Source organism: Hyla sarda, chromosome 7 (genome assembly GCF_029499605.1).
Source record: "Hyla sarda isolate aHylSar1 chromosome 7, aHylSar1.hap1, whole genome shotgun sequence".
NCBI lineage: Eukaryota > Metazoa > Chordata > Amphibia > Anura > Hylidae > Hyla > Hyla sarda.
This window is the reverse complement of record NC_079195.1, coordinates 121815102-121887190: the sequence shown is the minus strand read 5'-3', so window position 1 is coordinate 121887190 and position 72089 is coordinate 121815102. Positions and strand designations below refer to the sequence as shown.

Below are 72089 nucleotides of genomic sequence, written 5' to 3'. Positions count from 1 at the left end.
ACCAGTAGTGACTTAGAACCGGTCCACTAGCACGGTCCACGCCAATCCCTCTCTGGCACAGAGGATCCACCTCCTGCCAGCCGGCATCGTGACAGTAGATCCGGCCATGGATCCCGCTGAAGTTCCTCTGCCTGTTGTCGCCGACCTCCCCACACTGGTCGCCCAGCAAGCCCGACAGATTGCCCAACAAGATCATCAGCTGTCGTACTTGACCACCATGACTCAGCAACTCCAGTCGCAGCTACAGCAGATTCAGTCTCAGCTACAGCAGCAGCAACCATCTCCTCCGCCAGCTCCTGCACCTCTTCCGCAGCGAGTGGCCACTCCTAGCCTCCGCCTGTCCTTGCCGGACAAATTTAATGGGGACTCTAAGTTTTGCCGTGGCTTTCTTTCGCAATGTTCCCTGCATTTGGAGATGATGTCGGATCAGTTTCCTACTGAAAGGTCTAAGGTGGCTTTCGTAGTCAGCCTTCTGTCTGGAAAAGCCCTGTCATGGGCCACACCGCTCTGGGACCGCAATGACCCCGTCACTGCCTCTGTACACTCCTTCTTCTCGGAAATTCGAAGTGTCTTTGAGGAACCTGCCCGAGCCTCTTCTGCTGAGACTGCCCTGCTGAACCTGGTCCAGGGTAATTCTTCCGTTGGCGAGTACGCCATACAATTCCGTACTCTTGCTTCTGAACTATCCTGGAATAATGAGGCCCTCTGCGCGACCTTTAAAAAAGGCCTATCCAGCAACATTAAAGATGTTCTGGCCGCACGAGAAACTCCTGCTAACCTGCATGAACTCATTCATCTAGCCACTCGCATTGACATGCGTTTTTCTGAGAGACATCAAGAGCTCCGCCAGGAAAAAGACTTAGATCTCTGGACACCTCTCCCACAGTCTCCACTGCAATCTGCGCCTAGGCCTCCCGCCGAGGAAGCCATGCAAGTGGATCGGTCTCGCCTGACCCTGGAAGAGAGGAATCGCCGTAAGGAAGAGAATCTTTGTCTGTACTGTGCCAGTACCGAACATTTTTTGGTGGATTGCCCTATCCGTCCTCCACGTCTGGGAAACGCACGCTCGCACCCAGCTCTCGTGGGTGTGGCGTCTCTTGATGCTAAGTCGGCTTCTCCACGTCTCACGGTGCCTGTACGGATTTCTACTTCAGCCAGCTCTTCCCTCTCAGCCGTGGCCTGCCTGGATTCTGGTGCCTCTGGGAATTTTATTCGGGAGTCCTTGATGAATAAATTCCGCATTCCGGTGACCCGTCTTGTCAAGCCACTCCACATTTCCGCGGTCAACGGAGCCAGGTTGGATTGCACCGTGCGTTACCGTACGGAGCCCCTCCTAATGTGCATTGGACCTCATCACGAGAAAATTGAATTTTTGGTCCTTCCCAATTGCACTTCCGAAATTCTCCTTGGACTACCCTGGCTTCTACACCATTCCCCAACCCTGGACTGGTCCACTGGGGAGATCAAGAGTTGGGGTCCCTCTTGTTCCAAGGACTGCCTTAAACCGGTTCCCAGTACTCCCTGCCGTGACCCTGTGGTTCCTCCTGTATCCGGTCCCCCTAAGGTCGTTAGGGACTCTGCCTGCCACAGAAAATGCCTCTCCCCCCCTCCCAGTCCACTCAGGCAAGCCTCGGTGCCTCCTCATGGCCCTCGTCCTGGTGTCACACTGCCCCGTGCCAGGCCTCGCCCTCTGCCCTCCCTCCCCATTCCCACTCCTGCTGTACTGCCTGCCATTGAGGAAACCATCCATTCCTTCCCGGTGTCCTCATCCCAGGGGAGACAGTCACCGGACAAAAAAAAGGGGAGACCTAAGGGGGGGGGGTACTGTTACGCCTAGCGCTCCGGGTCCCCGCTCCTCCCCGGAGCGCTCACGGCGTCTTTCTCCCTGCAGCTCCCCGGTCAGTCCCGCTGACCGGGAGCGCTGCACTGTCATGGCCGTTGGGGATGCGATTCGCACAGCGGGACGCGCCCGCTCGCGAATCGCATCCCAGGTCACTTACCCGTTCCCGTCCCCTGCTGTCATGTGCTGGCGCGCGCGGCTCCGCTCTCTAGGGCGCGCGCGCGCCAGCTCCCTGAGACTTAAAGGGCCAGTGCACCAATAATTGGTGCCTGGCCCAATTAGCTTAATTGGCTTCCATCTGCTCCCTGCCTTTATCTGACCTCCTCCCATGCACTCCCTTGCCGGATCTTGTTGCCTTGTGCCAGTGAAAGCGTTTTGTGTGTCCTAAAGCCTGTGTACCAGTACTTCTGCTATCCACCCTGACTACGAACCTTGCCGCCTGCCCCCGACCTTCTGCTACGTCCGACCTTGCTTCTGTCTACTCCCTTGTACCGCGCCTATCTTCAGCAGCCAGAGAGGTTGAGCCGTTGCTAGTGGATACGACCTGGTCACTACCGCCGCAGCAAGTCCATCCCGCTTTGCGGCGGGCTCTGGTGAAAACCAGTAGTGACTTAGAACCGGTCCACTAGCACGGTCCACGCCAATCCCTCTCTGGCACAGAGGATCCACCTCCTGCCAGCCGGCATCGTGACAGTGGGGATCAAAAGTTTGGGCACCCCAGGTAAAAAATGTTATTCATGTGCATAAAGAAGCCAAGGAAAGATGGAAAAATCTCCAAAAGGCATCAAATTACAGATTAGACAATCTTATAATATGTCAACAAAAGTTAGATTTTATTTCCATCATTTACACTTTCAAAATAACAGAAAACAAAAAAATGGTGTCTGCAAATGTTTGGGCACCCTGCAGAGTCAATATCTTGTACTGCCTCCTTTGGCAAGTACCACAGCTTGTAAACGCTTTTTGTAGCCAGCCAAGAGTCTTTCAATTCTTGTTTGAGGTATCTTTGCCCATTCTTCCTTACAAAAGTCTTCCAGTTCTTTGAGATTTCTGGGCTGTCTGTCACGCACTGCTCTTTTAAGGTCTATCCATAGATTTTCAATTATGTTGAGGTCACGAGATTGTGAAGGCCTTGGCAAAACCTTCAGTTTACGCTACTTGATCCCCCTGGATTTCGAGGTGTGTTTAGGATCATTTTCCATTTGTAGAAGCCATCCTCTCTTTAACTTCAGCTTTTTCACAGATGGCATCAAGTTAGCATCCAAAATTTGCTGAAATTTTATTGAATCAATTTTTCCTTCTACTTGTGAGATGTTCCCTGTGCCACTGGCTGCAATACAACCCCAAAGCATGATTGATCCACCCCCAGGCTTATCAGTTGGACAGAGGTTCTTTTCATTAAATTATGTTCCCCTTCTCCAAAGGTACCTTTGCTCATTCTGGCCAAAAAGTTCAATTTTAACCTCGTCGGTCCACAGAACTTGTTTCCAAAATGCATCAGGCTTGTCTATATGTTCATTTGCAAAGTTCAAATGCTGATTTTTGTGGTGAGGACGTAGAAGAGGTTTTCTTCTGATGACTCTTCCATGAAGACCATATTTGTACAAGTATCTCTTTATAGTGGAATAGTGTACCACAACTCCAGTGTCTGCCAGATCTTTCTGGAGGGAATGTGCAGTCAAACGTGGGTTTTGAATTGTTTTTCTCACAATCCTGCGAGCTGTTCTGTCTGATATTTTTCTTGTATTAGTAGAAGAACAAATGGGGGCACTCATGGGGTTAATACAATGTAACGCTTCTAATTGAGCTGGAATATGAAGGTCTGGTATGCCTCTACATATGGTGGTCCGGGTGTCCTGATATATATATATATTTCTTGGTCTTCCAGATCTTGCTTTAACTTCCACTGTTCCTGATGACTGCCATTTCTTAATTACATTCCGAACAGAGGATATTGACATCTGAAAACGTTTTGGTATCTTCTTATAGCCTTCTCCAGCTTTGTGAGCGTCAACAATTTTCAGTTTCAGATTTCTAGACAACTGCTTAGAAGAACCCATGGTGCTGATTGTTGGGGCAAGGTCAGATGAGTCTGGGCATTTAAAACCTTTGAGATTGACATCACCTGGTCTTCCCAGATGATGATTGAGAACAATCCATGACACTGGCAGGTCTCAGCTTTGCAAAGGGGTCACTGCATGCTATAAATTCTGCAGGGTGCCCAAACTTTTGCAAATGCCATTTTTCTATTTTCTGTTATTTTGAAAGTGTAAATGATAGAAATAAAATCTAACTTTTGTTGACATATTATTATGAGAATGTCTAATCTGTAATTTGATGCCTTTTGGAGATTTTTCCATCTTTCCTTGGCTTCTTTATGCACATTAAAACATTTTTTTTTACCTGGGGTGCCCAAACTTACATCCCCACTGTATGATGGAGGACTGTGTGAATAGTGTGTGTCGATACATGCTGTACAGAGGACTGTGTAAAATAAACCTTCATATTTAGTGCTCAATAATAATATATTTGAAGTTACCTGTACTCGGAGCAAGTGACATAATTTTATGTGTGGCAGCCATGGGATGAACCATATGGCAGCAAAAGTAGATGGCGGCCATGATGTCCTGTATTATAAGTTATAAATACTAAGCACATCATTTTCACTTTGTAATTTTGCTATTATTTTGATATAATATTTTAATCAGACAACTAATAAAAGCGTGTTTTAATATCACTACTCGTCAGTGCAATAGAAATGAGACCTATTGATATTTTCTGTGTTTATCACAATCAGTGCCATTATATGTCTATTGAGCCTGTCTCCTGCAATCAGTTAGATAGAGCAGTGGACGAGGGAGTAAAGAACACAGCTGCAGGCTTCACCTAGTGATATGTAACTAACAGTACTGAGACCCCAACCAATCTAAATTTTTTACAGGTCTGTGGAACATGTCAAAACTTTACTTAATAGCAGGAATGCTTTAATCTGCGCACAAATCAGCACCAACATTTTACATTCTTCTTTGTATTTCTGCCAGTTTCTTTTCCAAAACTGCAACAGATTTTTCTGATGAGTATACCTAAATACCTGGATTTATCACCTCACACTTCACCTATTTTATAGGTCTCATCAATTGGTTGCAAAGTTTGTTGGGAACGTTATCAAGGGAGGTAAGAAAGTGCTTCATCCGGATAAGAAAACAGAGGGACTAGGCGATTTAGAGCTTGGTGGTGAAGTGAGTACAGTGTAATTTATTCATTTAAAGGGGTACTCCACTGACCAGTGTTCTGAACGGGGACATCACAGTCAGGCCCCTCAATGCAAGTCTATGGGATAGGGGGGTGGCCGTGATGTCACGAGGGGCGTGGCTGACCCCTGCGGCGTGCAACAGTCACTTTTGTAATTAAAGGAGTGCTCCACTGACAGTCAACGTATCCCCTATCCACAAGACCCCTGTGATCTCCGGGACGAGACCCTGGCTCTCTCACTGAGGACCACACATGCATATACATGTGATTCTGTAATGCTGGGAAACCAAATTTGTTATTCTGTTGACATAAGATATATTACTGCTAGTCCACTAGAAACTTGCAACATAACAAACACACCAATTCATTGGCAGCATCACAGGACGGGACCCGGTGCTCAGTACTTTACTCAGGACATTCATGCCCTCTGCAGCACATGCTCCTCACTGAGTGCCAGGTCCCGTTCCGGAGCTCACAGGGGGCCCCATCGGTCGGTCCCCCCGCAATCAGCTACTTATCCCCTATCCTTACCATAGTTCTCCTTTAAGTAGGGGAACCTCTTTTAGCATAGATAGTAATGTGTAAAATTAATAAAAATATAAAAACATTTTTTGTAATATGTTTTCCATGAAAATATCATTTAAACATTAGGCCTTTTTCTCATTCCCTTTATGCAATAGCTAGTTTATTTGTTGATGACTAAGTGATGCTGCCAATGAATTGGTGTGTTGGTCATGTTGCTAGCTTCTAGTGGACTGGCAGTAATATATGTTCTGCCAACAGAATAACAAATTTGGTTTCCCAGCATTACAGAATCACATGTATATGCATGTCATATATCAAGCCTTCCTTCTAGTAATTGGGCTTTCTGTACATGTATGCCATCTTTTTCACAGTGTTGATTTTATTGTCATACACTTATATTGGGTTAACTGCTGTGAAGGGACATTTGAGTTGTTGCTAGTGATTTGTTTGTGTGACCCTGGTTTAAACCAGCTGGGAGGCTTTCTGCCTGCAGAAACAGGTTTCTTTTTTGTATTTTGTTCATTTGACCCCGACAACCACATCTTCTCCTCCCTGTTCATCTTTATTAAATCTACCTCAATGTGCAGCAGGGCAATCTTGGTTCCTGCAGGCGGGGTTGGCAGTTTTTCCCCAGCTCTCTCTAATCCAAGCAATATAAGCTCTGTAGCTCTTCCGTAAACCTAGAGATGTCTCTGATTTAATGGAGCAGCATTAAAACCTCCCAGGCATGTTCTGTCTGGACTATTTAACCTTTTAAATGCACCATTCAATTTGCACAGCCAAGGCTTACGGAGAAAGACAACTACATGTTATGAATGCAAATGCAGCTTAGTTATGAATGCAAAGGTAAAAGATTTGATGTTACTGACCAAATGGCTCATTCTTAGTTATAGGATAGAATTATAGACAACACTTTAGGTCTTCATACTGGTAAGTGCTAGTAAGCTGTGTTTAATAATACATGGATAAAGAAGGGGGGGGGGGGGAGGGTTTCTTTTTTCTCAATTTTTTTTCTTTTAAACAACCACACCTTGTTTATAAGAAATTATTGTTGAAAAACACTGGTGGAAGCCCCAGGTTATATGTGCCCCTACTATAATGCTTTCCTGCCAATAAACAGTTAAATACTAAATAAGGCTGTGTTCATGCATGGTGCTTAATTAATTAGTTACTGCTGTGTTCCAAAATAGTAATAAAATAGTGCAATTTACCGCAATGTGCATATTTGCAAAATTTTTACTTTGATTTTGGAAAATAGCTATAAAAACTAGCATTACCCCATAAGAACACAGCCTAATAACAAGTACTAGTATTATTAAAGGGATACTTTTTATTTTTTTTTTATTTTTTTTAAATCAACTGTTGCAAGAAAGGTAAACAGATTTGTATATTACTTCTATTTAATAATCTTAATCCTTCCAGTACTTATCAGCTGCTGTATGCTCCACAGAACGTTCTTTTCTTTTTAAATTTCCTTTCTTTCTGACCACAAGTGCTCTCTGCTGACACCTCTGTATATTTTAGGTACAGTCCAGAGCAGGATAGGTATGCTATGGGGATTTTCTCCTACTCTGGGCAGTTGCTAAAATAGTCAGAGGTGTCAGCAGACAGCAATGAGGTCAGTCAGAAAGGAAGTTCAAAAAGAAAATAACTTCCTGTGGAGCATACAGCAGCTGATAAGTACTGGAAGGAATACGATTTTTAAATAGAAGTAATTTACAAATGTGTTTAATTTTCTGGCACCAGATGATTTAAAAAAAAATGTTTTTCAGTGGAGTACCCCTTTAAGTATGAGCAACCCTCCCATATTTCATGAGGACAAGCAATTCAATACAGATTCGATGGCCAGTTCAGATTTGATTGTACACACACTGGGACCGGTGCAAGTTGCCCAGTGTACAAGTGAATATAAGTGGTGTAATGCATAGAATAACTCTGCTTACTTCTGTACAGGTACAGGCACTACCGCCCATGTCATTTCCTTTGCTATTTGAATAACTGTACAAAGTGAGCAGCATGGCATGCACTGTATGCCTCGCTGCTCATTGCTCATTGCTTATTCTGTTCATACTAAGGGGGACATTTATCATGGTCTTTACCCCTTTTTGTGTAAATTATTCCGTTACAAATTTGCCTCAAGCTATCAAGTGGTCATCAATTTAACATTTGCGACTTTTGTGAAAAGTCACTAATTTATGCACAATGGACTAGGGATGAGCGGCAGGGGCCATATTCGAATTTGCAATATTTTGCAAATATATATTGACGATTATTCGTCCTATGTTCGCGAAATTCGCATGTTCGCTATGTTTGTACACTTTTTGTTCCATGTGAAAATTTGCATGGAAAATTCACATAAAAATTTGCATGTGAAAAAAACAAAACAAATAAAAAGAATATTCGTCATTACGAATATATAGCACTATATTCTAAATATTCGTGAAATTGTGAAGTGCGGATATTCCTGAATATTTGTGCTCAACACTACAAAGGACCACATTTATAAGTCCCACTAAGTCTGACCACTTATACCATGCAATATGTCCTGTCATCATTATTACTGGTGCATAGCCTTTCATACAATTCATGGAAGCCTGTGCAACTTTATGATGAATTAGTTCCAGCCATGTCAAATACACCAAAAGAAAAACAGGATAAAAAAAATTAGATAACATACAATGTTATAAATTTCCCCCTCAGTATCTGTACTATGCGCTCTGGTCAGATGCACCAGAGCTGAATGTTTAGCTGTCATCAGTGGGTGCTTAAGTGGTCACATGACTGCTACTGAATACCCCAGTTCAGCAAACTTGACACACAGGAGACCAAATGAGTATAGCCAAAATACAAATAGTGGGACTGAGCAATAGATGGGGGACTAAGCAATATGCCCAAGGAAAAAAAAATTTTTTGAACAAGTCTGGATTTTTTTAAGGAAACTTCCTAACCAAATCACTCATCCATAATTACTATGATTAGCTACTACTCAAATTATTGAACAATACCTACATTAACAAAGTATGGGAAAAAATTCATATAACACAAAGTTACTAATAGTGAAATAACCATGGGAATAAATTATATAAATAATAACATTAATTCATGTACATAATATGGCAAATGTCTGCATAGATGTTGGTTTACTTTATGTTTTGTGTGGGTCTTCTGTTTAATTTATTATTCTTGTGTTACAGTATTGTCTGTTTCTTTAATGCTGATGCACATGCAGGGCTAGATTATTTCTATATTGATGCTTTACTTCAGTAAAATGACTCCTGGTTATCTGTATCAATGTATTGCACATTAAACTGTTGACCTTTGTACTTATACGGCCATGCGCCGCTGTGACCTTTACCTGATTGCCGATGTGTTCCATTTAGATTCAGTAGCTTTCTACACCCCCTACAGCTACACTCCAAAGCACCATTATGTACTTTATCCCTTTCTTCTAGCCCTGGTACAGGTAATTATGGCACATGTTGATTATTTGTATCTTTGACACACAGATGCATCATATTTGGGATGGAGTTCTTTGTGACCCAACCTGTTGGAGATTAAGTAGATTTAAGGCCCATTTCTTCACTGTCACCCAATCAGGCTTCTCCTCAGGTCAAGACACCACAATGCTTGTTTCCAACACTGGTGGATTGTGTGAGGACACAGTCAGGGCCGGTCCAAGAGTGAAATGCTGCCAAATCCCCCCCCAAGAGAAAAAAAGAATAAAATTACTATGCCATAAAATTGCACTGCATATTTAAGAGCTCCACAGCACTGCAACTCACATTGATCTGCAGCATTAGGTAGGCAGCAGTCCCCCTACATTAGATAGGCAGCATAGTTCCTCCACATTAGGTAGGCAGAATAGTTTCCCCACATTAGATAGCCAGCATAGTTTCCCCACATTAGATAGCCAGCATAGTTTCCCCACATTAGATAGGCAGCATAGTTTCCCCACATTAGATAGGCAGCATAGTTTCCCCACATTTGATAGGCAGCATAGTTTCCCCACATTAGATAGACATCATAGTACCCCCACATTAGGTAGACAGCATAGTTCCCCCACATTAGGTAGGCAGCATAGTTTCCCCCACACTAGGTAGGCAACATAGTTTCCAACATTAGGTAGGCAGCATAGTTAACCCACGTTAGGTAGGCCGCATAGTTTGCCCCATTAGATAGACAGCATAGCAGCATAGTTCCCCCACATTAGGTAGGCAGCATAGTTTCCCCCACATTAGGTAGGCAGCATAGTTCCTCCTCATTAGGTAGGCAGCATAGCTTCCCCACATTAGATAGGAAGCATAGTTCCCCAACATTAGATAGGCAGCAAAAAGTGTCCCCACATTAGGTAGGCAGCATAGTTCCCCCACATTAGAAAGGCAGAATAGTTTCCCCACATTATATAGGTAGCATGGCAGCATAGCTCCCCCACATTAGATAGGCAGCATAGTTCCCCCCCACATTAGGTAGGCAGCATAGTTCTCCCACATTAGATAGGCAGCATAGTTTCCCCACATCAGATAGGCAGCATAGTTCCCCCACATTAGATAGCCAGCATACGTCCCCCACATTAGGTAGGCAGCACGGTAGCATAGTTCCCCCACATTAGGTAGACAGCATAATTTTCCCACATTAGGTAGGCTACATAGTTTCCCCACATTAGATAGGCAGCATGGCAGCATAGTTTCCCCACATTAGGTAGGCAGCATAGTTCTCCCACATTAGATAGGCAGCATGGCAGTATAGTTCCCCCACATTAAATAGTCAGCATCGCAGCATAGTTCCCCCACATTAAATAGGCAGCATGGCAGTATAGTTCCCCCACATTAAATAGTCAGCATCGCAGCATAGTTCCCCCACATTAGATAGGCAGCATGGCAGCTTAGTTCCCCCACATTAGATAGGCAGCATGGCAGCTTAGTTTCCCCACATTAAGTAGGTAGGCAGCACAAACCTCACCCCCGCGCACGCAGAGACACACACAGAGACACGCACAGAGACACACACAGAGACACACACAGAGACAAAGACACACTCACCTGGCCTGCACAATGCTTTTTCTGCTTCACAGTAAGAGAAAACAGATAAAATGTGTTGTTGGGAAACTCCAAAGATATAATTTACAAATCTGTTTAACTTTCTAAAGTAAGTTGATAGGAAAAATTGTTTTCTACTGAAGTATCCCTTTAACCCCTTAACGATCACGGACGTAAATGTACGTCCTGGTTTGGCGGGACTTCCTGCACCAGGACGTACATTTACATCCTGTGTATGACCGCGAGCAACGGAACGGTGCTCGCGTCATACACAGCAGGTTCCGGCTGCTAGCAGCAGCCGGGGACCCACCCGTAATGGCCGACATCCGCAATCGCGCGGATGTCCGCCATTAACCCTTCAGATGCCGTGATCAATACAGATCAAGGCATCTGCGGCATTGCGGTACTTTGTATGGATGATCGAATCTCCAGGAGCGCTGCTGCGACGATCCGATCATCCAGCATGGCGGCCGGAGGTCCCCTCACCTGGCTCCGGCCGTCTCCCGGGGTCTTCTGCTCTGGTCTGAGATCGAGCAGACCAGAGCAGAAGATCACCGATAATACTGAGCGGTGCTGTGTCCTATACATAGCACTGCACAGTATTAGCAATCAAAGGATTACTACAGATAGTCCCCTATGGGGACATAAAAAGTGTAAGAAAAAAGTTAAAAAATTAAAAACTAAAAAGTTTAAAAAAATTGAAAAATTCCCTCTCCCAATAAAAATGAAAATTGTCAGTTTTTCCATTTTACCCCCAAAAAGCATAATTAAAAAAATAAACATATTTGGTATCGCACTATTTGAACCAAATGTCCGAACTATCAAAATATAAGGTTAATGATCCCGTACGGTGAATGGTGTAAACGTGTAAAATAAAAAAAACGTCCAAAATGCTGCTTTTATGTCCCATTTTATAAAAAAAAAAAAAATAATTAAAAATGATCTAAAAGTTTTATATAAGCAAATGGGGTATCTAAAAAAAAGTACAGATGACGGTGCAAAAAATGAGCCCTCATAACGCCCTATATACGGAAAAATGAAAAAGTTATAGGTGGTCAAAATAGGGCGATTTTAGATTGCTGATTTTGCACAAAAGGTTTTAGTTTTTTTTAAGCGGTACAAAAATATAAAAGTATCTAGCCATGGGTATCATTTTAATCCTGTTGACCCACAGAATAAAGAACACTTGTAATTTTTACTGTAAATTTCACAGTGTGAAAACGAACCCCTCCAAAATGTGCAAAATTTGGGTTTTCATTGAAATTTCCTCCCTAAAAATTTTTTTTGGGTTCGCCGTACACTTTATGGTAAAATGAGGTGTTTCATTACAAAGTACAATTGGTCACGCAAAAAACAAGCCCTTATATGGGTCTGTAGATGGAAATATAAAAGAGTTATGGATTTTAGAAGGCGAGGAGGAAAAAACTAAAATGAAAAAATAAAATTGGCCTGGTTCTTAAGGTGAAAAGGGGCTTGGTCCTTAAGGGGTTAACAATTGTTTTGGCTGACCCTCCATGTGGCTTTACCTTTTTTGAATCAAATCCGTGGATATAGAAACTTGAAATTAATTTTGTATATTTTATTCCTAATAGACTAAAAAGATATTACTGTAAAATTGTATAAAAGGTTATCATTGATATAAATAATATTAGGGATGGCTCACAGTCAAAGTTCATAGAATATTTAATTATACACTAACTTAGACAACTCTTGATATGGTAGTCGACCCTATGTATACAACCACAATGACAACTAAAAAAAATTATAATATTCTAATGACAATTTTTAATATCTGAACATAAGTCCCAAATGAAGTGTAGCACTTGTTACCCTTACATCTTCTGTCATGTTTGCAGTTGATTGCAGTATATCTTTGGAGTTTCCCAACAGCACATTTTATCTGTTTTCTCTTACTGTGGAGTAGAAAAAGATTGATTAGTACTTATATTCATTGTGATAAGCTTTATTGAATTCTTACAGTGCCTTTAATCAGTTGCCATGGTGTCATTTGTCTCATTTGTTCCCTTTTTTAGAATGTATTTGCCTGTTAAACCAGCTCCTTTGGGGGGAATTACAAGTCTACTACACATTTCAACAGTGAAGGGCATAGGAGTTTCAGACTAGTTAAAGTTTATATTTACTTACTGAAAGTTCCTATTTCCATGAGTTCATAGGCTCTCATGGTAAATGAAACTAAATAATTTCCCAGGTATAGGTATAAAACTCCAGAGCATAAAGACAGACACTGTGTAGTGATGCAGCAAACACATTTTTATTGAGTGAGGTGCTGTGCTGCCAGGGCCGGACTGACCTGCCGGGATACCGGGGAAATTCCTGGTAGGCCGCTCTCCCTCTGGGCTGGCACAACAGTATCAAGAAGACGGCCAGTGTAGGAGCAGGAGGCAGAGGCTAAAGCCGCTCTGTCTCCGGCTCTGACCCGGCCGCTTGCATACGATTATAGTTAGCTTTAGTACCTATAGTTGGCAGGCAGAGGCCCCGCCCCCAGATGATGAGTGATGCGGCTGCCATAAAGATACGGCAGCCGCGTAATGACGTTCCCGAGAATCAAAGGGCCGGCGTAACTACGTCATTACGCGGCCAGCGTTTCTGTATGGCAGCAGATCTGGGTGGCTTAACAGAAGAGCTGCGGCCACCCCTGAGCTCCTCTGAAGAACTCTCATATGTCCCTGCCCGGCCCCGGAGCACAGGAGAAAGGAATGAGCACCGGTCCTCAGCCTCACCATGTCTGTGATGGCCTGCTGCCTTCAGGTGCGTCCACTGTCCATACCCTCGCCCCCCCCCAGCACAATCACACTGCAGCTGCGGGCCAGTGCACATTAAGTGATAAGAACACATAGTGATAATGCCAGCGGCACTGCACTGGCCCATGTTACCCGTGATTTATTATCCTCATCCTGCTGTCACTGTGTGTATTAACCCTGTACTCTCACTGTGTGTCTTAACCCTGTACTGTCACTGTGTGTCTTAACCCTGTACTGTCACTGTGTGTCTTAACCCTGTACGGTCACTGTGTGTCTTAACCCTGTACTGTCACTGTGTGTCTTAACCCTGTGCTGTGATGTCAATGTGTGTATTAACCCTGTGCTGTGATGTCAATGTGTGTATTAACCTGTGCTGTGATGTCACTGTGTGTATTAACCCTGTACTGTGATGTCACTTTGAATAATGCACAGTAACATCACAGTACAGGGATAATATGCACAGTATTGTCACAGTACAGGGTTAAAGGGGTTATCCAGCGGGAGGGTATGGTTTTCAGAACTATGCCTGTACCTTGTAAACAATAAATAAAAAATAAACCTGTGCTCATCTCCAGCCCTCCCGCCATGCCTCTGGTTACCAGGTGCAATCCTTTTCCTGATAGAAAGTGTGACACCTGAGCCTGGAGTGATGTTGCGGCCCAGTGTGCTGTACTACTGAGGTAGGACATCGCTGTGGAATAGCGGTAGTATGACACACTGGGCCCCAACATCACTCCAGGCTCTGGTGTAACACTTGCTATCAGGAAAAGGATTGCACCTGGTAACAAGAACAGGACAACGGAGGCATGGCGGGAGGGCTGGAGATGAGCACAGGTTTATTTTATATATATAATTTATTCATTTATTTATTTATTTATTTATTATTTACAAGGTATGGGCATAGTTCTAAAAACAAAACCATCCTGCCAGATAATCCCTTTATTATACACAGTACAAGGATAATACACACAGTGATGTCACAGTACAGGGATAATACAAGTCACAGTGATGTCACAGTACAAGGATAATATACACAGTGATGTCACAGTACAGGGATAATACACACAGTGATGTCACAGTACAGGGATAATACACACAGTGATGTCACAGTACAGGGATAATTTACACAGTGATGTCACAGTACAGGGATAATACACACAGTGATGTCACAGTACAAGGATAATACATACAGTGAAGTCACAGTACAGGGATAATAGATTTGGTTGGTAACAGTATGCTAGTATTATTGGTAATATTGGTCTCGGTAAACAGAAGTTGGTCAGTAATTGGTGCTGCAGGGACAGTGCTACCATCTCACATCCGATCGGATCACTATGTGAAGTCTGCAGAAAAGTATGTGGGGCCTCATGTTCGCTTAAGGTTTTACAAGTCTAGAGCCGCCTCTGCTGCGTCCAGCAGCTACAACTACTTTTATGCGCTAAAGTGTGCAGACTGTAGCCCTTCCAGCTTGGACACAGTATCAAGTCCACAACATTATAGAATGGAAGCCTGACAAATCAAATGCCAGCCTTCCCTCACAGGCTGTAGTACATAGAACCTGTCTAGTAAAAACCTGGTATTTGATTTACCAGGCTTCTGTCATATATGTAGCGCCTGCGCCCTTTGACCAGTGGGGCTGGTATGCAGTTATTTCCAGGGCTGGTTTTTATCCCCAGTCCGGCCCTGTGTACTGCCTACAGACTCACGTATAGAAGAAATTTCAGAAAGTAAATTTCAACTTTCCATGTCATTCTGTGGCAGCACATAAAACAAATGGGATAGCAAAGCAATAATAAATAGGGAGGGTAAACTGTAGACGACACTTTCTGCACTCTTCTGTCGAAGCGCACCTTTCAATTGGTGATTACACTGAGATTGAAGTGTCTCACAAAGGTACTTAGAGTAGACCAGGTGGCAGCTTGGCAGGTGTAGTCCATTGATGCGAGGCACCTGCTGAACTAGTTGAGTAAGCCTGGATTCCCAAAGCAAGCCTCTTGACAAAATCGGTTGTCTCAAGGACTTCTCTAATTCAACTAGATAAAGATCATTTGGAGGCTGGTTTAATTTTATTTGGACTCTGAAGTTGAAGGAACTGTGTATCCAAAGCTCTAAACTGGTTGAACCTGTCCAAGTAAGCCAGAACCACTCTTCCGACATCTAGCTAATGCAATCTATGCTGTTTTTTATTCAGCATATGCTCACAGAGACTGGGTAGAAATATCTCCTGGTTGAGGCTTAAAGAAAAAATAAATAAAAAAAAACACTTTGGGCCTAAAGGAAGGCCTGGTCCTGAGTATGAGACAGAGTTGAGGAGTCCTTAAATAAGGCTTTTTGCAGAATAGTGCTTGAAGTTTTCCCACATGCTTAGCCATGGAGATAGAGACCAGGACATGACCTTTCAAAATAGATGTTTGATAGAGGCCTGACTACCTGGACAAAATATCTTTAACCTATCACCAAAAGCTTTCCTTCTTGGGCACAGAGAAGTTCCTGGAATAGGTTCCAAAGCTCTTCCAATAAGAACGGACATTCATGATGAAATGCTTTACCAGGTCAAAAAGATGTGTGTTTCCTGAGTTGACAGATAATGTTGTGGGAGGCGTGTGGAGAGTGACCGTGTGAGACTACTGACTATACCCAGACATCCGAAGTAGTCCCCTTCCACACAGAAGCAACATAACATAGCCTTGCTCCCATGAGTATACAAAAATTATTCTTGGAGGGCATATCACAAACAATCACCCCTCCCCCCCCCCCCCCCCCCCCCGTCCCCACACACACACTCCCTAAGCCACAGGGCTCTTCTTGCAGCCGTAGATACGGCCATGGTCTTGGAGCCCAACCTGAGTGAATCCAGAAGAAAATCACTCAGAAAATACCCAGCTCTCTTTTCACCTGGAATATTCTTAAGAATCTCTTCTTTAGAAACCTTACCAACCAAATAGATAAAGAAAAACAGTCGAAGGGCCCTAGCCACCAGGACCATAGCCAGTGAGGCCTTACAGGTTAAAGCCGCTGTAGCGTAAAGCTTCATAAGACATACAACCACCCTTTTTTTCGCATGAGTAAAGATGAATCCTCCTTGGCTACTGCCAAATTCACCTTAGGGGAGTTTTCCCAAGGTCTGGGATATGGGTACAATTAGTTTATTAATTATTTATAGATAACAATACAGGTATGTGATATGTTGCCTGTGGCTAACAGGGCCCTTGTAAGCCAGCAGGAACAATAAATTGTAATAAAATATTATATAAAAACCATAGATAAAATATAATTAATAATATATGTACTGAGACCAATAAAATATAAGTATAAAAACAATAAGGTGCATTTGGTAATTAGGGGAAACAAATGTCAATCAATCCAGATTCTTAAAAGTTCTCCCCTTTCAAGTCCAATAGCAAAGTAGTTGAAATTTTTTTTTCAATTGTTCCAAATGTGTCAAAGGAGGTAAATGTCTTTGTATAAGTTCCTTGCAACAAAGTATATCTTTGCAATCACCACTTCTACTATGTAACCTGTGGCAATTATGGGGTCAGCTCCACTGACTTAAGAAAACAGTTTATGTTAGCAGTCAATGCAAAGTTATTGCAGTGCTATATACAGCATTAGAGATATAAAGGATAACACTTGCAGATAGTGTGCATATGCTCACCGATCCTTTCGGGATGCTGTGGTCTCCGGCGGAGTCGAGGCGCCGTTGTTGCCGGTAAGTTATAGAAACTGCGATCTCCCGGTTTGCTGATAGCTGGTAGCGCTGGGTTCCAATTAGCTGCTTAACCGATGTATAAGCCGTGCGGGCACACTGTTGGAGACTCGGCCTTCTCCTGATGTAAACGGTGCAATACAACAGTGGGCAAAGAAGCCGGGGACTGCAGCGCTTCTACTGCATCCCTTAATGGAGTCCCAGGTGGCGTGCTCGTGTTTCCAAACCGCACGCTGTTCAAGCAGGTGATTGACAGATGCCAATTTGTATATATAGGTGATGATACTGATCCCTGACACCTATAATTATCTAAGCTGCTGAAGAAAGGACTGAGGAAAGCGACCCCTTCACATTCATACTGAGACCACCTACTATTTACCTGTTAGCGCAAATCACCACTTCACCCTCAGAACATCTTTGACAGACATCTGTCAATCACCTGCTTGAACAGCGCGCGCGCTTTGGAAACACGAGCACGCCACCTGGGACTCCATTAAGGGATGCAGTAGAAGTGCTGCAGTCCCCAGCTTCTTTGCCCACTGTTGTATTGCACCGTTTACATCAGGGGAAGGCCGAGTCTCCAACGGTGTGCCCGCACGACTTATACATCAGTTAAGCAGCTAATTGGAACCCAGCGCTACCAGCTATCAGCAAACCCGGAGATCACAGTTTCTATAACTTACCGGCAACAACGGCGCCTCGACTCCGCCGGAGACCACAGTGTCTATATCCCGAAAGGATCGGTGAGCATATGCACACTATCTGCAAGTGTTATCCTTTATATCTCTAATGCTGTATCTAGCACTGCAATAACTTTGCATTGACTGCTAACATAAACTGTTTTCTTAAGTCAGTGGAGCTGATCCCATAATTGCTACAGGTTACATAGTAGAAGTGGTGATTGCAAAGATATACTTTGTTGCAAGGAACTTATACAAAGACATTTACCTCCTTTGACACATTTGGAACTATTGAAAAAAAAAATCCAAATACTTTGCTATTGGACTTGAAAGGGGAGAACTTTTAAGAATCTGGATTGATTGACATTTGTTTCCCCTAATTACCAAATGCACCTTTTTGTTTTATACTTATATTTTATTGGTCTCAGTACATATATTATTAATTTATTTATGGTTTTTATATAATATTTTATTACAATTTATTGTTCCTGCTGGCTTACAAGGGCCCTGTTAGCCACAGGCAACATATCACATACCTGTATTGTTATCTATAATTAATAAACTAATTGAACCCATATCCCAGACCTTGAGCCCCAATAATTTACTTGATTTATTTATTTTTAGACACCGTGGGTAAAATGTGTCAGATTGGGTAGCCCAGGTGATTTTGGAAGCCAGTCGGACAAGAGCCTCTCCAAAATCTTGAGTATTCCCAAGGCTCAAACTTTTTCTCTGGTCTAGACCACTCAGCCTTCATTAACTCTTCCTGAAGAGAGTGAGATGGAAGAACTCTATTTCTGGTCTTAGGACTCCAAAATAGCTTCTTGGCAGGTCACCTGAAGATGATTCACCTTCCATTGTCCCTTTGAAAGATCGGATCAGAGAGCTAGACTTTTCTTTGTTAAACATTAAGTCCTCTGGAGCACCGGTATCCAAGAAATCTGAAATTGACTCAATTTCACCTTCAGAAAAGTCTGATGATGCTGGATCAGAGGGGGATGATGGAGCTTGTTGTGACACTCACGTTTCAGTAGACTGGAACACTGATGATAGTGTATCTGCTGGACCTGTGTTATAGATGACTTGGCGTATACCAGGGAGTGGAGTCTAAGGTGCTGCTGGTTTTCACCAGAGCACGCCGCAAAGCGGGAAGGACTTGCTGCGGCAGGTGGCACCCAGGTCGCTACCCCTGGCACAGCTCGACTACAGGCGGCTGAGGAGATTCGAGGCACAGGTGGTCTCGTGGTCTGGATAGCACGAGGTCAGGGCAGGCAGCACATTAGCATAGTCAGGAACGTAGCAAATATTCAGTAGGCCAGCGGCAAAGACACAAGGTCAGGTCACGGAGCAAGGGTATGATACACGGCTAGGCAATACACAGGAATGCTTTCTCTAAGGCTCTAGGGCAACAAAGAAGTGTGGGAGGTGAAGTGTGGGAGGTGGAGGAATTTACACAATAAGCCACAGGTGTTACTTCACTAATGGGCACACTGGCCCTTTAAATCTTAAAGCTCCTGCGCAAGTGCACTCTACGGGATGGGGACACGTGTGCCGGAGCAGAGAGGCAGAGGCGGGTGCAGGAGAAGCACCAGATGAGTGACGGGCTGGGATTCGCATGCGGACGCGTCCCGCGATGCGAATCCCAGCCCCACCGGCAACAGCAGGTAACGGGACCATGCGCTCACGGCCAGCGTGTGCGGCCGGAGCGCATAACGCAACACTTGTGGTGATGAATGCTTAGCTCTCTTTAAAGAGGTATAGCTGGCTGTCACATCCTTAAACGCCTCTGACAGATGGGTCTAGAACCAGCCAAAAAATTGTCTAGCCTCTGACTGGTAGCTGGGTTTATCCACCATAGAATTGCAGTTCAAGCAGACCTCACCTTTGGACATATCAGCACACATCCTGTACTTCTCCTTTTTATTTATTTTCCCTGGTCTCTCATGGTTATCCATCTAAAAAGAAAAGCACATTATATAATATAAAATGCTACTGACTCCTATATAGGGAACCTTGCAGACTGTGACCCCTGACCAAAAGTACCTTCTGTATCACCAGAAATGCTGCCTGTCAGAGTGCTGTGTATTTTTCCACCTCAGCAGCCATCGTAAGCCATCGCATGGAAAAAGATAAAAAAAATAAAAATAAGATAAAAAAAGAAAGAAAAAAAAAACCCTAGCCTGGTGCCAGAGGAATCCCCGACCCCATTCACTTCACAGTCATGTGGATAAAGTATTTATCTGCCATATTGCACTACCTCAGGAGGCCTTCCCTTGATCCGGGAACCAGGACAGAAGAGTATCGATATCATCTGTATGGGCCAGCAGGACCCCGAAGTAACGCGACCGCTGAAGCATATGAGCTAGCACACTCCACCAGCGGCCTGGAAGAAAAATGGTGATCTTCTTACCTCTGTGGGAAGCCATTAGGGTATTTAGAAGGCAGACACCACAGTCTCTGTGCCTTATACTGGGGACCAGATGCATCTGTGGGGAGACAGAGCTGCATCTGGCCACTCCACAGATGCCTGCAGACACCTGCAGCCAGAGTTATGGGAACATCCCTTCATCCCCAGACATGTAAATGCCCTCTAAACCTCAGTATGGGAGCAGAGATGGGGACTAGTCACAATCCAAATTTCATATCAACCTAAGGTAAGGACAGAAAATAATCCTCCTCCCTGAAGAGACAAAAGAAACAAAAACACGGTGTCGGTCTGTATGATTTGAGGTTGTATACTTTTACCTGGGGAGTGCATTTGTTAATTAGTATAATTGTATGTTAATTAATCAATTATTTGGTTTCTTCTGCCTGGTAGGAGGAGATAACTAGTTAATTTTTTTTTTTTTGTGCTGCCTTAGGACACTATCGAAACTGAAATTTCTTCTTTCTGTTAGAGATGTCTAAAATGATTATTCTTTGTCTTTTATCTCTGCATACTTCTTCCTCCAGATAAGACAAGTAAATGTAGTGAAGGGTGATATCTGTAGCATGGTTTCCAACGGTCAATAGATAGCATTTTGAGGCTGTTGCTGTTTTTGGGTGTTAGAAAGTGACTTCTAACTGAATTCTGAACAAACATTACTTTAATTCTACTTTAATAAAATTACTATACCCACTAAGCACATCATGCCACATCCCATGCCTAGGGAGTATGACTGATTTACTACTTATTGAACTTGAATTTTGGTTGGCATTGGTTCAAAATATAGATTCACTTTTTATGGGGTAATAGTTCCGATCTTGGCTTTCACAATGAAGGTCAATAGATTCCACTAACCTCAAGCATCATTTAACATGGGTTTTCTTAAATTAAATTGGCAAATTTGTTGGCAGTCTTCAGATTAGGGAAAAAGCTGAAAATGATGGGCGTAGTAATTCATCCAAAGGCTTATTGAATACTGGGGCACAGGCCAGTTTAAAACTATGCAACTTGCACCCTCAATTATTTCTTTATCTAAGTACATTTGTTAATTTCCCTTAATAAAAAAAAATACCTATATTAGAGCTATCACAAGCAAAACTATATCCTCTAAAACTTAACTTTTAATGATCAATGGTAGAAAAACAACAAGTTTTGTTTATTCAATATGCCAGTATTAAGATTCACATTGCATCCTACTGGGTAAATATGAAAAACCCCAAGGCAAGCTAATACATTTAATAAGAGTCATAGGTAACGTACAATTAAGCAATTACTCCCCAAAACTGCTAGTTTCCTCCAGGATCTCAGTAAGGATTTCTCCGACTGATCCAGGGCCTCATGAAAGACTTAGTTGTGGAAAGGTTTGCAGTCATGAGAACAAACGGTGCGATGATAGTTATACCTCTGCAAGGCCCTCGTGCTCTACCTTAGTGTAGCAGTGACCCTGAAAATGGCCCCTATCATGACCCTACAAATTCCCTACCACATTTATTCATTCTCAATAATAATACTCCATACATGCTTTATCCAGTAGTAGTTCTGGAATTATCAGTAGTAAACGAGTACAGGCATACCACAACATGGCACTGACTAGACCATTTTTAGGGTGCTCCTTTTAATGGAGAGCATGAAGACATTGCAAGGGCAGAACTACAAAGTTTCTCACAAGACACTGGATCAGTCTAAGAAGTCTTTATTGAGGTCCCAGATGAAACTTAAATAATTTCTTCATTTAACCATATCTGTGACACCCCTTTCATTGTATTAGCTTGTCTTGGAGTTTTTCCCTATAAAGATGCAATATGAAACTTAATACTGGCATATTGTATTAATAGAAGTTTTTTTTTTACTAAAGTGATTACAAAAAGTTACATTTTAGAGGATATATTATAGCTTCTGTAAACCATCTAAAGTCTTTTATTTCTTCGCTCCTGTTTTTTTATCATCAAGATTGCAATATGTTACTCTTTCTGTAGGTAAATGTCTGTTCGATTTTAGTAGGTGCACTAACAGAATAGAATAGCATTCAGAATAGAATAGCACTTCATTTGGCTTCCTTTCTAAGTAATCTTCCCCTGCAGAGAAGAACTGCCTCAGTAAAGGATGTGAGTCACTGGTAGTTAGCCTTGGAGGAATAGTAACACCGATGAGAGGGAGTTACAGTTCCAATATTTATCTTCACTGATCAAACAAAACTGGAATATATCCAGTCTGCTTAAAGGCAACATTTATGGCAAGCACATCAAGCCTCCCTATTGTCTGTTATCAATTTTGTATTCACATTTATATCTTTAGACAATTATAGGCTGGACGCCCATTGTAGGTCCTCTGATCTGTCGTAGAATTCTGCTTCTATCATTGAACCAAACTATATACTGTCTGCAACTGATTTCTCACGTAATGTTCCAAGGACATTCCTATTCTGATCCCAAATTTCCACAGCAAGGTGTCAGCCTGGGCATGTTATCCCTTGCTATTTGGTCATCTCAGAACCAAGTGCAATTGCAAAGTCTTTTCCCCCTTCTATTGGTGACCTGATTGATAATAAGATGTCCAGTAAGATGTCCAGATGTCAAATCTGAATAATCCGAATTTGATACGAATTAAAAAAAAAAAAAATTGCTTTGCAACAAATCCAAATATCGCCGTTATTTGATCGCCCAAATCACTTCATTAAACTCCATTTAGTGCGGTCAAGGCACCAGGGCATCTAAGATGGCGGCTCCACATGTCGGGACATGGGGCAAGGAACTCTGGAAATGCAGAAAGATGGGTACTCAGGATGACCCTGAATCGCATGCAGCCTATCAGCAGCCAGCCACCCCTGTGATGTCATAGCCCTATATAATCGGCAGCCATCTTGCGGCCAGACACATCAGCGTTTTATTGCAGAGAGAGAGAGAGAAAGGGACAGAGAGCAGCAAATCCAGCCTAGAAACACCGATAGGGAAGGCAGAGAGATAGAGAGAGTGCAATTTTGGGTGTACTACACAGTGACCGTGTGCTGCAGCCTGGTGTGTACAACAACTTAAAAGCTATTAGTAGCCAGCCAGTTAGGGTGAGCAGAGAACTAAAAGCCATAATCACCTGCTATTAGTGCCTAATACAGGTTGCAGGGCGGAGCGTATTGTCCTCTATTAAGTGTAACCTGTGCGTACATAGGTGTTGTACAATTTTGTTCCTTTTTAAAGTCTTAAGGGCCTAGTTACTGTGAAAGGCCAGTCAAAAGTACACACCTGCTGGTGTTGTAGACAATTACTGTTTTAAGTGTAGTGGAGCGTATTGTACTCCCCTCATAAGTGCATACCACAAACATACGTCTACGTGGTGTACCATTTTGTTCCTGTTAAAGACTTATGGACCTAGATACTGTGAAAGGCCAGGCAAAAGTACACACCTGCTGCTGTTCTAGACAAATACCCTTTTAAGCGTAGTGGAGCGTGTTGTCTTCCCCTCATATACGCACTGAGTATGTCAGGCAGAGAAGTGCCAGGACATGCACAGAATTGGTAGAGGCCTAAATTCATCAGGTAGAGGCAGAGGTCCCAGCAGACAAGGGGTGAGTGGCATCAGGAGTCACAGCGAGAGGCCTGAGCTCCCGGTATCAGCTAGCGGTCGTGTCTCGACCAGCAACCCATCTGCCGTAATTGACTGGTTAACTCAGTCATCCACTTCATTACACGTGACATCTGACACCCCCAGTCAACAGTCGGTGGGTTACTCAGACACAACCCTCAGTTGGCATGGCCCGGGAACAGTCCCTGTCCTCCATTTGCCTCTGTCCTATGCTGTTCCCTCCCTAGAGAAGTATCCTATGCGGTGGGTTCAGCTCCACTTTTTAGTCAGGACAATCTACTAGAGGACAGTCAGCAGCTACTGCACAGGCAAGAAGTAGAGGAGACATCCCCCGCTTCCTTTGCTAGGCAGGCAAGTAGTGATGAGGAGAGTGGCGTGGTAGGTGGTGTTGGGAGTGTTCAGGTTCCTGAAGCCCACATTGTTGAGGACATCAGTGACGTGCAGATACAACTCGATGAGGATAAAGCCGATCACACTTGGGAGCCGGGTGCAGAAGGAGCTTCATCATCATCATCAGGAGAAGAGGGCATGGTTGCGAGTCAGCCTGGTGGCAACAGTGGGAGGTCTGGAGCCAAACGTGCCCGGGGTAGACCACGTGCTTCGCGGCAGCCTACCTGCCCGGGAGGTAGTAGAACAGGGGTCCCTGGAGTCGGCAGCAGAATCAGTCAGTCAGTGCAGACTGTTGGGGGGGAAATCAACTACTCTGTGGTGTGCCAGTTTTTCATCAAGTACCCGGAGGATGTTAACATGGCCACATGCATTTTTAAAAAATATCTTTAATCTTTTCAATTGAGAGGTCCTATGGTCTCATCAGGCTGCCGCCACCTTCAGGCTGTATCATTCTGTCACCATATGGTCTCCTGTTGCTGCTACCTCCTCCAGGCTTGGGCATTCTGCCACATTTTGGTCTCCTCATGCTAGTGCCACCTCCAGGCTGTGTCATTGTGCCACCATGTGATCTCCTCATGCTGCTGGCACATTACATACATTTTTTTTATGTTAATCTATTTAAAATCTTAAATTTAAATTTTAAAATATATCTTTAATCTTTTCAATTGTGAAGTCCTATGGTCTTGTTAGGCTGCTGCCACCTCCAGGCTTGGTCATTCTGCCACATTTTGGTCTCCTCATGCTGCTGGCACATTACATAAACTTTTTTATGTTAATCTATTTAACCTCTTAAGGACCCTTGACGTACGTCATGACACCCTGGTACTTAAGAACCAATGACGTACACGTACGTCATAGAGAATTCCGGCCCCCGCTGCGCCCGATGGGATCGGACCGGGATGCCTGCATCAGACCCCCCCATGTCGGCGATCGCGACAAAGTGAATTCACACTTGCGATTTGCGCGATTACGGGTAGCAGAAATAGCAGATTGGGGGCGGGGGGGTTAACTTTCGTTTTCCTCGTCCTGCCCACCCACATTCGGTGGGTCAGGATGGGGAAACCGACAGGGACCAGGCGCCGAAGATCCACTTACCCATCTGGAGGCAGCGGGCAACGGAGATCGGCGGGCAGCTATGTCGTGCGGCTGGATCCTACGGAAGCCGGTGAGTTGCCTAGCAACATCTGGAGGGTACAGTTTGAGACCACTATACAGTGGTCTCTAACTGTAGCCCTCCAGATGTTGCAAAACTACAAATCTCAGCATGCACAGACAGCAAACAGCTGTCTGGGCATGCTGTGAGTTGTAGTTGCGTACCTCCAGCTGTTACATAACTACATCTCCCAGCATGCCCTTCGGTGATCAGTACATGCTGGGAGTTGTAGTTTTGCCACAGCTGGAGGCACACTGGTTGGAAAATACTGAGTTAGGTAACAGAACCTAACTGAAGGTTTTCCAACCAGTGTGCCTCCAGATGTTGCAAAAGTACAACTCCAAGCATGCACGGTCTGTCAGTACATGCTGGGAGTTGTAGTTTTGAAACAGCTGGAGGTTTGCCCCCCTCCCCCCCATGTGAACGTACAGGGTACATTCACACAGGCAGGTTTACAGTAAGTTTCCTGCTTCAAGTTTGGGCTGTGGCAAATTTTTCGCCGCAGTACAAACTCCTAGCGGGAAACCCACTGTAAACACCAGTGCGAATATACCCTAAAAACACTACACTACAATAACACATAATAAAGGGTAAAACACTACATAAACACCCCCTTACACTGTCCCACCCCAATAAAAATTAAAAACGTATTGTATGACAGTGTTTCCAAAACGGATCCTCCAGCTGTTGCAAAACAACAACTCCCAGCATTTCCGGACAGCCACTGACTGTCCAGGCATGCTGGGAATTTAGCAACAGCTGGAGGCACCCTGTTTGGGAATCACTGGCGTAGAATACCCCTATGCCCACCCCTATGCAATCCCTAAGTTAGTCCTCAAATGCGCATGGAGCTCTCTCACTTCGGAGCCCTGTCGTATTTCAAGGAAACAGTTTAGGGCCACATATGGGGTATTTCCGTACTCGGGAGAAATTGTACTACAAATTTTGGGGGCTTTTCTCCTTTTACCCCTTATAAAAAGGAAAAGATGGGGGCTACACCAGCTTGTTAGTGTAAAAAAATAAAAATGTTTATACTAACATGCTGGTGTTGCCCCATACTTTTTATTTTCACAAAATTTTTACAAAATTTGTAACACAATTTCTCCTGAGTAGGGAAATACCTCATATGTGGGTGTAAAATGCTCTGCGAATGCATAACAAGGCTCAGGAGTGAGAGTGCACTATGTACATTTGAGGCCTAAATTGGTGATTTTCACAGGGGTGGCTGATTTTACAGCAGTCCTGACATAAACACAAAAAAAGAAATACCCACATGTGACCCCATTTTGGAAACTACACCCCTCACGGAACGTAACAAGGGGTATAGTGAGCCTTAACACTCCACAGGTGTTTAAAGAAAATTCTTCAAAGTTGGATGGAAAAATGAAAAAAAAAAAATACATTTTTCACTAAAATGCTGGTGTTACCCTAAATTTTTCATTTTCACAAGGGAAAATAGGAAAAAAGCTCCCCAAAATTTGTAACCCCATTTCTTCTGAGTAAGAACATGTGTGGATGGAAAGTGCTCTGCGGGCGAACTTCAATGCTCAGAAGAGAAGGAGCGCCATAGGGCTTTTGAAGAGAAAATTTGTCTCTTCAATTGAAGGCCACAAGTGTTTACAAAGCCCCCATAGTGCCAGAACAATGGACCCCCCCACATGTGACCCCATTTTGGAAACTACACCCCTCACATAATGTCATAAGAGGTACAGTGAGCATTTACGCCCCACAGGTGTCTGACAGATTTTTGGAACAGTGGTCCGTGAAAATGAAAAATATAATTTATCTTTTGCACAGCCCACAGTTCCAAAGATCTGTCAAACGCCAGTGGGGTGTAAATACTCACTGCACCCCTTATTAAAATCTGTGAGGGGTGTAGTTTCCAAAATAGGGTGACATATGGGGGAGTCCCCTGTTCTGGCAGCATGGGGCACTTTGTAAACGCACATGGCCCCTGACTTCCATTCCAAACAATTTTTTTTCCCGAAAGCTCAATGGCGCTCCTTCTCTTCTGAGCATTGTAGTGCGCCATCATTGTAGTTACGTCCTAACAAGGGGTATTTCCATACTCAGAAGAGATGGGGGTTACAAATTTTAGGGGGCATTTTGTCATATCATCCCTTGTAAAAAATTAAAATTTGAGGGAAAACTAGCATTTTAGTAAAAAAAATATCATTTACACATCAAACTTTAGCGAAAAGTTGTCAAATACCTGTGGGGTGTTAAGGCTCACTGGACCCCTTGTTACGTGCCTTGAGGGGTGTAGTTTCCATAATAGTATGCCATGGGGTTTTTCTTGCTGTTCTGACACCATAGGGGCTTCCTAAATGTTACATGCCCCCTAAAAACCATTTCAGAAAAACTCCCTCTCCAAAATCCCACTGTCGATCCTTCCCTTCTGAGCCCTCTACTGCGGCCCCCCCAAACAATTGACATACACATATGAGGTATTTTCTTACTCAAGAGAAAGAGATTGTGTTACACATTTTAGGAAGATTTCTCTCCTTTTACCCCTTGTAAAAATTCAATAACTGGGTCTACAAGAACATGCCAGTGTAAAAAATGAAGATTTTGAATTTTCTCCTTCAATTTGCTGCTATTCCTGTGAAACCCCTAAAGGGTTAACAAACCTTTTGAATTTCATTTTTAATACTTAAAGGGGTGCAGTTTTTATAATGGGATCAGTTGTGAGGAATTTCTAATATGAAGGCCCTTCAAATCCACTTCAAAAACATAACTGGTCCCTGAAAAATTTCGATTTTGAAAATTTTGTGAAAAATTTGAAAATTGCTGCCATACTTTGAAGCTCTCTGATGTCTTCCAAAAGTAAAAACATGTAAACTTTATGATGGAAAAATAAAGTAGACATATTGTATATGTGAATCAATATATAATTTATTCGGAATATGCATTTTCCTTATAAGCAGAGAGCTTCAAATAAAAAAAAATGCTACATTTTTCAATTTTTTCATCAAATTTTTCAATTTTTCACCAAGAAATTATGCAAGTATCGACAAAATTTTTCCACTAACATAAAGTAGAATATGTTTCGAAAAAACAGTCTCAGAATCAATATGAAAGGTAAAAGCATCCCAGAGTTATTAATGTTTAAAGTGACAGTGGTCAGATGTGCAAAAAATGGCCAGGTCCTACAGTGAAAACTGGCTGGGTCCTTAAGGGGTTAAAATCTTTAATTTAAATTTTAAAATATATCTGTAATCTTTTCAATTGTGAGGCCCTATTGTCTTGTCAGGTTGCTGCCACCTCCAGGCTTGGTAATTCTGCCACTATATGGTCTTCTCATGCTTCCGCCACTTCCAGGCTGTGTCATTCAGCCACTATATGGTCTCCTCTTTCTGTCGCCAACTCCAGGCTGTGTCATTCAGCCACTATATGGCCTCCTCTTGCTGCCGCCAACTCCAGGCTGTGTCATTCAGTCACTATATGGTCTCCTCTTCCTGCCGCCAACTCCCGGCTGTGTCATTCTGCCAAATTGAGGTCTCCTTATGCTGATGCCAGGCTGTGTCACTGTGCCGCCATGTGGTCTCCTCATGCTGCTGGCATATTAAATAAAACTTTTTAGGTTCATCTATTTGAAATCTTCAATTTAAATGTTAAAAAATATCTTTAATCTTTTCAATTGTGAGGCCCTTTTATCTCGTTAGGCTGTTGCCACCTCCAGGCTGAGTCATTCAGCCACTATATGGTCTCCTCATGCTGCCGCCACTTCCACGCTATGTTATTCAGGCACTTTATGGTCTCCTCATGCAGCCGCCACCTCCCCGCTGTATCATTCAGCCACTATATGGTCTCTTCATGCTGATGCCATCTCCAGGCTGTGTCATTGTGCCACTCTGTGACAGTGATTCTAATAGTTACGCCTCTAATCTGCATGTCATACTGAATAACAGTATTATTTCACTAACACAGCACACTCCCTATGCGTGTTACGGCAAGGCAAAGTGTTCTACACCCCTATTTAGTCTCTCTGTAAGCCAGAAATAGATGTTTTTAATAGCGATTCGCCACAAATAAATGTGGACCGAACCGGCTGAATCAAATTTTTCAAAAATTCGCTTGGAGAACTCACCAGAATCAATCAGGCAAGTTCAGCCGAAGAAAGTTTTTAGAGCAATCACAACAAGTATTAGACTTTGGACCAGGGAATTTCCAAAATGGACCCTGGATCATGTCATTATAATAATAAAAAATCAGAGATTATTAACTTTCGGCTGATTTGGCATCAAATGCATCTGCCAGTACCCAAAAACTCCAGGTTATGTTTACAACCTAATATAGTGCATTATAAAGATTTCAAAAGAAAGGGATATTATCAAAAAGAATTAGCAAAGCCCCTTTTAAAATTCTCATTTTTGCAGCTATGCATTTGTTATTCCAAAGTTATTTCATACATGCTGACTTACAAGATTTCACATGTTAGTATGTGCAGAAAACTTTACATTCTGTTCATTAACTCTTTAGCAAAAATATACTATTGTTGGCATCATTTGTTACTTCAATATACGTTGAAAGACCTGCTGGAATTACATTAGGCAAGAAGTAGTTTACATGAAAATAATTTAAAAAAAATGATAACTAGAAACACAACCTCCCATATATCTATCTATCTATCTATCTATCTATATATATATATATATATATATATATATATATATATATATATATATCAAACTCAATGTGTGTGTGTGTATGTATGTATGTATGCATGTATGTATGTGTGTATGTTCCAGCATCACGTCCAAACGGCTAAAGATATTAACGTGAAACTTGGCTCACATGTTACTTATATGTCAACAACAAACATAGGATAGGTGATTTAACCCTTACTCACCCCCGTTTGCCAGGGGCGGGGTTTATGTTTAAAGTCCCATACAAGTCAATGGGAAATGTATGTTCCCACATAACTTCTGTACGGCTGGAGATATTTCAATAACTGGTACACATTTTACGGGTCAGGATAGGAGGTCGACATAGGAGGTCGGGATAGGAGGACGAGATAGAAGGACGGGATAGGAGGACGCGATAGGAGGACCGGGATAGGAGGACCGGGATAGGAGGACCGGGATAGGAGGTTGGGATAGGAGGTTGGGATAGGAGGTTGGGATAGGAGGTTGGGATAGGAGGTTGGGATAGGAGGTCGGGATGGGAGGTCGGGATGGGAGGTCGGGATGGGAGGTCGAGATAGGAGGACGGGATAGGAGGACGGGATAGGAGGTCGGGATAGGAGGACAGGATAGGAGGACGGGATAGGAGGTCGTGATAGGAGGACGGGATAGGAGTTCGAGATAGGTGGACAAGATAGGAGGTCGACATAGGAGGACAGGATAGGAGGACAGGATAGGAGGTCGACATAGGAGGTCGGGATAGGAGGTCGGGATAGGAGGACGGGATAGATGGACTGGATAGGAGGACAGGAAAGGAGGACGGAAAAGGAGGTCGAGATATGAGGACGGGAAAGGAGGACGGGATAGGAGGACGGGATAGGAGGAAGGGATAGGAGGTCGAGATAGGAGGTCGGGATAGGAGGTCGAGATAGGAGGTCGGGATAGGAGGCCGGGATAGGAGGTTGAGATAGAAGGTTGAGATAGGAGGTCTAGATAGGAGGACGGGATAGGAGGACGGGATAGGAGGACGGGATAGGAGGACGGGATAGGAGGACGGGATAGGAGGACGGGATAGGAGGTCGGGATAGGAGGTCGGGATAGGAGGTCGAGATAGGAGGTCGGGATAGGAGGTCGAGATAGAAGGTCGCGATAGGAGGACGGGATAGGAGGATGGGATGGGAGGACAGGATAGGAGGACGGGATAGGAGGTTGGGATAGGAGGTCGGGATAGGAGGACGGGATAGGAGGTCGAGATAGGAGGTCGGGATAGGAGGACGGGATAGGAGGTCCAGATAGGAGGTCGGGATAGGAGGTTGATAGGAGGTCGAGATAGAAGGTCGGGATAAGAGGTGGAGATAGGAGGACGGGATAGGGGGTTGAGATAGTAGGACGGGATAGGAGGTTGGGATAGGAGGATGGGATAGGAGGTCGGGATAGGAGGTCGAGATGGGAGGACGGGATAGGAGGACGTGATAGGAGGTCGGGATAGGAGGTCGGGATAGGAGGTCGGGATAGGAGGATGGGATAGGAGGACAGGATCTGAGGACGGGATAGGAGGTCGTGATAGGAGGTCGAGATAGGAGGTCAAGATAGGAGGACGGGATAGGAGGACGGGATAGGAGGACGGGATAGGAGGTCGGGATAGGAGGTCGGGATAGGAGGTCGGGATAGGAGGTCGGGATAGGAGGTCGGGATAGGAGGTCGGGATAGGAGGTCGGGATAGGAGGACGGGATAGGAGGTCCAGATAGGAGGTCCAGATAGGAGGTCCAGATAGGAGGTCGAGATAGGAGGTCGAGATAGGAGGTCGGGATAGGAGGACGGGATAGGAGGACGGGATAGGAGGACGAGATAGGAGGTCGAGATAGGAGGTCGGGATAGGAGGACGGGATAGGAGGACGGGATAAGAGTTCGGGATAGGAGGTCGGGATATGAGGATGATATATGAGAACGGGATATGAAATCTAAAGCTTCCTCCGTTGTTTATTTTCCTCCCCAACAAGGATTAGGAAGGAAAAACCGGGCAACGTCGGGTATTCAGCTAGTGTTCAACCGGCATTTATTTAACTGATTTGTTTTATTAATTCACTCTCTTGTTAGCATTTTCAACAAACTAGTCAGTAGTTGCTATGGAAACATGACACTGCACAGCTATAAAATAACAGGTAAATTTTTTATGATTTATTATTATAGTTATATTTGGTTAAATCCCCTACATACAAGTAATGTGTAGAATAAGTTATTGGAATTTCACAAAAACTATTTTTGCAATGCCAGATACAGATTTGCAAAGAGGGAGCAGGATTACAGTAGATTGTTTTTTTTTTTTTTTTTGTTTGTTTTTTACAGAATAGGTAATAAAAAGCTGATCGGTGGGGGTCTGACCTCTCCATCAATCCTGAGAATGGAAGAAAATTATTTGCAGCATTTGGAACCCCAGTCAGCTTGTTTTCGCCTATCCCGTGGATAAGGGGTACCTTTTGCAGTTTGGAATATCCCTCTAAGTAAGTCTAAAATACTGATTTCTTTTTATAGTAATGTTTATAGGTGGTGGGGCATTTTCACTGCCCTGGATCACCAGGAATAGTACCATGATCCTTTTCACTGTACCTGTCACCAAACTAAACTTTTATTTATACTTGCTGTTAAAATTCTCGATTCTTTCTCAAGGTGGCTCTGTTCTGTTCCCTGACGCAAGTCAAACAGTTAGTTTGGTCCCCTCCCGGCCTGGCAGGAGACCAAATTCAGGACGTGCGTGCGGGGCATGGCGAGGCACAGCTCTAAGCTCTTGCCCTCCTGTCATGTTCCCCTCACTTATAATGCCCCCCTGTCATGTGCCCCTCACATATAATGCCCCCCTGACATGTACCCCTGACATATAATGCCCCCTATTATGTGCCCCTCACTTATAATGCCCCCCTCCAACATATAATGGCTCCCGTCATGTGCCCCTCACTTCTAATGCCCCCCTGACATGTGCGCCTGACTTATAATGCCCCCCTGATATGAGCCTCTCACTTATAAAGTGTCCTTTTCTGTGCCCCTCACATATAATGCCCCCTGTGCTGTGCCCATCACATATAATGCTCTATGTCCTGTGCCCCTCACATATGATGCCCCTTGAGGGGGCAGGACAGGGGGCATTATATGTGAGGGGAACATGACGGGGACATTATATGTGAGGGGCACAGCACAGGGGGCATTAGATGCTAGGGGCACAGGACAGAGGGCATTATTATTATGTGGGGGGAAACAGGACGGATCATAATTATTATATGTGGGGGCACAGGATGGGGCATTATTATATATGAGGGGCACAGAGTGCTTTGCATTCCAGAGGTATAGTGTATATTATAAGGATATATTCAGAGGGTTCAGTGTGTAGTAGTATTATATTCAGAGGGTATGGTGTGTTGCGGTTTTAAAATTCAGAGGGTACAGTGTTATGTAGTATTTTCAGAGTGTGTACAGTGTGTCAGAATTATATTAAGAGGGTGTGTGCCATTATTATATTCACAGAATACAGTGTCTGGCAGTAATATATTCAAAGAACACGTGTTTGGCAGTATTATAATAATTATTGTTTTCATATAGAGGGTCAGAATGCGCTGACATAGTGAGGAGCCATCTCGGCGTGAAGTTCTGCAGAGAGAACATTTAGCTGGACCCGGCGGTATGTACATCTAAATTAGATAAGGAAAGACTATAGAGAAGACATCACCTGTCATCACTGATATCATTGTGTATTCTCCTCACTATGTCCCATTAGAGCTGGAGTCACATGTAAGTTTTGCAGTAATGATGGGTGAAACAACAACTCCCAGCATAACCTCACCACTGCTTAAGTCATACTGGGAGCTGTAGTTTTAAATGGTAAAAACTTCTTTAGCACTTTCCCATTCTGTGGCAATTGGTATATTTGATTATTCTACTGGAAATAATTTTCTGCAACATGCTACACCGCGGGCATCACAACATGCTAAAAAAATCAGGGCCTGCTGTATGGCGAGGCACAGCTCGTATTCATCCCATTGCTGTTTAACCCCTTAGGGACTTAGCCCATTTTCACCTTAAGAACTTTTTTGCAAATCTGACCACTGTCACTTTATAATTAACTCTGGGATGCTTTTACTTTTCATTCTGATTCCGAGATTGTTTTTTCATGACATATTCTACTTTAACACAGTGGTAAATTTCCGTCGTTACTTATATGCTGTTCAGTTTTGGGCACCAGTCCATAAAAGGGCCACTATGGAGCTGGAAAGGGTGCAGAGACGCGCGACTAAACTGATATGGGGCATGGAACATCTTAGCTATGAGGAGCGATTAAAGGAGATACATTTGTTTAGTCTTGAGAAGAGACTTTTAAGGGGGGATATGATAAACGAATATAAGCATATAAATGGCCCATACAAAAAATATGGAGAAAAACTGTTCCAGGTTAAACCCCCAAACCCCCCCCCCCCCCCCCAAAAGGACGCTACATTCCTGGAACAAAATAACATTAATGCTTATGAAGAAATATAAAATCCCATCCCTTCCCCAATATCGCGCCACACCCCTACCCTTCAATTCCCTGGTTGAACTTGATGGACGTATGTCTTTTTTCAACCGTACTAAATATGTAACTATACTTGCATCCTTTCTGGGAAAAAATCTCACAATTTCATGAAAATTTGGAACATTTTGCACTTTTCTAACTTTGAAACTCTCTACTTGTAAGGAAAATGGATATACCAAATAAATTATATATTGATTTACATATACAATATGTCTACTTTATGTTGGCATCATAAAGTTGACTTAAGGTTTTTACTTTTTGAACACATAAAAGGGCTTCAAAGTATAGCAGCAATTTTCCAAATAAAAAAAAAATAATAATTCAAAATCTGATTTTTTTCAGGGACCAGTTAAGTTTGAAGTGGATATGAGGGGCCTTTCTGTGAGAAATACCCCATAACTGACCTCATTATAGAAACTGCACCCCTCAAAGTATTCCAAATGATATTCAGAAAGTTTGTTAACCCTTTAGGTGTTTTACAGGAATAGAAGCAAAGTGGAGGAGAAAATTCAAAATCAACATTTTTTACACTAACATGTTCATGTAGCCCACTTTATTTTCATTTTTTACCTCCTGAGCGGTAATCCCGAGCGTGACTCGGGGTTAATTTTCCCTGCCAGGATCGGTAACCCTGAGTCACGCTCGGGGTAGAATTACAGAGTTGCCGGCCGGGCTGCACGATATATCGCAAAAGCAATGCGATATAGCGATGCAGCCCCCGGGAAAACATGCGGTTATCTGCTCTGGTCGGCTCCCGTTGCGGGGGCCGGCCACAGCAGGTAAAGAAAAATACTAAAAGTCAGTGTTTGCCTACCAGGGGGCCTCCAGCTGTTGCAAAACTGCAACTCTCAGCATGCCCGAACAGCCAAAGGCTGTCCGGGCATGCTGGGAGTGGTAGTTTCACAACAGCTGGAGGCACCCTTGTAGAAAAACACTGAGCTAAGTGTAAAAGGAAAATGGAGTAAAATAAAAAAAAACTTTTGCTTACCTAATCCCGGTGCCTCCGTGCGCTCCGGTCCCTGCTCTCTTCACTATTCATCTTCTAGGACCTTTCCCTTTTCAGCCAATCACAGGCCGCAGTGGTGTCACTTGTCAAGCCAGTGATTGGCTGAAGGCGAAAGGACTTGTTCTGCAGCAAATACACTAGGTTTGAAATCTGCCCGGCAAACCTAGTGTATTCTGCTGCAGGACAAGACAAGGTGACAAGGGGGGGGGGGGGGGGGATGAATGTGACGGGGGGGGGGGAGGAAGAATGTGACAAAGGGGGGAATGTGAAAGAGGGGGGAATGTGACAGAGGGAAGAATGTGACAAGGGGGAGGGGATGTGACAAGGGGGAGGGGAATGTGACATGAAGGGGGGGGTGTGACAAGGGGGGAAGAATGTGACAAGGGGGGATGTGACAGGGGGGGAGGGGAATGTAACATGGAGGGGGGAGAATGTAACAAGGGGGGGAATGTGACAAGGGGGGGGGATGTGACAAGGGGAGGAATGTGACAAGGGGAGGAATGTGACAAGGGGGGGGGACTGTGACAAGGGGGGGGGACTGTGACAAGGGGGGGAAGAATGTGACAAGGAGGGGGGAGAATGTGATAAGGGGGGGGGGAATGTGACAAGGGAGGGGGAATGTGACAAGGGGGGGGAAGAATGTGACAAGGAGGGGGGAGAATGTGACAAGGGGGGGAGAATGTGATAAGGGGGGGGGGAATGTGACAAGGGAGGGGGAATGTGACCGGGGAGATGTGAAATTCAATGCAAAAAATTGTACCACTTTTGGTACAAATTTCCAGACAGAATTATCCAGACAGGGGGGGGGGGGGGGGGGATGAATGTGACGGGGGGGGGGGGGGGAGGAAGAATGCGACAAAGGGGGGAATGTGAAAGAGGGGGGAATGTGACAGAGGGAAGAATGTGACAAGGGGGAGGGGATGTGACGAGGGGGAGGGGAATGTGACATAAGGGGGGGATGTGACAAGGGGGGAAGAATGTGACAAGGGGGGATGTGACAGGGGGGAGGGGAATGTAACATGGAGGGGGGAGAATGTAACAAGGGGGGGAATGTGACAAGGGGGGGGAATGTGACAAGGGGAGGAATGTGACAAGGGGAGGAATGTGACAAGGGGGGGGGGACTGTGACAAGGGGGGGAAGAATGTGACAAGGAGGGGGGAGAATGTGACAAGGGGGGGAGAATGTGATAAGGGGGGGGGAATGTGACAAGGGAGGGGGAATGTGACGGGGGAGATGTGAAATTCAATGCAAAAAATTGTACCGCTTTTGGTACAAATTTCCAGACAGAATTATACCGCCAGGGAGCTTAAAAGGGGTACAGGGAGAAAAAGCCCCCCAAAATATGTAGTTCAGTTTCTAAGTATGGAAACACCTCATTTGTTGGCATAAAGTGCTCTGCGGACTCACAACATGGCGCAAGAGGGAAAGAGCAACTGTGGGATTTTGGAGAGAAAAATTTAGCTGTCATGGTTTTGGGGGGGCATGTTGCACCCCATGGTGCCAGAACAGCAAAAAAAACTCCACATGGCACATTATTTGGAAAAGTAGACCCCTTAAGGAACATAACAGGTGTTTGACGGGTTTGCGTCGAACTTGGGCAAGAAAATGAAAAATTTGATTTTTAACACTATAATGATGGTGTTACTCCAAATTTTTCATTTTCACATGGTATAATAGGAGAAATGGACCCCAAAATTTGAAACCCAATGTCTCCTGATTAAGGAAATGCCCCATACGTGGACGTAAAGTGCTCAGCTGGCGCTACATGTCTCAGAACAGAAGGAACACCATTGTGCTTTTGGAGAGAGATTTCTGCTGGAATTAAAGTTGCGGGCCATGTGCATTTACAAAGCCTCCATGGTGCCAGAAAAGCAGAACCCCCCCCACATGTGACACCATTTTGGAAACTAAACCCTTCAAGGACCATTACAAGGGTTACAGTGAGTACTTACACCTCCCAAGTTTATTTAATACTGGGCAGTAAAAATAAATAAAAAATGTAACCCCTTAAGGACTAAGCCCATTTTATTTTTGCATTTTCGTTTTTCCTCCTCGCCTTCTAAAATCCATAACTCTTTTATATTTCCATCTACAGACCCATATAAGGGCTTGTTTTTTGTGTGACCAGTTGTATTTGTAATGGAACCTCTCATTTTACCATAAAATGTATGGCGAACCCCCCCCAAAAAATTTTTAGGGAGGAAATTTAAATGAAAACCACAATTTTGCACATTTTGGAGGGTTTTGTTTTCACACTGTACACTTAACGGTAAAAATGACATGTGTTCTTTATTCTGTGGGTCAATATGATTAAAATGATACCCATGGCTAGATACTTTTATATTTTTGTACCGCTTAAAAAAAAATCTAACATTTTTTGTACAAAATCAGTAATCTAAAATTGCCCTATTTTGACCACCTATAACTTTTTCATTTTTCCGTATATAGGGTGGTATGGGGCTCATTTTTTGCGCCTTTATCTGTACTTTTTATCAATACCACATTTGCATATATAAAACTTTTAGATCATTTTTTATAAATTTTTTTTTTAATTAAATGTAACAAAAAAGCTGCATTTTTGGACTTTTTTAATTTTTTTTTACGTTTACGCCATTCACCAAACAAGATCATTAACACTATATTTTAATAGTTCGGACATTTACGCACGACACGATACCAAATGTGTTTATAAAAGAAAATTACGCTTTTTAGGAGTAAAATGGGAAAAATGGACAATTTACATTTTTATTGGGGAAGGGGATTTTTCACTTTTGTTTTTTACTTTTTATTTTGATATTTTTCAACTTTTTTTTTTACACTTTTTATTTTCCAATAGGGAACTATCTACAGTGCTATTCATAGGACATAGCATCGATCAGTATTATCGGTGATCTTCTGCTCTGTTCTGCTCGATCTCAGACCAGAGCAGAAGAACCCGGGAGACAGCCGGAGCCAGGTGAGGGGACCTCTGGCTACCATGCTGGATGATCGGATCGCCGCGGCAGCGCTAGCAGCCAGAACCTGCCATGTGTGACGCGAGCACCGTTCCGATGCTCTCGGTCATACACAGGACGTAAATGCACATCCTGGTGCGCGAAGTCCCGCCAAACCAGGACGTACATTTAAGTCCGTGGTCGTTAAGGGGTTAAACACTAAAATGCTGGTGTTACCCCAAATTTTTCATTTTCACATGGGGATAAAAGGAGAAAAAGGCCTCAAAAGTTGAAGTCCAATTTCTCCTGAATGGGGGGCCATACAGGGGACGGAGCAGCGTGACGTAATGGCTCTGCCCCACGTGATGTCACCCCCCGCCCCCTTAATGCAAGTCTATGGCGGGGGCTTGACGGCTGCTGTGCCCCCTCCCATAGACTTGTATTGAGGGGGCGGGCCGTGACGTCACGAGGGGCGGAGCCGTGACGTAACAATGCTCCGACCTCTGTATTGCCCATCTTTACGTGCAGAGCAAACTTGCTCTGTGCAGTAATGATAGTGCGGTGCCACAGCAGCGATCCTGGGGGTCCCCAGCAGTGGGACCCCGACGATCTGACATCTTATCCCCTATCCTTAGGATAGGGGATAAGATGTCTAGGGGCGGAGTACCCTTTAACTGTTGCCTTGAAATACAACAGGGCTCTGGAGTGAGAGAGCACCATGCGCATTTGAGGCCTAAATTAGGGATTTGCATAGGGGCAGACCCCACCGGCCACCCAAAATTCCCTGCGGCAGGGTTTCCCAAACATTGTGCCTCCAGCTATTGCAAAACTCCCAACATGCCTGAACAGTCAATGGTGGTCTGGCAATGCTGGGAGTTGTTGTTTTGCAACAGCTGGAGGCTCAATTTTGGAAACAGTGCAGTTTTTAATTTTTACTGGGGGGGGGGGGCAGTGTAAGGGTGTTTAGTGTATATATAGTGTTTTACTCTTTATTTTGTGTTAGTGTAGTGTAGTGTTTTTAGGGTAGGGCAGGGGTTTACAGCGAGTCCCGTGCTTGGAGTTTGAGCTGCGGCGGAAACCTCCAGCTGTTGCAAAATTTCAACTCCCAGCATGCGCTGACAGACCGTAACAGACCCTAATTCAGAGTTTCTCAACCAGTTTGCCTCCAGCAATTGCATAACTACAACTCCCAGCATGCATAGGCTGTTAGTGCATGCTAGGAGTTGTAATTTTGCAACAGCTGAAGACACACTGATTGCAGAAACACAGAGTTAGGTAACAGAGACTAACTTGCTTTTTCTCAACCAATGTGCCTCCAGCTGTTGAAAAACTACAACTCTCAGCATGCACTGCCAAAGGGCATGCTGGAAGGTGTAGTTATGCAACAGCTAGAGGTACACCAATACAACTTGTTGTCCGTGCATGCTGGGAGTTGTAGTTATGCAGCAGTAAATTTGCATAACTACAACTTCAAGCATGCACACAGCCAAAGGGAGTTGTAGTGGTGTGCCTCCTGCTGTTGCACAACTACAACTCCCAGCATGCCCTTTGGCTGTCAGTGCAACTCGGCATTCCTCAGTGTGCCTCCAGCTGTTTCAAAACTACAACTCCCAGCATGCACAGACAGCCAAAGGGCATGCTGGGAGTTGAAGTGGTGTGCCTCCTGCTGTTGCATAAATACAACTCCCAGCATGCCCTTTTGTGCATGTTGGGAGTTGTTACTAAGCAACAGCAGGAGGCACAGCCTTACCTCCTGCTGCTTATCGCCGTTTCTTCTTTCCTCCATGCTGCCGGTCCTGGGGCCTTGATCCCACCGGGGATTGGGCCCTCCACTGCTGGTGTCCACTCACGGCACCAGCTCTCGCCCTCCAGAAGAAGGGCGGAGCAGGTGCCATTAGTAACACCCCCAGCAGGAGCCCCACCATGTGGCTAAGGGTGATTGGGGCTGTCCCAGACAGCCCCAATCACCCTTTTTTTTCCGGGTCACCGGAGACCCGATTGAGCCGGAATCGCCGCTAATCGCCGGTGTGATTCGACAGGCGATTAGTGGAGACCCCCCAGGCCTTCGCAGGGGATGCCTGCTGAACAATTTCAGCAAGCATCCCGTTCCTGTCCCCGCCCCAGAAAACCACAGAGTCTACCTGTATGCCCTAAGTCTTTAACCTCTTAAGGCTGCGTGGGTTTCCGTTTTTGCATTTTCGTTTTTTGCTCCTTGCCTTTAAAAAATCATAACTCTTTCAATTTTGCACCTAAAAATCCATATGATTGCTTATTTATTGCACCACCAATTATACTTTGTAATGACGTCAGTCATTTTGCCCAAAAACCTACGGTGAAATGAAAAAAAAAATCATTGTGCGACAAAATTGAAAAAAAACCCGCAGTTTTGTAACTTTTGGGGGCTTCCGTTTCTACGTAGTACATTTTTCGGTAAAAAAGACACCTTATCTTTATTCTGTAGGTCCATACGATTAAAATGATACCCTACTTATATAGGTTTGATTTTGTCGTACTTCTGGAAAAAATCATAACTACATGCAGGAAAATTAATACGTTTAAAATTGTCATCTTCTGACCCCTATAAATTTTTCCGTGTATGGGGCGGTATGAGGGCTCATTTTTTGCACTGTGATCTGAAGTTTTTAACGGTACCATTTTTGCAATGATAGGATTTATTGATCGCTTTTTATTCATTTTTAAATGATATAAAAAGTGACCAAAAATGCACTATTTTGGACTTTGGAATTTTTTTGCGCGTACGCCATTGACCGAGCGGTTTAATTAACGATATATTTTTACAATTCGGAGATTTCCGCATGCGGTGATACCATATATGTTTATTTTTATTTACATTGTGTTTTTTTTTTTTTTATGGGAAAAGGTGGGTGATTCCAACTTTTAATAGGGGAGGGGTTAAATGATATTCATTCACTTTTTTTTTCACTTTTTTTTTTGCAGTGTTATAGCTCCCATAGGGACCTATAACACTGCACACACTGATCTTTATCATTGATCACTGGTTTCTCATAGGAAACCAGTGATCGATGATTCTGCCGCTGCTCAGGCACTGAGCAGTCATTCGGTGATCGGACAGTGAGGAGGCAGGTAGGGACCCTCCCGCTGCCCTGTAAGCTGTTCGGGATGCCGTGATTTCGCCGCGGCTATCCCGAACAGCCCACTGAGTTAACCGTCACTTTTTACTTTCGCTTTTAGCCGTGCGGCACAGCTCTGAGCGCGTGGCTAAAGGGTTAATAGCACGCGGAGCCACGATCGTCGCTGCGCGCTATTAGCGGCGGGTCCCGGCTTCACTATGACGCCGGGCCCACCGTGATATGATGCGGGGTTACCGTGTAACCCAGCGTTATATAACGGGAGCAGGACCAAGGGCGTACCGGTATGTCCTTGGTCCTTAAGGGGTTAAGCACTCTGAAACAGGCATGTACACATATGCCCTGCATCCCCAAGGAGTTAAACCCCCCCTCAAAGGACAAGGGGGCACTTCCTCCATCTGGAGAAGACAAGGTTTGGTCTCAAGGGGCGAAACGCCTTCTTTACCATAAGAACTGTGAATTTATGGAACAGTCTACCTCAGGAACTGGTCACAGCAGGAACAGCTGAAAGCTTTAAAACAGGGTTAAATACATTCCTAGAAAAAAATAACATTAATGCCTATGCAGAAATATTAAATCACATCCCTTCCCCTTCATCCAACCATATCCATTCTCTTCAATTCCTTGGTTGAACTTGATGGACGTATGTCTGCTTTCAACCGTACTATGTACCTCAGACAGCAAGTAATGCATGAGAGGGAAAAGAATGAACATACCGTACATCAAGGACAATATGAGGCTACATGTGGGCGGTGTACCTCAGAAAAAATATATACATAAGTATGCATGTACAACAAGGAGGACATGCGTGTTAATGTGCTGTAAGTAGGCAGAGTAGCCAGAATTTGGAAAGAGTACCTTTAACAAGACATGATGCAAACCTCATGAGGCCTCAAGTGCTGTATGTGGGCAAAGAAGTATCTGCAAGCAGACATAAACACATGAGTAAGACGAGTATTCACATAGAATAAATTCTATGTGAACCCCCATGTATTATAATTTAGAATGATCATTGAACAATGCTGCAGTTTTGGAAAGCAGTCATACTTTTTCATAATTTAACCACAACCACATATCAGGAACATTTATAACCTAGATATTGGTCACCTGAGCTCCTGCACAGAGCCAGCACATACACAGACTGACCAAATTGAAATTGAGGGCACCAGCTAGGTAAGTGTGGAGGGGGTTTGAGAATCATAATTCCCCCCCCCCCCCCCATTTCTCCTGAATGGGGGGCCATACAGGAGACGGAGCAGCGTGACGTAATGGCTCTGCCCCTCGTGATGTCACACCCCTGCCCCCTTAATGCAAGTCCACCCCCCCACACAAACACAGTTATTGCATTATAATCATTCTTTCACATGTCATTCATTCATGTAAATCTCTGCTCATTCTGAATAGGTGGCAAGATATCCTGTAACGTTTCCCACATACAGTAGCGATATACTGTATCAATCTGCTCAGCTACTTCTTTCTTATATGATGCCTGCAGTTTGAACTGTGTTTCCAATGTGACAGGCGCAGATTTGTAGCTGCAGATTTTAATGTAAACTAATTGACTGAACACAGCATCAAATCTGCAGCTTCAAATCCTGTGCATTAAATACGCACATGATACCATACATGTGAATACACCTTTAGGACTCCTTTACACCGGCAGCTTTTATTGCCAACTTGCAGCGTGTTTCCTTGAAGCTGTGTTCAGTCATTTAGTTTTCATTAAAATTTGCAGCATAAAATCCTGTGCATCAAATATGCGCAGGATACTAAGGCTATGTTCACACAATGGAATTTCCATGCGGAATTCTGCAGAAGACTTCCACATTGGCATTGCACTGCAGCAGAGTCTGATTGATTTCAATGGGATTCTACTGCACTGTGCACATAGTGAAATTTTCAGCCTCGAAAATCCTGATTCCGAAGTCTCGCAGAGTCCACACTGAAATGCATTGCTGTCTATTTCCAAGTGTTCCTAGCGCCGGTATGTTCTGCCGATGCTCTGCTGTTGGTGGAATGTCCGCACGGAAATATTCCTAGCTGACACTCCACCGTCTGAACATAGCCCTAGGGTGTATCCTTTACATATTTGATGCTGCAGATTTTAATGTGAACTAAATGATTGAAAACAGCTCCAAATCTGCAGTATCAAATATTCCAAGGATACTGTATGTGTGAATAGACCCTTAGGTTAGAGTCACACATGCAGTATTTTGTTGCTTTTTATCTTGCTGCATAAAATTTTCAGCTGATTTTGCTCCCTATGAACTTCAATGGGTAGGAAAATACACAGTGCAAAATCTGCAGCAAAATACGGCACATGTGACCCGACCCTTAATGTAATATCAGCTAAAAACTTTTTTTTCTCATAATGTTTTATTATTTACATATAAAATCATGACTGAATAAAAAAGCTATAAGAATCTGGTGATATCCTAGCCCCGGGGGCCCTTTAACAATGATAATATTTAGATATGTGACATTTGATAAAGGGCATCAGAAAGATGTAAATAGCAGGACCAGAAAGAAAAAACCTTGCAAATAACTGTGCACTAATGCTATTGCTGGTATCGAGATGGAGAGAAAAATCCACTCAGACAAATTGAAAAGTCTGTGTTTACAGTATGGATTTTTAGATAAATGTGTTTTGATTTCCTTTGCTTGGTAAGCTCTCTGCTTGCACTGAGGCTTATGCTCCATAAACAGCAGACAGGGATAGCTGGGGATTTATGTCTGAAAAATTGTGTATAAATAACTCAAATTAAAAGAAAGTTTTCCCCGGGTTTGTGGGTTTCAAAGCAGCCACTGTCTAAAGCAAATTCCTCTAGAATAAAATGATTTGTAACAACAATATAATAGCAGGAGGTACTCATGTTAAATCTTTGAAGTAGTACCGTACCTTCTGTGATTGTGAAAATGTTCTTAAAACACCCCATTCCGACTTATTACTGCAAGGCTCTACTTCATTTGTTTTATGGAAGCAAACATGTAGTAATCAAAACGTTCGCCATGTATTGAAGGTCAAGTCCGAGTCATGGGAAAAGTAATGTGTGCCAATAAAATTCTCAGTTCTCAGTTTAATTCTTGAATTACTGCATCCTTTACACTTTTATTTGGTTATTATTTGGTGGATTTGAGCTCTGAAAAACCCAACAGCTTAGAGCAGGTATACAAAAAAAAAGCAAAACCTAGGGAAAGGCACCAAATGAGTAAATAGCATGGAAAAATACCTGTCGGGAAATCAAGCCCACAGAGAAAACTCCACTCCACTCTTAGTAAATCAGGGCCAGTGAGTGATGCTCATAGTCAATATCTGACATCAGCGATCATGTTGATACTAGAGGTAAGTAGAAGTAGAGGTAAGTGAAAAAAATAAAGGTATTGAAAGAGACCCTAAGTTAGCAGAAGTGGCAGTAAGGCAACCTTTATTTTCATACAGAAGAAATACCCCCATAGGGACCTAGATGAAAACTACTAAAGAAGGCAACTGGTTGGATAGGGCTTTGCCGAAAGGGAACTTCTGATGCCACCAGTGCAACTTTTTCAACTGTAATATCGAGGACAAATATGCAAAACTAGGGGGTAGTAGAACATAGGGTCCTGATTTTAAAACCTGTAAAACTAAATATCTAGTGTATACTGTGTAGCTGAAACAGCGCTCAGTAGCCGAAAGTTCCGGCTCCCTGCTGACAGCAAGTATGCCCTGCTCCGCACTAATGCCGTATTAGAGAATGTCTTCTGTTCAGACCAATGGATGGTTGTTCCGGGAGTCTCACGGTTAATGTATATATCCTTTATTAATGGGTTACTTTATATCCAAAAAGGCACACTTGGCATCATAAGTGGGCATCCCTCCAGGATACTATACTGTATTATTTGACTGCTAGCCACAAGGCACACTTGGCATCATAAGTGGCCATGCTATATTATTGCACTGTGTGATATCTCTTAAAAGGGTCCCTGTGGTGTCCTTGTCGACGGGACACCTCACGGAGCTTTTGACAATATTGTGTTACCCCCTCATTGCGACAGAAAGGCGTAGGGTACCAATTTATTCTTTAGTATTTTGTGATATCTGTGTGCGTTATCAGAGGTTACACCTGGGATCTCATATCTATCTGGACCCCCGATGACCCTAGTGATACTTAAATGTACTATCTTTGGGTGGGGACCCCATTGTTTCTCCCCTTTAGTAATATCGGCATATATATATTAGCTGGACAATAGTAGTCCACTTTTTAGCGTTATTCATTAAAAGCTAAGTACTAATCCTTCTCCCCTCACATTTTTCTTATCTCTATTGGATTTGAAAAAAAAATGTTATACTGTGTCCCTGTAATTATTTCTATAAGGGAAGGCCATATGTCTACTTTGTATTGTAACTCAATCAGAACAGGGCTTGGTGCCCCAAGGTTTATCAACCACATTATCCTCTTCAGATCAGCCATTGGTCTCTTCCAGTCCAATGCCTAAAACTAACGAACCAATGCAGCAAGAAGAAGGAGTCAGGCAGGCATTTTGCAATTTCTCTAACAAAATTGTATTACCTGTTTGCCTTTCTTATATGTCTGATTTAGCTTTCTTTTGTTCTGGCTCATCTGCTAATTTTATTAATTTAAAGTTTGCCATTTCATTGGGTTTACCTTAACCCACTACAGGTCAGTAAGGTTAACACCACAAATTAAGCTTAAAGGGGTACTCCGGTGGCAATTATTTTTTTTTTTTAAATCAACTAGTGCCAGAAAGTTAAACAGATTTGTAAATGAGAAAAGTAGAAGTCCAGCGCAGGTATATGGTGCAAATAAAAGCTGATATTTATTCAAGCCACAGGACAGCAGTAAACAGGGTTACTCGTTTCAGCCGGTGTGACCAGCCTTACTCATAAAAAGAAACAGATAATTAAGCCATGTCTTTGTAGCACCTGGGCTAATCAGGTAAATCCACCCCCATAGAGAACAAATAGAAGATATAAAGAGAAAACACCATATAATATCATAAAAGTAACAAAATACAATGTGGAATAAAAGGATTCATATATTTCAAGGCATATGCAAGTTTGGCATAAAAACAAATATAAGAAAAATATATAAATGATACTGAATAAATATTAGTGAGTACGGTATATAAAAATAAGCATGCATATTGCCGAAAAAGCATATAGAAAGAGAGGCATGATTAAGAATAATTATACATTGCAAGAAAGATGTGAGTAAATATATAATCACTGCATAATAAATATTGCATCAATAATGTAAGATAACATCTTGTCTACGATTGAGACCTTTCGGAAATCGCGAGTCCAATTCCATGATCCAATACATCTCACGATCAAAGATTTTTTGCTTAAAATCACCACCTCTTTTGGGGGAAATAACCCTTTCTATTCCGCACAAGACCATGGAGGAGTAATCTCCCTGATGGACTAGTGCACAGTGTTGTGTGACCATTGATGTATGGTGAGAATTGAAATGGGCAATGTCAGAAATATGTCTCATTTTAAGAGAGTTGGAAGTGCATCCTATATATTGAACCTTACAGGTGACACAGGAAAATAAATATATAACATGTGTTGTGTTACAATTTATGTATTGTTGCATTTTATATTTTTTCCCGGTGGAATAAGAGCTGAACTCGGTAACATTATGCATGAATTTGCAACAAATACATATCTTGTGACCACATTTGTATGAACCTTTGGTGGTGAGCCAAGTACGTGCAACGGATGTGTTATTAGAAAACAAACTTAGAGATAATTTTTGTCGTATAGTAGGAGCTTTTTTGGAGACACATTTGTAGTATGCATTAACCCCTTAAGGACCCAGGGTTTTTCCGTTTTTGCATTTTCATTTTTTCCTCCTTACCTTTAAAAAATCATAACTCTTTCAATCTTTCATCTAAAAATCCATATGATGGCTTTTTGCGCCACCAATTCTACCTTGTAATGACGTCAGTCATTTTACCCAAAAATCTACGGCAAAACGGAAAAAAATCAATGTGAGACAAAATGGGAAAAAAACACGCCATTTTGTAACTTTTGGGGGCTTATGGGAAAAGGGGGGCGATTCAAACTTTTAATAGGGGAGGGGTTAAATGATCTTTATTCACTTTGTTTTTCACTTTTTTTTGCAGTGTTATAGCTCCCATAGGGACCTATAACACTGCACACACTGATCTTTCACATTGATCACTGGTTTCTCATAAGAAACCAGTGATCGATGATTCTGCCTCTTGACTGCTCATGCCTGGATCTCAGGCACTGAGCAGTCATTCGGCGATCGGACAGCGAGGAGGCAGGTAGGACCCTCCAGCTGTCCTGTAAGCTGTTCTGGATGCCACGATTTCACCGCGGCTATCCCAAACAGCTCCCTGAGCTAACCGGCATGGTTTCACTTTCATTTTAGATGTGGCAATCAACTTTGAACACCGCGTCTAAAGGGCTAATAGCGAGCGGCAGCGCGATCAATGTCACATGCTATTAGCCACGGGTCCCTGCCGTTATTAGAGGCTGGGCCAGACCCGCTATGACGCGGGGCCACGACGTGGCCCCGTGTTACAGATCGGGAGCGGACTCAGGGTGTACAGGTACGCCCTGGGTCCTCAACAGGTTAAGCACTGAACTGCATAAAGGATCACTGGTGATGATTGGCATATATTTGTGAATCAAGCCACAAGGGTAACGAATATGATGGGTTTTTTGTTCTGTACTGTCATGGTATCATTTATTAACTAATCGTTTCGTGTCTGAGATACAGAAAAAATTAAGTCAGTGCAGTTTTTATTTTGGGCAATTTTTCTAGCCCTATCAATGCTCCACTTGGGATAGCCTCTACAGACGAGGCGAGCCTCAATGTTATCTGCCTACCTCTGAAAAAGATCCATGGTAGAACAATTTCTCCTAACTCTAATCTTCTCCCCCACGGGAAGATTGCATACCACGTTGGGGGGCGTTGGGCGGTGACAAGAGGAGGAATGTAGAATAGTATGAGATGCTGTTCTTTTCCGAAAAGTGGAGGTGATAACGGTTTTGGAGGCTGAATCACCTAAAAGATTGAGTTCCAAAAAGGAAACAGTATTCTTGTTGTATGAAAGAGTAAATTTCAATCCTAGTTGGTTATCATTTAGGAAAGTGGTGAAAGCCTCCCCGGCCGCTACATCGGACCCCCAAATGAACAGGAGGTCAATGATGTAGCGGTCGTACCATCGAATGCAATCGAAAAAAGGATTTCTGGGGGCGAAAAGTGTATATATGTTGTCGAGAGAAGGGGAGAATTTCACCCCCAATGGCCGCTCCGGTGACCTGCAGGAAGTATACATCATCAAACATAAAGAAATTATGAGAAAGTAAGAATTCTACATAGATGACTATGTACTCCTGCAGATCACCAGGATATTGGGAATAGGTGGACAAGAACCATTTAAGTGCAATGATAGCCTTATCATGGGGAATGACTGAATATAATGCGGTGACATCCGCTGTGATCCAAGAGAAATTTTCCTCCCACTTAATCTGACTAAATGCTGCCAGCACATGTTTAGTGTCCCTAATGGTGATGACCAGTGGCTGAAGTAAAGTATCTACCCAAGAGCATAATCTCTCATTAAGAGAAGAAATCCCTGCCACTATAGGTCTCATAGGAGAAGGAAAGATTTCCTTGTGGATTTTGGGGAGGGAGTGAAAAATGGCTGTGACTGGATGTGAGATTTTTATATATTCAGCCTGTTTGGTGGTAAAAAAAAAAAAAACACCCTTTTCCCCAAAATCCACAAGGTCAAACAATTGCTGCTTAAAAATATTTGCTGGGTTATTTGATAGTTTTTTTATAAGTTCTCTCATCTCACAAAATATCCAAATTTAATTTGTAATATAACCCTTTATCCATTATTATAACATCACCTCCCTTATCTGCCTCCCATATAATGATGTCTTGCATGTTAGCTAATTCAGATATGGCAAATTTTTCATCGCGAGGCAGATTATGGGAAGGGGGAGGTGGATTTTGTGCCAAATGAGAGAGCTCTCTCTCGATGCATTCTTGAAAATTATCTAATATATTAGTCCTAGACATAACCGGGTAAAAATCAGGGTTAGAAACCGAAAAAGAAGGAATGGCAGATGTAAGGTCAGAATCCGCGAGCTCCTGCAGGTCAGTAATGGCCGCGAGCTCCTGAAAAGTGAAGCCCGCGACCAAGTTGACCCCAGGAGCACGGGGTCCACCGGAATTATGAATGGAATCAGAGGACACAGGATCATGCAATAAATTTGTATTAGATTGTTGTTTTTCAATTGCATTCGATGGTACGGCCGCTACATCGATGACCTCCTGTTCATTTGGGGGTCTGATGTAGCAGCCGGGGAGGCTTTCACCACTTTCCTAAATGATAACCAACTAGGATTGAAATGTACTCTTTCATACAACAAAAATACTGCTTCCTTTTTGGACCTCAATCTGTTAGGTGATTCAAAACCATTATCACCTCCACTTTTCGGAAAATAACAGCATCTAATACTATTCTACATTCCTCCTCTCCCCCCCCCCCCCACGTGGTACGCAATCTTCCTGTGGGGGAGATGATTAGCGGTAGAAGAAATTGCTCTAACATGGATCTTTTTCAGAGGGAGGCAACATTGAGGCTCGCCTCGTCTGTAGAGGCTATCCCAAGTGGAGCGTTGATAGGGCTAGGAAAATTACCCAAAATAAAAACCGCACTGATTTAATTTTTTCTATATCTCAGACACAAAACAATTCGTTAATAAATATCATGACAGTTCAGAACAAAAAACCATCATATTCGTTACCCAATATAGTAGCGATTTTGATGCAATTTGTGGCTTGATTCACAAATATATGCCGATCATTACCAGTGATCCTTTATACAGTTCAGTGCTTAATGCAGGCTCCAAAAAAGCTCCTACTATACGACAAAAATTTTCTCCAAGTTTGTTTTCTAATAACACACCCGTTGCACGTACTTGGCTCACCACCAAAGGTTCATACAAATGTGGTCACAAGATATGTATTTGTTGCAAATTCATGCATAATGTTACCGAGTTCAGCTCTTATTCCACCGGGAAAAAATATAAAATGCAACAATACATAAATTGTAACACAACACATGTTATATATTTATTTTCCTGTGTCACCTGTAAGGTTCAATATATAGGATGCACTTCCAACTCTCTTAAAATGAGAATTAGAAAACATATTTCTGACATTGCCCATTTCAATTCTCACCATACATCAATGGTCACACAACACTGTGCACTAGTCCATCAGGGAGATTACTCCTCCATGGTCTTGTGCGGAATAGAAAGGGTTATTCCCCCCAAAAGAGGTGATTTTAAGCAAAAAATCTTTGATTGTGAGGTGTATTGGATCATGGAATTGGACGCGCGATTTCCGAAAGGTCTCAATCGCAGAAAAGTTATCTTACATTATTAATGCAATATTTATTATACAGTGATTATATATTTACTCACATCTGTCTTGCAATGTATAATTATTCTTAATCATGCCTCTCTTTCTATATGCTTTTTCGGCAATATGCATACTTATTTTTATATACTCACTAATATTTATTCAGTATAATTTATATATTTTTCTTATATTTGCTTTTATGCCGAACTTGCATATGCCTTGAAATATATGAATCCTTTTATTGCACATTGTATTTTGTTACTTTTATGATGTGTTTTCTCTTTACACCTTCTATTTGTTCTCTATGGGGGTGGACTCACCTGATTAGCCCAGCTGCTACCTGGGCGGTCCGTTGATCCTCTGCTTCCTATAAAGACATGGCTTTATTATCTGTTTCTTTGCATGAGTAAGGCTGGTAACTCCGGCTGGAACGTGTAACCCTGTTTACTGCTGTCCTGTGGCTTGAATAAATATCAGCTTTTATTTTCACCATATACCTGCGCTGGACTTCTACTTTTCTACATTACCTTGGTGTTGGTTCACACAGTACCGTGCGACAGGTCATCTGGCTAAGAGGTGAGCTGAGGAACTACCTACTTCTCTGCCAGATTTGTAAATTATTTCTATTTAAAAATCTTAATCCTTCCAGTACTTCTCAGCTGCTGTATAATACAGAGGAAGTTCTTTTCTTTTTTAATTTGTTTTCTGTCTGACTACAGTGTTCTCTGCTGACACCTCTGTCCATGCCAGGAACTGTCCAGAGCAAGAGAGGTTTGCTATGGGGAATTGTTCCTGCTCTGGACAGTCCCTGACATGGACAGAGGTGTCAGCAGAGAGCACTGTGGTCAGATAGAAAATAAATTTAAAAAGAAAAGAAAATCTATATTGTGTCTGATAGGGGAGGAGCTGATAAAGGCTCTTGTTTGCAGCTGAAACACTTGCTGCATGTTCTCTCCAATAAAGAAAGATATTGGCCCACATTTATCTTTGTCTTTAGACTGTTTTTTGTGTCTAAAAATGGGGCAAAAAAGGGGCAAGCAGGTTTTTTTTGCGCCTTTTATTGCCCCTTTTTGTTTACACATTTCTGCTGATTTTGAGTTGCAATCCACTGATTTTGGCAATAGACATGATATAGAAGGGATTTATCATTGCCCCTTTTTGTAAAAGGGAGCAAAAAAGGCACAAAGCCACTGAAAAGTCTCTAAAACTACCCCAGCCCAGACATTATGTAGCTTTTTGGTGTATGTGTAGACAGAAATTTCAGAAAATGTGGACCTGCACAAAATTTATCAAAGCTCTTTTACCTTTTAATAAATTTGGTGCTCCTACACATTATCAGCACACAAAAAAAGGTGTAAAAAATGCTTCACTTGCACTGCAATGATAAATGTGGGCCATTGACTTCATAACTAATGTCGGTATGCATCTTTCCTTATTCAATCTAGGTTCTAAGACCACTGTTAACAATGAGTTGTCATTTCTTCAATATCACTTTTATGGATCAATATTTATTATGTTGCCCCTTCTGTCTGAATTTTCCCATTCATTAAACAGTTCTGCATTTCCATTTTACTCTAAGTCTCTGCTAAGATTTCTGCATCTGCTAGGAATATACCCACCTCTATTATATTTTTCCTCTACTGGGATCCTGTTGTGTCCGCCAAGATAAATTATTGCTTATGTTTCATAATCATAAAACCTATGGAAGCCCCCCAACATTCTCTATAAAAAATATCTATCTTACTGTTTCTCTGTCAATTCTCTTATTTTCAGAATTGTATGATTTTATTGTCATCTAGTTCTGAATATCTGGCACCTTGGTTATCTGAAGCTTTTCAAAAACTATTCTTTTGTATTCTGTGGTTAGTGCTCTGCATTTGCCTTAAATTCAAACAAGATTGTACAGTCTATAGTTATCATTTTTTACTACAATTACAATGAGTCGTGACATAACATGGCAAAATGCTGTGATTTCTCAATAACATTTTGACACAGTTTTGGCAAAATCATAGCATTTTGCGGTATAAAATGTGATTTGACTGCACCGTGAATATACCTGCAATAAAATTGTAATAAATCGGTAGTCGTGTGTACCAGGGAGAGGGCTCATAACATCACACTGTCGCTAAGCTAATCACTGGCCAAGGCTGGACACAAATGTAGCTGGCAATTAGCTGAGCTGCATTGCTGCATGCCGGGGCCTAAAATCAGGAAGAAGACCGCATTGAAGAAGGGGACAATGACACCAGAGGCACCATGGGAGCAGCAGAGTTAAGTCAAGGTTTATTTTCTTAATTTCTTAATTGCTGCAGCCAGGGCATATAGAGATTAAAAAAATAATAATTCCCCTTAAGATTTTCCCACCAGGCAAACCAGGCAATCCAATCTATAACTCATTCAATACCTTCTAAATTCAGGAGATATCTCCATTGTCAGAGGCCCTTCCATCAAAAATTGGAGTCTAGCATCTGTAACAGAAAGACAATGTCTGGTGGACAAGACCTTTGGGTGCAGGAGACTAAACTCATTAAAGGGGTACTCTGGTGGAAAGCTATTTTTTTCATATCAACTGGCTCATAAGATTTGTAAATTACTTCTATAAAAAATCTAAATCTTTCCAGTACTTATCAGTTGCTGTGTACCACAGAGGAAGTAGAGTTGTTCTTTTCTGTCTAACCAAAGTGCTCTCTGCTGACACCTCTATCTATGTCAGGAACTGTCCAGAGTAGGAGCAAATCCCAATAGCAAACCTCTCCTTGCTCCGGATAGTTCCTGACATGGACAGAGGTGTCAGATTAGAGCACTGTGGTCAGACAGAAAATAATTATAGAACTTCCTTTGGAGCATACAGCAGCTGATAAGTAATGGAAGTATTGAGTTTTTTTTATAGAAGTAATTTACAAAACTGTTTAACTTGGTACCAGTTGATTTGAAAAAATTGTTTTCCACCAGAGTACCCCTTTAAGTCTGGGAAGCATAAGGGGGGATAATGCCTCTCATATAGTGCTGGATTGTTTGTATATAAGAACCTGTGCTTCACATGTTTGAGTCCCCCTCGTGTGTGTGCTTGGACAGTGGTTGTTCAATGTCACTATGTAGGGGAGCAGTAACGTAGGGCCCTATAAGATAGGACAATTATCATCCGAACATGCTGATAATTGCCATGTTTACTAGGCCCAACTGTCAGCCAGTTGTTCGACGGCTGATCACAAGTGGTTTTTTTTATATTTAAAAATCTATGTTTGTCAGCTACATATGCCGGATCATAAGTGCCAGCAGCTCTCTGCTAACACTGTGTATCATTATGATAATGCTCAGCATGAAAGTGTGAACAAGCCAAGGGCTTTATAGCAGCAGACCTGTTAAAGTGCAATTGTCCCCTGGAATTGGCTTGTAAAGCTGCACATACACAAAGTGCACTAGGGCTTCACAAACCTATTCTAGGCAAACTTGTTTAGATAAATCAGGCTGCTTTATACTTACAAAAAACTCCTTTTAAAGACATCTGAGAGTCAGACTAACAGTCAATGAGGCAGGGCCCAGGGTCCTATGCTCTGGGAACACACCACACTTTAACCCCTGTTCACTGCCCAAAACACCTACAATGGACCCAAGACTGAATGATCTGCTGCTAGCATCCCGGTGCCAGTTCACACAGAAACCCTCCATGCCTTGATGAGTCAACAGTTTTTTGCAGAGCGATGGGCACCTACACAATATTGGATAGGTTCTCTTAATAAACTGTAGCAATTTAATGTCTTCCTAAGAAAATATCTGAAGATTCATAGCTACAAGACTAACCTCCTCCTCTGTGTCATTGTAATTTCTAACTAGCTCTGAGAACTTTAAAATGATTTAATATATACAGTATATGGCTGGATTTATATTAAGGTTTAAAGGGGTACCCCGGTGGGGAACATTTTTTTTTAACAACTGGTGCCAGTAAGTTAAACAGATTTGTAAATTTCTTCTATTAAAAAAATATTTATCCTTCCAGTACTTATTAGCTGCTATATACTACAGAGAAAGTTCTTTTCTTTTTGGATTTCTGTTTTTCTTTTTTTTTGTCCACGGTGCTCTCTCCATATCAGGAACTGTCCAGAACAGGAGCAAATCCCCATAGCAAACCTATGCTGCTCTGGACAGTTCCTGATACAGAGGTGTCAGCAGACAGCACTGTGGACAGAAAAAAAAAAAAGAAATCCAAAAACAAAAGAACTTTCTCTGTAATATGCAGCTGCTAGTAAGTACTGGAAGGATAAAGATTTTTTAACAGAAGTAATTTACAAATCTGTTTAACTTTCTGGCACCAGTTGATTAAAAAAAATGTTTTCCACCGGAGTACCCCTTTAACCCCTTAAGGACACAGGACGTAAATGTACGTCCTGGTGAGGTGGTACTTAACGCACCAGGACGTACACTTACGTCCTAAGCATAACCGCGGGCATCGGAGCGATGCCCGTGTCATGCGCGGCTGATCCTGGCTGCTGATCGCAGCCAGGGACCCGCCGGCAATGGCCGACGCCCGCGATCTCGCGGGCGTCCGCCATTAACCCCTCAGGTGCCGGGATCAATACAGATCCCGGCATCTGCGGCAGTTCGCGATTTAAATGAACGATCGGATCGCCCGCAGCGCTGCTGCGGGGATCCGATCATTCATAACGCCGCACGGAGGTCCCCTCTCCTTCCTCCGTGCGGCTCCCGGCGTCTCCTGCTCTGGTCTGTGATCGAGCAGACCAGAGCAGAAGATGACCGAAAACACTGATCTGTTCTATGTCCTATACATAGAACAGATCAGTATTAGCAATCATGGTATTGCTATGAATAGTCCCCTATGGGGACTATTCAAGTGTAAAAAAAAATGTAAAAAAATGTAAAAGTAAAAATAAAAAAAAAGTGAAAAATCCCCTCCCCCAATAAAAAAGTAAAACGTCCGTTTTTTCCTATTTTACCCCCAAAAAGCGTAAAAAACATTTTTTATAGACATATTTGGTATCGCCGCGTGCGTAAATGTCCGAACTATTAAAATAAAATGTTAATGATCCCGTACGGTGAACGGCGTGAACGAAAAAAAATGTAAAAAGTCCAAAATTCCTACTTTTTTAATACATTTTATTAAAAAAAAAATATAAAAAATGTATTAAAAGTTTTTTATATGCAAATGTGGTATCAAAAAAAGTACAGATTATGGCGCAAAAAATGAGCCCCCATACCGCCGGTTATACGGAAAAATAAAAAAGTTAGAGGTCATCAAAATAAAGGGATTATAAACGTACTAATTTGGTTAAAAAGTTTGTGATTTTTTTAAGCGCAACAATAATATAAAAGTATATAATAATGGGTATCATTTTAATCGTATTGACCCTCAGAATAAAGAACACATGTCATTTTTATCATAAATTGTACGGCGTGAAAACAAAACCTTCCAAAAGTAGCAAAATTGCGTTTTTCGTTTAAATTTCCCCACAAAAATTGTGTTTTTTGGTTGCGCCATACATTTTATGATATAATGAGTTATGTCATTACAAAGGACAACTGGTCACGCAAAAAATAAGCCCTCATACTAGTCTGTGGATGAAAATATAAAAGAGTTATGATTTTTAGAAGGCGAGGAGGAAAAAATGAAAACGTAAAAATTAAATTGTCTGAGTCCTTAAGGCCAAAATGGGCTGATTCCTTAAGGGGTTAAGAAGCTAATATAAATCAATTGCCCATATAACTTCTTTTTAATTCGGTTTTTATTAAACATTTTCAAGAATAAATGAACATGCAAATACATCAGTCGCATAGTTGTAAGTGAAGTGTGTACAAGTGATATGAAGCGGCTGACAATCCACATATATAAACACAGATGAAACATAATAGCTCAAAAGAGAGCAACAAAACAGAACTGAGGGAAGCATATTTCTCTTGGAGCACTCATAACTACCTGTTACGCTTAATATAAAATATTAACGTGAAGACAATAACAGCCTCAGAAGTGGGCACAGTGTGATAACAATAGGCAAAATAAAAAACAAATGTGTCTTACCTATCACAATCTAAGGCTGTGAATATCTCCGAACCCCGCCACACTCCGTAAATAACTGCGATCGGATAATATAGAAAGAAGAGACCTAATGTAAGACCTATCTGTCAATAAGGCCAGTGGTTCAATGATAGGGGAGGACCTATGAAGTGTTAAATTGGCGAATCCACAAATCCCAATTCTTTTTAAAAACCTCTGTTTTATGCTCCTGTCTAGCAATCACCTCTTCAAAGATTAAATTGTAGTTTACCATATGCATGATCTCGGCAATTGTTAGGATATCTGATGACCTCCATTTTCTAGCAATTAGCAATCTGAAGTTGTGCAGAATGTGGCATATCGGGAATTGAATAGTATCAGGAAACCATCTATACCCAACATGAGGAGGACCAGTTCTTTAGGGATAATATGGATTGATGGGGAGAGGGTTTGTAAAAGAGATAGCAGGTCATCCTTTATTTTCGTCAGTTTTGGGCATTTCCAGAATATATGACATAAGGATCCAATCATCCCGCAACCTCTCCAATAAACAGGATCTTGATCAGTATATAGAGTAGCCAACTGTTTTGGGGTAAAGTACCATCGGTAATATAGTTTTTCCAGTTGTTCGCCGTGGTTAGCGCATCTAGAAAAATGTCTACCTATAGAAAGGGCTTTCAACCACATTGAAATAGGGAACTTTCTATCCATCTCCTCCTCCCATTTCAGCATGTATTTGGTTTTTGTTGGGTATGTGTCATTGTTAAATGTGTCATTGCCCATATAACTTCTAATTGAGAAATCTCCAAAAGAGTAGAGTGTCCCTCTGAATAAAAAAAAAAAAAAAAAAAGATTAGGCAGCGGAACAATCCAATGCAAATAAATACCCTTCATATAAACCTACAATACATTTACACTAAACACATCATTAAGAAATAGATTAAATAGAATTATTTTATCGATATCAACTACTAAATGAAATAGATTGCATAAAACATTTATTGTATGGTGTAGTAATAATACTGAAATTTAAGTTTAATTTATACTATTTCATCTTCAGTTCCAGCAGGAAAAAACACTCTGCTTGCATTGCAATTGATATACATTGAATGTAACTCAAACCCTTTGAGGGAAAATAGGTCATTGTGCTTTTTGTGGATGAACTTACTGAATTGGCATTGTTATGAGTCTCCAGATGAGAATAAATCAATAAGGTTAAAGAGGGAGGAGGGCTACTGACTAAATCATATGCAAAGTTATTAGAGCTACAAGCTTGACCTTTCACACTGCACTTTCCATGATTGCTCGTTCAGAATGAAAGTGTTTAGGATTAATAAAAACTTGCAATAGTGCAGACTTTCTTCTGGCTTCTGTAAGACGATACATTTAATTGATCTATTAGCCATATGTGCCATCAGTGGTGAGAGTGACAATTCAGTGACCTCTGCCTGTCATGCATTTCCTTGTGCTTTCTAAAAGACTCTGTTAGTGCATTTTGGATTTGCATTATGGAGAATGCAGGAAATATCTGGCTCTGTAGCCTTCATGTGTTGTAACTAAGATATAAAAAAGTATGCATTTATAGTGTATACTCTATCTGTGTACTGTTTGAAAAGTCTTAACAGTGTAACCCTTTCAATAATTTACAGAATTAGTCAAGGGTGGTATCCATGGCTCCGTTCATCCGTTATCATCTTTGTTTGGGCAACGGGATTGGTGCACGGTCGGAACTCAAGCACATTGATTTCACCGCTGCTGCTTCTGCAGCAAGGCCGAGTGTAGAAGCAGCAGTGACTTCTGGAGTGCCACCAGTGCACCAATCCTGCCGCCCAAACAAAGAACATAACGGATAAATGGGACCATGGATTGGAGAAAGGTAAGTATAATTATCATCAGTGTTACCCGTACTACAATCCTGCACCAACATTTTAGTGTAGGTGACAGATTCCCTTTAAAAGGTCAAATAACATGCACTGGTAAGGCTAGGTTCACATTGTTTTTTCACGGGTATTTAATTTATAAAAATGCTTCAGAAAAAACGCAAACATTTTGTCAGCATTTTTAACATTTATGTGCTCTATGTAAGTCTATGGGAAAGTGGATGTCTGTGTAATATGTAAAAAAAAAATTCACCCCACAAATAGTTTTTTCGCAGTAAATTTTACAGTAAAATAAAAGATGCCACTACAGAGTACAATTCTTCCCACAAAAAAACAAACCCTCTATTTCACTTCTCTGGTCTGAAACAAATAAAGTCATGGATGGTGCATGGGATAACTTCCCTTTCTCAACTGCTATTGGATAGTCATTTGCTTGATTTCCAAACACTACAGACTACATTCCACCTAAATAACTCTGATAAACGAATATACATATCACTCTCAAAACATTTGACAAAATACCCTGACATTACCACAGTATCTTTCTAGCATGCTTAATATCAATCCAAACACAGTAGGTTCAGAAGCTTTTAAAGAAAATCTGTCACCAGTGTCACCTGCACTAACCTGTCGGTACCGACAGGTAGTGCAGGTGACACTGGTGACAACGGTACTCACCTTTTCCCATTCCATGGTGGATATCTCCTGTAATCTTCTCCAGTATCTTTGCTCCGGCTCCAGCTTGGGGCACGGGCGGACCTTACTGACGTCACCGCTGTTGTTCTCTCACAGCGAGACCCAGCAGAGAGCAGCAGAAGCTTGGGGCATGGGCAGAGCTTAGTGACACTGGTGACAGATTTCCTTTAAGCATATATATGACTATTACAATAATGGCACAGACTACGAACAACTTTCCTAATATAAAAATAGGAAATTGATCTTAACAAAATCTTCATGCCTGCTGACTGGTTTAACGCTATAAAATTTCTTAAAAAAGCATCATCGTGCACCAACCATAAGGAACAACTCTATAAGTTGTTTACGAGATGGTATTGCACACCGGTCAAACTACATAGTTTTAAAGTGACTTGCTCAGAAGAATGTTGGAGACATTGCGGCCTTAAAGGGTCACTACCTCACATCTTTTGGTTTTTCCCTAAACTATGCAAATTAAAAAACGACCTTCAAATATTACTCTCATTGTTGGTGGGTGAAATTTTACGATTATTCCTGAAATGTTGTTACTTGGAATGGGTCCCAATAAGCTTAATCAATTTTTAAGAGTACATGTGTATCATGTTCTAATCGCAACAAGAACACCAATAGCCAGTAAGTGGAAATCAGAAGATGTTCTGTTATGTTTAGTGCTCCGGCCGCACACGCTGGCCGTGAGTGCATGGCCCCCTCATCTCCCAATGCCGAAGGGGCTGGGATTTGCATCGCGGGACGTGCCCACATGCGAATCCCAGCCCGTCACTCATCTGCTGCTTCTCCTGCCACCTCCTCTGCCTCTCTGCTCTGGTGCGCATGTCCCCATCCCCTAGGGCGTGCGCATCGGAGCTCTGAGATTTAAAGGGCCAGGACGCCCAATAATCAAGTGAACACCTGTGGCTCAGTTATAAGTTCCTCCCACACTTCCCTACTGGATCTTTGTTGCCCCAGTGCCAAGAGAAAGCATACCTGTTAGTTGTCTTGCCATGTTACTGACCCTTAGCTCTGTGATCTGTGACCTGTGCCGCCTGCCCTGACCTTCTGCTATCCTGACCACGAGTTGCCATATTCTATCTGTGCCTCCAAACTCCTCAGCTGCCTGTTTGGTTGAGCCGTGCCAGGGGTAGCGACCTGGGTGCCGCCTGCCGCAGCAAGTCCATCCCGCTTTGCAGCGGGCTCTGGTGAAAACCAGTGGCACCTTAGACTCTGCTCCCTGGTGCAGTCCGTGTCATCTGCCACACAGGTCCAGCGGATCCACTACTACAAGCGTTCCTGTCTACAGAAACGTGAGTGTTACACGTTCCTTCTATAAATAACATCACAGATATTGTATGCAAAAATTATATATGAACAAAATTATGCATGGTGTAATGGTAAAGCGGAAAAAACTAAATGTTTGAGAGAGACATGGTCCAAATAATTTCCCATCCCATCCTCTTAGGAATTCACAGACATATGTAATATTATTGATATGTATCATTGAATGTGACCTCTCTTTATGTCTATACTGAATAAAATTACTATGACTATGACGTAATAGCATATTACATCTGTTTATTATTCAAAGTTCAATAAAAATTATTTGAAAGCAAAAAAGCAAGCCCACATAGGGCCCTGTAGATTGAAAGAGTTATTACTTTTAAAATGTGGAGGAAAAAATTTTAACACAAAAATGAAAAATGTCTGGGTAGTCTAGTATGCTTTCAGTCCCAAGTATACTGTTTTCTCTCTAATATGGTTTTCCCATGTGATAATATTATGTCATATTGCTTAAAGGGGTACTCCACTGGCCAGTGTTCCGAATGCTGTGCGCGCATTGCGGGGTCAGCCATGCCCCCTCATGACATCCGGCCACGCCCTTTCAATGCAAGTCTATGGGAAGGGGGCGGGATGGCCATAGACTTTCATTGAGGGGGTGTGGTCAAAAAGTGGTGGTGGTGCTTTCTAGCAATATGGCATCACTTACTTGGGTGGGGTAATCTAGAAAAGCACCTCAAGGCTTATTGTTGTCTATTTGAAGATACTGCAGGTGTGACAATATTATATTTTCATAGATTACATGACACCAGTCATTTCATTTTCTCATTATTGTCTGCTTTCTACATTACATCAGACTCCTGGCTTAAAGGAAGGTTTAGGGATGTTAAAGCAACATGGCATTACCTCTCTAATGAGTAATAAATGAAATCTTGAAATGACTTATTGGAGCACTTTGTGCAAAAATAAAATGAAATTGTATTTGTACCTGTTCTAAAGTGCCTGTTTAATTATTCATAAATGATATGACTAGGAAGGGGATTGTTACAATCACAATAGGAAGGATGTTTAAGTGTGTTTGTCTGCTTGATAAAAGTTAAGAAGAATCGATGGATATTGTACGCTAGGGCCTGAGAGAGATGAGCTGAATGTTAGCTAGACAGTAATGGCCCATAGACTCATAGCCCTCGTGCATTATTTATGCTTCTAGACATCTTTGTGTAGCCGATACCCCTGGTGTATTGTGAAAAAGGGGGTAATCAAAAAGCAAAGAAAATACTGTATTGCTGTTTAAATAAAACATATCTGGAATAAAGCAGCACAGTTGACAAGGCCCAAGAAGTGATGGATTACAGCAACCTGTCATCTCTCAGTGTCCCAGACACAGCTCGGAATAAAAATAGCTGGTGGTCCAATTCATCTAACAGCAGTAATTTAATTATCCAGTCTACAAAGCAGCTCATCAGCATAACAGTGTTGTGGTCTATCAGCATCAAAGCTAGAATATCAGACACATATTCTCATTTGGTTTGTTATGCTAAATGACTGCTTGATTTTGTTTCCAAAATGGAAAAAAGCAATAGAAGTAATAGCTTCTTTAGTATTTCAGTTGGGTGGTCTGCGAGGATCGTAGGAAATTAGACAACGTGCAATCAGGATGAATTAAGTAGGAAATAACCCTTCATGCTATTCTTACCATTATTATTATGAGCCATCTGAATCCCCAAGGTTCCTGTGGTGAATTTTGTATTGACAAAATGTCATGCCACTCAGCTGGTCACCTCAATGAGATGCATTTTTCACCTCTCAAATGTTTCATAGGCTTGAGCTTTTTTCTTTTAATGTCAATGTAGTTAGAAATGTTTGGGAGCAAAACATGAGAAATATTTGTAATGTGTGCACTTGCAGTAAGTAACAGATAGTGTGGTTGATCGTACACTTGTGCTTGCAGTGCAGTCATGCAGTGGGATATCATAGTGGCAGGAATGGAACCTCTGTACCTTAGGATGCATTCACACCACATTTTTGCAATCAATTTGAAAACCGTACAGAACCTTATTGAAAACCGCATGCATTGACTCTCCATTGAAAACTGTTTGTCAAACGATGCTTCCGGTTGTGTACTTTTTGAGTCATGTATGGTTTTGTCCGTTTTTTTCCCCTACCCAAAACCATAGCCTACTATGGTTTTTGTCCAGGAGAAAAACCATATTGAAATGGTATACGGTTCCTTTAACATGGGAGTCAATGAGAACTGTATAGAATGTGCGTACAGTTCCATCCGGTTTGCACAATACGTTTTTTGAGTTTGCAAATGCGCAGTGCACACCGAATGAAATGAAAAGTTAAAATGTTTTTGTTTTTTTTTTGCAACAGACATCATGCGGTGTCCCGGCACCGGATTGCATCCGTGGTGAGGTCCCCACGGTGAGGTCCCCTTGTGGTGAAGTCCCCAAAGTCAGAGTCCCTAGGTGTAGGTGGGGTCTTCATCCTTAGTTAGCCCCTTGTCACCCCTTTTGTAATTAAAATTATTAAAATTTAATGTATATATTTATATAGTAAGTGTACTTACCTAGTTAGCATCGCAGGACCTGCGGGTCATGTGATCGGGTGAAACTCTATGGTTTATGGTTCAAGGACCTTTGGGAGGAAGTCAGGTGATCACCCACCATGCTTTGTAACAGTGAGTGACAGCTGATTGGACCAATCCAAAACGGCTCAGCCCCTGCCCATATAAGGGATCTGCAGCCATTAATCTCTCACTTGTTCTTGGGCTGCCAAGCAAGCAGCATCTCTCTTTCCTTGTGGGCTGTTGACGGAGGAGGATCTGCGCTGCTGTCATCAGTGAGTTAGACCCGAGCCTTGCGGTGACGGCTGTTCATTACTAAACTGTGAGTGTATCAATCCCTAAGCACTCTGCAAGATCACGGGACCGTATCTAACCCCTAAATCCGGACGGATCTTCGCAAATAACCCTAAGTTCAGAGACATATCAAAAGTCAAGGTCCGCAACGACTGTCAGTCCTGAAGTGTATGGAGACTGTATTAATGAGACTGTTACTGTTCATTGGATGTACCACAAGTCTTTAAGTAAAGTTTATTGAAGTTCAAGTTCAACTACCTTGTGGACCTTCAGTCATTTTATGCATGCACCTATCGTTACTAGGAAGGGCGGCGACAGGCCGGAGAATTACCTCAGCATACTAGCCCTCAGCCTGGCGTCACGAAACCTTAACCTCTGATATACTGAAGCAAATCCCTGACTACACTACCCCAGAGGCCTACCACAAAGCCTTTTTGGCGTCGCACAAACAGGATTCGGGTGTGTGCCTACTACAGTCGCCACTAGTGAAAGTGTACTCTCCCCCCCCCCCCCAAGTAAACAAACTTTATTCATGTGCTGTAAACCGTGTTGCTGTGTACGGTAGTTTTGCTCGCGAATATTCGCAATTCAAATTTTATTCGCGAATATCGCATATTTGCGAATTTGCGAATATAGCACTATATATTCGAAATTACGAATATTCGTTTTTTTCGCATATGCACAAATATATGCGCATATTCGCAAATATTGGGTCTTCCCTTATTTATGGTATAGGGAACTGTGACTAGTGCATGAACTCTGTGATTTTTTGCCCATTGAAACCAAAAGGCCCATTGTGGTCTATGGAGATCTCACAGCATGTAAAACAGTATGCTAAGCAGGACCATCTTGACAGTGGATGGGAGACCACCATGGGTTTGAGTCCTGGGGTGGGACAGAGTTTTACAGTGTTGTGGTTTAACTTTACTTTCCTGGAAAAGCTGCTGCGTTGCCCATAGCAACAAGATTGCTTCCTCCATTTTTCAGAGGCCTTTTCAAAAATGAAGGAAGCAATCTGATTAGTTGCTATGGGCAAATCTTCCTCTACACTGGTTTTGATGAATCTCCCCCATAGAGGGAGATTAATCAAAACCTGTCGAGAGGAAACGTTTCGGAGTTGCCCATAGCAACCAATCAGATCGCTTCTTTCATTTTTCACAAGGCCTCTGCAAAATGAAAGAAGCGATCTGATTGGTTGCTATGGGCAACTCAGCAGCTTTTCCTGGAAGTTTGAGTTGCCCATAGCAACCAGATTGCTTCCTTCATTTTTCAGAGGCCTCTTCAAAAATGAAAGAAGCAATCTGGTTGCTATGGGCAACTGCACAACTTCCTCTACACTGGTTTTGATGAATCTCCCCCATAGAGGGAGATTAATCAAAACCTGTCCAGAGGAAAAGTTTCTGAGTTGCCCATAGCAACCAATCAGATCGCTTCCTTCATATTGCAGAGGCCTTGTGAAAAATGAAAGAAGCGATCTGATTGGTTGCTATGGGCAATTTTTCCAGGAAAGTAAAGTTAAAACACAACACTGTAAAACTCTCTCCCACCCTGGGACTTGAATCCATGGTGGTCTCCCATCCACTGTGCTGCCAAGACGGTCCTGCTTATCTTATTGTTTCACATGCTGTGAGATCCCCATAGACCACAATGGGCCTATTGGATTTGGCAGCCAAAAAAAAAATCTGAGTTAATGCACCAGTCATAGTTTCCTATACCATTGAATAAGGGAGGACTCAATATTCGCGCATATGCGGAAAACCAGTGTAGAGGAAGAGTTGTGCAGTTGCCCATAGCAACCAATCAGTTTGTTTACTTCATTTTTGAAAAGGCCTCTAAAAATGAAAGAAGCGATCAGATTGGTTGCTATGGGCAACTCAGAACCGTTTCCTCTGGACAGGTTTTGATAAATCTCCCTCTATGGGGGAGATTTTTCAAAACCAGTGTAGAGGAGGAGTTGTGCAGTTGCCCATAGCAACCAACCAGATTGCTTCCTTCATTTTTGAAAAGGCCTCTGAAAAATGAAGGAAGCAATCTGGTTGCTATGGGCAACTCAGAAACTTCCAGGAAAAGCTGCTGAGTTGCCCATAGCAACCAATCAGATCGCTTCTTTCATTTTACAGAGGCCTTTTTACAGAGGCAATCTGGCAGCGTTTCCAGGAAAGTAAAGTTAAACCACAACACTGTGGTGGTCTCCCACTCACTGTGCTGCCAAGACGGTCCTGCTTAGCTTACTGTTTTAAATGCTGTGAGATCCCCATAGACCACAATGGTCTATTGGTTTCTATGGGCGAAAAATCACAGAGTTAATGCACTAGTCACAGTTCCCTATACCAGTAAAGAAGGGAGGGCTCAATATTCGCGAATATGCGAATATATTTTAGCATATTTGAAAAAAAAAGCGAATATTCGCAAAATATCGCAAATTCGAATATGGCCTATGCCGCTCATCACTAGTGTACGGGAGCGGTGTTTGTGGTGCACCATACAAGGGGGCCACGAGAAAAGTAAGGGGGGGAGGCAAAAATTCATCTACAACTAAGATATGTAAACTGCGCAATGACACAGGTGGAGCCGAACTGCTGCAGGAAAAGTGCATGAAGAAAGCCCGCGCTGCGCCATTCCCCGCCCCGGCGTGGCTGCCGAGTTGCTGTGTCACAGCCGATAGGGAACCTGGAGATGTAGGAGTCGTCGCTGGAGGGACCGGAAGTCGGGGCTGCACCGATAACGTCCTTCCTGCCGGCTGCCATTTTGGGGAAGCCCGCAATAAAAGATGCCATGCACAGCGACCTCTTCAGTCTCCACAGAGAGCCGGAGAGTACAGACATGGCGGAGAGCAGCGGTCCACGCGGTGAAGTTGGCAAAATGGCGCCGGAAAAGCGGAAAGTTGTGGCAGTCGCAGCCCGACTTTTCCAAGAACTTGCTGACCGTCTGCAGCGGTTGTCATTAAACGAAGAGGGGGCCTGCAATCTTCCCCCACTGCCTGATGATGATGACGACGATTGGTCAGACACACCTCCAGTGGAGAGAGCAGGGACACCTGGAGGTGCATCGCCGGTGAGACTGTCCTCTCACTGCGGAACTTGGGGCTCGTGGGACGAGATCCCATCGGAGGAGTCTGCAGTGAGTACCTCGATCAAGCTTGCCAAGTGCACTACCGTGCTCACCAAAATTGCCGCAATGGGTGTTCGGAGATGAGTTGGAGCTGATCGAGTACATACACAAGGTACTTCAACCATTACCTGGGAAGCCACGCCCACCAATCCCAACTGCAGAAAAAGAAAGAAGCTGAGCTGGCCGAATTGATGGAAAAGCTAAAGGCCCGACACAAAGAACTCTATGCCCCCAAGCACGTGCATTTGCTCCATGAAGAGAAAGTACGGTGGCAAGAAAACACCAAAGAAATGGAGGCATTGTACATTCGTAAATGGGATCTCCCCCGAGAAGGGGAGGAGCCATTAGAAAGAAGAGCAACTGTGGCCAAGTTCTACAAGGTCAGAGGCTATGGGACACTCCTTGACTGCCACACTGGGCAGACCATCCTCGTAAACCAGCGAGCAGTGCAAAGGCCATATCACCATAAGAAGTTCTACACCTTGGAGGTGGGTGAAATGGTAGAGTACACCCCCGTCCAGCCTTCGTGGAGAATGGGCTGCAGCGGTCACCGGACCAACAGCCCCAACACAGCTTCCCTTCAAATATTTTCCGTCAACTGATTGGGAGTCCGATCCTTTTAACTTGAGGCCGAAAAGGTCTGCTCTTAAAGCCTCCACCAGCGTATCCAAGGAGGAGGAGCCTCAAGAGTCAAGTTCATCATCTTCTATGTACAGCAAAGAGTCAAATTCTTCATCTTCTACATACCGTCGAGAGTCAAGTCCTGCTCAAGTTCAGGAAAGTAAGCCCAAATTGTGGGCACCAAAGACCGTACCTAGACCATCTGAGTTTGTCTGTTCCAGAGGTACCAACGCACGTACTTAGGCCCTCTCGGAGCAATGAGAGTTTGCCTACTGCACAGGTACCAACGTATGTACCAAGGCCCTCTTCTGACATGGAGAGTTTGCCTGCTTCCAGGGTACCAACAAAAGAGTCATGGGTCCATCCTAGTTTGGAGATGGTACTCAAGCCCTATTGCCCCACTATTGCCCCACTCACCAATGTGGTGTGGCAAAGCTATGTCAATTCCATACCTGCCCCTGATGTTGGCAGATACAGAGGAACCCAGAGAGGCACTAGAAGAGTGAAGAGGAACATCCTCTAAAGTAATGTCAGATTGTTTCTTGTGTTAACCACTTTTAACAAGAGACTCCTAGCCAGTAGGAGATTCATTAAGGACTGTACCCGGCTGAGTTGTGGTTAAGGCTGTGTTTACCTTTCCCTTCCATGAACTCCTAGTGTAGGTGGACTGCTGATCCTTACACGCCACTTTGTATATTTCCCTTTAATTGGACTCCTAGTGTAGTTGGACTGCTGATCCTTACACGTCTGTTTTATGTATATACCAGCAGCTTCATAAGAACTCTTATGCTAAATGTTGCACTTATCAGGTGAATGCGCCTGAACCATGTTGGAGTGTTGATAATTGTGTAAATTATGTAGTAAATATGTATGTGGTTCTTGTAAACGGGAAGGTATCATCGTGACTGTGTACATAAAAAATAGGTAAGGGTTTTACATGGAAAGATAGTCTAATGTCTATTTACATAAAAAGGGAGTCAGAGCTGTACACGGAAAATGTCGGTGTGTTGCACGTGTACACTCAACACTAAAAACGTAAATGGTCCCTGTACGTACAAATGCATAGAATGCCAACTGTGTTTAGTAGTTGCTAAACAGGTGACACCCGGCTCCTCCGAGGGTAGTATTATTGCTGTCGCCCATCGCTAGCACCTGTCTCAACAAAAATAATAGGGAAGATTGCCCTTAAAATAGTACTTGCACACATAGTACCTCAAGTAACTGACTTAAATGTACTACTTTAAGTTTCTCTAGTACATACATCAAAGTAAATATCTCACTTAAGAAAACACTTTAGGGATTGTAGCCTATTGTAATGCAATTCCTGCCACTGTAAGGTACACTTCTTCTCCTTCTTTGCGTGCGTGAGGGCGCACTACCTGGCCAGTAGGTGCTCTTGCGAGCTAACAAATTAAACATGTAATTCTTAGAGTAACCTAGGTAGGTTATGTGAAGTGCTCTAGGGGTAAGTAGCGTGTAGCAAATGGACCCTAGCAGCCAATCTTACTGTGACCTAGCTTCCGGCTAGCCAGTATACCTTATGTGTACTAACAGGAAACTCATTGTTGGCGAATAAAATGTGTGAGATAATAAAATTGTTTAGTCAGCTTAAAACTAAAGGTATAAAGAACTGTGCTAATGTTTAGTTAGCCTCATAAAGATGTGTAGAGAGTTAAAAAAATGTCTTAGGAGCTAGCAACTAAATGTTAGATAGCTGCCTAATTGTCTAGTAAGCTTTAAAATGTATAGTAAGCTTAATAAAAATGTTTTAGAAGCTAGAAACTAAAGGTCTAGATAGCTTAATAATTATCTAGATAGCTTCATAATTGCTTAGTTAACTTCATAAATGTCTTAGCCTTCTTAGATGTCTAGTAGGATTACTAGTCTACAAAATGTTTGAAATGCCTAGAACACGTCTAGTAGGTTTAAAAGTACCTAATGTGTATAAAAGTTTGTCAGGATATAGATTCTGTCTAGTTAGAGATCCTGCTTAAGTCTGTCCTAGTTCCTCTGCCTTAGGGGACAGGCGTCGGGGTCGACTTATTTTAAGTAAGGGGGTTTGTGGTGTCCCGGCACTGGATTGTATCCATTGCCTTGTGGTGAGGTCCACAAAGTCAGAGTCCCTAGGTGTAGGTGGGGTCTTCATCCTTAGTTAGCCCATGTCACCCCTTTTATAATTAAAATTATTTAAATTTAATGTATATATTTATATAGTAAGTGTACTCACCTAGTTAGCGTCGCAGGACCTGCGGGTCTAGTGATCGTGTGAAACTCTATGGTTTATGGTTCAAGGACCTTTGGGAGGAAGTCAGGTGATCACCCACCATGCTTTGTAACAGTGAGTGACAGCTGATTGGACCAATCCAAAATGGCTCAGCCCCTGCCCATATAAGGGACCTGCAGCCATTAATCCCTCTCTTGTTCCTGGGCTGCCAAGTAAGCAGCATCTCTCTTTCCTTGTGGGCTGTTGACGGAGGAGGATCTGCGCTGCTGTCATCAGTGAGTTAGGCCCGAGCCTTGTGGCGACGGCTGTTCATTACTAAACTGTGAGTGTATCAATCCCTATGCACTCTGCAAGATCACCAGACCGTATCTAACCCCTAAATCCGGACGGATCTTCGCAAATAACCCTAAGTTCAGAGACTTATATCGAAAGTCAAGGTCCGCAACAACTGTCAGTCACTGAAGTGTATGGAGACTGTATTATTGAGACTGTTACTGTTCATTGGATGTACCGCAAGTCTTTAAGTAAAGTTTATCCAAGTTCAAGTTCAACTACCTTGTGGACCTTCAGTCATTTTATGCATGCACCTATCATTACTGGGAAGGGCGGCGATAGGCCGGAGAATTACCTTAGCATACTAGCCCTCAGCCTGGCGTCACGAACCATAGGGTTAACCTTAACCCCTGATATACTGAAGCAAAACCCTGACTACACTACCCCTACCCCAGAGGCCTACCACAATCATTTTTCAAACCATATACGGTTTTCAAACTTATACGGGTTAGAATTTGTTTCCTGACTGCCACAGCAGAGTAATGAGAGGTGGCAATGATGATGATAGCCTCTGTCCCCCATGGCACACCTTGTGTTATGTGTCTGGTAGATGGAAAATGGTGTGCAATAGCATTGCCAGATATAGATTTAACAAAAGAGTTGAACAGTTCTTTACTGATGTAAATTTTGCAATACAAATCCTTTACACACTTTTGTCAGGGCAGCCTCTTGTATACTGTAGTGTTATGGTGAAGAAATACTAATTTCTAGCCATAGTGAATGCAAGTGTGTGTGTGTGTGTGTGTGTGTGTGTGTGTGTGTGTGTGTGTGCGTGCGTGTGTGAAAACCTCTAATGAAAACCTTCACTGGTTGGCTCCCAGTGGGTAGAATTGTGTAGTGCTGAAGTAATACTCTCAATCGTTGAGCTGCAGTTTTCTATTGTATGATTTCTTGCACATTTCATCAAACTGTATCAGCAAGTCGAATGCAAGAAGGTGACCTCTGATAGAACACTGAACAGGCTCATGTCTCTTGGGCCTAGGCCTTCCCTCCAAAATTTACTTTAAGGGTGCGTTCCCACTGGCGTATACGCAGCGTATTTCACACTGTGCAAAATTTACGGCAGCAGCGGGAAATACGCTGCCGTGTGCCGGCGTGACTGTGCCGCGCGGCTCCGCCTCCAAAACGCACTACACACATCGGGCTGCCGCTGGAAAGCCCTGTGTGTATAGTGAGCAAGGAATACGCAGCGTATTTTCCACTGCTGCCGTAAATTTTCTGCAGCGTGAAATACGCTGCGTATACGCCAAGTGGGAACGCACCCTAATTTAGATTTATAATAAAAACAGCAAGAATGCAATTCAATATAAGTCATATTCGCAGTGTTAACGTATGTATTAGTGTTTGCAGTATGCAGCTATGTATTATTTTTTACTTGCCTTTGCATATCAGCCATGACACCATGCATCTATACTTTTCTTCTTTTTTTTTTCTTAGAAGCTGTTTATCAACATAATTTTTCGTGTTTTACTTATAAGGGAGTGGGTGCCTCCAGTTTGATTGTGCACTCCACCCAAGGCTGTTTTTTTTTTTTTTACAGTATAGCTGGATCCTATCTACACTGAGTACATCTCTGAGACTCAGGTTGGTTTAAGAGGTGAGTTGGTACATTTAGTGTAGGGTCCCATCTTGTCACGGTGGATGGCCTCCCATGGTTCGATCAAAATATCAAAGCTTCTTTGAAAGGCAACTGATTTACTTTAGCTTGCTTAAAGTGTTTTTGTAACTTTAAAAAACTTTTGACGTGTCTTAGAGATGGTTTAGAGATATATGTCAAAAGTTTAATTTATGTACCAGGCTTATTCAGATAAGAATAGTGTTTTTTTTTTTTTTTGTTAAAATGAGATTCCACCATTTTAAATGGATTTAATAACTGTATTCACTCCTTAAGGAGCAAGCCCATTTTGGCCTTAACCTCTTCAGGATGCAGGGTGTATGCATACGCCCTGGATCCTCAGTCCTACAGGTACGCCTGCGGGGATTCCGGTCCCCGCCACTAGCCGGTCGGGGAGCGGACCGGGATGCCTGGTGAAATCATTCAGCAGGTACCCCGTGCAAACCCCTGGGGGGGGGGGGGGCCCTGAGAC

At 42.8% G+C, this 72089-nt stretch overlaps 1 long non-coding RNA gene across 1 annotated transcript; it reads right to left on the bottom strand.

Moving 5' to 3' along the window:
* Window positions 1–12361: 12361 nt before the first annotated feature.
* LOC130282391 (uncharacterized) lies at window positions 12362–63520 on the bottom strand. The gene is made up of 3 exons (XR_008846372.1): window positions 63423–63520; window positions 57027–57828; window positions 12362–12566 (listed from the first exon to the last, which is right to left on the bottom strand). It is a non-coding gene; the product is annotated as an uncharacterized LOC130282391 (long non-coding RNA).
* Window positions 63521–72089: the final 8569 nt, after the last annotated feature.